The 72,089-nt window shown below is 44.5% G+C and overlaps 1 protein-coding gene across 2 annotated transcripts; it reads left to right on the forward strand.

Moving 5' to 3' along the window:
* Positions 1–23,427: 23,427 nt before the first annotated feature.
* On the forward strand, positions 23,428–35,716 carry SMIM20 (small integral membrane protein 20). 2 transcript variants are annotated; one of them, XR_016393255.1, is made up of 4 exons: positions 23,428–23,663; positions 24,095–24,149; positions 34,151–34,207; positions 34,972–35,025. XR_016393255.1 is itself a non-coding variant. In XM_022566499.3 (3 exons), exons 1-3 carry the CDS (start codon positions 23,555–23,557, stop codon positions 35,007–35,009), a joined length of 204 nt encoding a protein of 67 aa, XP_022422207.1. In that variant the 5' UTR covers positions 23,452–23,554; the 3' UTR covers positions 35,010–35,716. The 2 variants fall into 2 exon arrangements, 1 of the variants encoding a protein (XP_022422207.1); XM_022566499.3 differs by lacking the exon at positions 24,095–24,149 and having other exon boundaries at positions 23,452–23,663; positions 34,972–35,716.
* Positions 35,717–72,089: the final 36,373 nt, after the last annotated feature.

Here is a 72,089-nt window from a genome sequence, read left to right on the forward strand (position 1 = left end):
GGCTTCAGCCTCCATTGCTAGTGACTCCCAACTCTACCTTTGGCTCCTGAGACCCACCCTCCTCCTGGACATCCCCACATATTTATCCCCAGCCATCTCCAGCTCCACCTGTGTGTCCCACCATCAGCCCACCAGACATGCACTTCCTCTGGCATTTCCTGCAGCGCTGGGAGTATGCCCAGTCATCCAAGCAGGAAATGCCATGCCTCTGGCCAGGAATTCTTTTCTGGTAAACAAGCCTTATTCCTACTGTGTCCCAGCCCTGAGCCCAGGTCCACACGCATCAGGATAGCCAGGGGAGTCTCCTCCTTCCTGCTTGTCTCCGCATCCAGGCAGTTTTAGCCTCTCCATTCCTTCTCCCCTGGCTCTGGCTCAGGTCCTTTGCTTCTTCCCCAGACCTCCTTAAATTAGAATGATGCCCCGTGGGCATTTGGAAAGACAGGGGTTGGCAGGCTTTTCCCATAAAGGGCTCAGGTAGTATTTCCGGTTTTGTAGGTGAAGATGCAAAATTAAGGCTACCATATAGGTACTTATATAACTAGAGAGAGAATAAATTTCCACAACATATTCTACTGACAAAATTCAAAATATAATAATAATTGAGGACTTTTTAAAAATAATATAGATCTGCTATTTTAATAATACGGAGAACAATGGAATTCTATTGGGGGGGAAAGATAGTATTTTGCTTAATTAGGTTCAGAGTTAGGGTTCCCTATCATAAAAATCTTTTGCAAATGTTCACTGTGAAAACTCATGCTTAGCTCGTGGGCTAAACAAAAAACAGGTGGTGGACTAGATTTGGCCTGTAGTTCTTCTAAATACTTCAGGGAAAGAATAAGAGATAGTGCAAAGTACTTAACACATTACGAGTATTCAAAGGATGTCGGTTATTGTAATTATTTCTTATCTTCCTATCCACATTCACCCTTGGCTTTAGTCATGTAAATACTTGGGGTTCCTTGAGCTGTTTCATCCCTCTGAGCCTTTGCTCATACTGTGCCATAAGCCTTCACCTCCTTAGGAATCCTTTCCTGTTCCTCTCCCTTCTTCCATGTCTTTCCATCCCTCTCCCCCATCAAGGTCCTGCTCAGAGGCACCCTTTACAGATCCCCCTCCTTGCCGTTGTAGCATTTAATGGTGTACTTCCTCCCCTTTAAACTGTGAATAGAAACCATGCATTACTCAAGAGATCCCCAGCTCTGGGCCCAGTCATATTATGTGTTCAACAAATATTGGCTGAATAAATAAATGAACCTCCTCCATACAAATGCGAGACTCAGCAGAAACCTTCCTTGACTGCCCCAGTTCCCAGGGAGCTCTTCGTTCTCTGCATACCTAAAGCCCTCATGGATTTTCTTATAGGGACCCTTGGCTCTGGGTACAAATCCCACCTCCATCACTTCCTCGCTTTGTAGCTTTGTACAAGTCACTTAACTTCTCTGAGCCTCCACTTCCTTGTTGGTAAAACGGGGATGACAATGGTACTCATCTCACATGGTGTTTGCAGATTAGATGAGATAGATAGAGCATATAAAGCTCAGCACACTGAATACTGTACAAATGTCTGTTGCTTTGTTCACATTTATTGAGTAAAGATCATGGTTTAAGTCCTTTTGTTAATATGTTTATTCCTCACAATGACCCTATGAGGTAGGTACTATTGTTATCCCCATCTTACAGATGAGAAAACGGAGGCTTTAGAGGTTGTATAACTTGCCTAAGGTCACACAGCCCATGTGGCAGAGCCAGGATTCAAAACCAAGTTGTCTGCCTCCCAAGCTGTGCTGCTAACCCTGGCTGGTAGAGATGTACCCCTTCTGCAAGACTGTAGGCTCTTCGAGGGTCAGGATTGTGTTCCAGAATTCTTTGTATCTTGCCTAGCTACCAGCACAGCACCCTGCATGAGGTGAAGCTCCATAGACACCTGCTCATTCATTTACCCATCCCTCCTCCACCCTGATCCAGAGGAGGGTGCTGAAGTGTTCTAGAGACATTTCCTCTTATCCAGGCTTGACCACCAATGAGGACCTTTGTGTCTCAGAGATGGCGATAGGAAGGGAAACAGAAAATAATAAACTAAGGAAGGAGTGCAGATGGGGTCTGGGGAGAATTTTGCCTGCTCAGAAGGTGACGGTGGGCTCTCAGCTTATCTCGCAGAACTCATATTCCCCTTGGGAGCACCAACCCCACCATCAGTAAGTGGCTCTAAGGACACTGACCAACGCAGGCTGACTCCACTGATTGTCTGTAACGTGACTGTTCCTCTTAATCAAAGTGATGTCCTCCTTTGATTTCAGAAAGTGAAGGAGAGCAAAATTAATGATGGTTCCTGTGGGCTTCTGATGGCCACAGCCGGCGAGGGGTCATAGGGCTTTAGAGCCTACTGCATTTCAATGACGTGCACAGGGATTTCATCACTAACAAGGGTGCTGTAAGTCTTAATTACCCAGAACTGAAGCCTCACCTTGCTGCCTGTCCCCCTGGGAGCTCCCTGTGAAGTCAACGGGAGCTTTGCCTTCAGTTCAGCCTGGTGAAAACTTGCCTGTAAATGTTTGCAAATTACCTTGAGCACCTCGGATAGAAACAGGAGAGAATTATTTGTTTTTAGAATGTTGGCATAGCCCCGTCACTGCCTTGCCTGACACGTACCACAATGCTACTCAAATCCCACTCCCCTTACCTCTGATTAATTCTGGACTGTGGGTCTCTTTTCTTCCTGGTTGATGATACACTTCTTTGGTCTTGCTCTTAGACAAACCACTGGTAATCTCTCACTGTTCTCACCCCTCGCTTAGCAGCTCCTTCTAGAAAGCCTAATGCATTTTCCATTAGAGGAACCAATTTTCCCTTTCCTTTCCAGCAACAACAAGCCGAAATCTACCCCCTTGGAAGAAGTCAAGACCCCCTCTCTGGCTCTTCCTTCCCTCTGGGAGTAGATGCTCTTGGTACCCGACCCATGTCCCCCTGACCGGGAGCTGCTAATAGCTCACATCTGCTCCCTTCTCCTGAGACTTGCCCTGGGAGAAAAGCACCAGGCATTTTCACCTGGAAATGCCTGGGAGGTTTTGTCTCCCCTCTGGGGACAGCCCACGGCCAGGATGGCCTGATAACGGGGCACAAGGCCCTCACGTCCCAGAGCTCCCCGTGGGATCAGGCTGGGGCTAGACAACGTCTCCGCCTGCCCTATTCGTGCTTCCCGCACATCTTGTCGGGTTTCACCTGAAAGCAATCCCCCTAAGAAACTGCTGACCCAGAAAGCCAGTCTCAGGCTCAGCTCTTTGGCATCCCCACCTAGGACGCCTCTCTATGCCACCCTCCCCACTGCAAGCAGAATAGTATTCAGAACCTCAGCTTGATCTTGTCACTTCTTTTCTTAAAACTGTCCATGCCTCCCATTGGCCAAACTCCGTCGCATGGGTCTAAATCCCACAGGCCTGGTGCTGTTTATCCCTCCTGCCTCACTTCTCATCACACCTTCTGCCTCACCGGAGAGGTCACTTCCTCCAGATGGGCCCACCCAGACCCGCCTCTATCGGGCCTGAGACATCTGTGTGTGTCTACACAGCCCTCTGGGCAGACGCCTCCCATAAATCCCCTCATATTGGAACTGCCTGCCTGCTGTCTTTCTCCTCCTCTAGAACGCAAACCCCTCCCAGTATTCCCAAAGCCCACCATGCATCTGGCCCACATGAGACTTTCAATAACTCTTTCTTGATTGACTGAATGAACCAATGCATGATTGAACTAGATAGTTCATAAAAGTTTACTAGTGAGAGCCAAATTCCCATTTCAATTGATATGTCAACATTGCCTACTTGTGGTTTATCTAAAGTTTTCCTAGATAGAAGAATTCATTGGAAATGTATTAAAAGGATGCAATGTCTTCAATACACACACACATATGCAGTCTGGTTAGGGTGTCTAATATAATCAAGGGATGACTAGGCCCAGATATTTCAGAAGGTTTCCATTTCTTTTGGACCCTGAGCTTGACAATCAAAGATTTCCCAGTCCCACCAGTCTCTAACTCTCAGTGGTCCTCTGCTGAATTTTAAATCCCCTTGCCTTCCCTGTCTGCTCCCAACAACAACAAAAACAAACAAATAAGAAAAAAAAAGCCAAAAAAGTGCGCAATTCCAAGCGCCAGAATAACTCTGCTCATCTGAGGAAGAAACCCTTGAACATCAATGAACCATGATTTTAAACTGCCATTTCACGGCCGACTTTTCAGAAAAGCGTCACCCTGCGAAGAAGTTGCTCTTGAATGCAAACCTTGTGACTGCCGGGATCGTCCAAGGTTCTGACTTGCCTCATTCTCTCTTTGGCCCTGGGTGTATCAGTCAGTAGAGGTGCATTAATTCTTAGCATGACCTCAGACGAAACACAAGCAGCATTAACGAATTACCAGTGATGGAGAGGCAAATGGAGAAAGGAATAATATTCACACAGCCCTGTTGCTCTGTGCTGCTACCTCGTCTTGTCCAAAATTCACAGAAATATTAATCCTCCTGGAATGCTCAGCAATGCATATACACTAACATTCCTGAGGAAGCTAATAATTATCTCTTGTTAGCAAGATCAACTTACTGCAGTCTTTCACTGCAGGGACAGAAAAATATTGTGACTAGCTATGCTAAGTGAAAACATGGCGACAGGATAAATTAGGACATTTAAGCTAACAGTAATAAAGACACACAGCTCTGGTTCCCCTCTACATAGAACTGATAAAATTAACAGAAAATAGACACCATGGTAATGGAAGAATGCATTGTGAATGGTTGGTTGAAACACAAAGGGACAAACTTTTTCCATTACTTACGTTGTTATAGCTAATATTTATTAGGTACTCACTGTGCATGGCACGACTCTTATCAGGGACAAGGATAATAAATTACTACCTGTCAGCCATGTGCACCGTAACTTCATTATGTGACTAGGCAGCAGTCTTATTAAGTCTTTGGAATCTATTAAAAGTCTCATTTTGAAACAATGAACCACGAGGAACAAACTTATGAATTGTGGATCCCTGGTATTAACCCGAAGACTCAGCCTTGGAGAAAGAAAAAAAAATTCTTAAGAAAAAAAATTAATTTCTGCCAAGGAAAATCTAAGAACATACGTTAGCTGACCCAACCAGATGCCTCTGGCTGTGCTGTAACAGAGATGAGGCAAATATCTAATTTCACAGGAAAAAAATTTATAGACTAGACTTTGAATCAGGCAGAGTCCAGAAACCTTCCCTGCCGGGTTCTCAATCAAATGGCATAATAAACAGCCGTGCCCTCGCATGTCCGAGATGGCCCTCTGATCCCTGGCTCTGATCGGTATCATGCTGTCACCTCCAGAAAGAACTTGCCCTTTACATTCACTAGCTTAATTTGCTCAGTGAACATTGTAGATTGTTTGCAAAATTGGTTGCAATAAATCCTCACATCAGTGCATGCACATCCCTTTGCAATGTCACTTTGAACCATCTCCTGTTGAATGGTGGGGTCTATTCTTCCTTGCCCTGAACATAGGAAGGCTTTGTAACTTGCTTTGACCAAAGGAATACAATGGAAATGATGTTTTGGTGACTCCTGAGCCTAGGCCTTAAAGGGCTTTGCAGCTTCTGCTCTCACCTTCTTAGAACCCAGGACCACCATGTAAGGAAGACCCAGCTAGCCATCTTGAAGATGAGAACTTCGATTGTATGGCCAACAGCCAATACCAATTGTCAGATGTGTGAGTGAGGTCATCTTGGACCATCTATTCCCAGTGCTATGGAGTTGTGTCCCTCCAAATTCACATGTTGAAGCCATAATCCCCAATGCGATGGTATTTGAAGGTCTGACCTTTGGAAGGTATTTAGGTCATGAGGGTGGAGCCCTCATGAATGGGATTAATAACTGTATAAGAAGAGACATGAGAGGGATGGTCTCTGTCTCTATCATGAGAGGACACAGGGAGAGGACATCCCCTGCAAACCAGTTAGAGAGTCCTCACCAGGAACTGAATCATCTGGTACCTTAATATTGGACTTCCTAGACTTCAGAATGGTGAGGAACAGATTTCTGTTGTTTAAGCCACAAAGTCTATGACATTTTTGTTACAGCAGCCTGAACGCAGTCATGCTGTCGGGTGACGGAAGCTGCCTCAGGGACTCCAGAAGACCTCCTCATTGAGCCCAGCACAAACTGCTGACCCTCAGAGTCCTGAACAAATAAAAGAGGTACAATTTTAAGCCTCTCAATGGTTTGTTATACAGCAATAGGTCACCAGACCATGAACCATGTAACAGACTTTAAAATTCCATGCATTGTTTTAAAAGAGTGATTCTGCTCTAACTCCTTGTACAGAACAGCAGCTTCTAGAACTGTATTAACTTGTGAAGTGAAGGAATTCCTTCTCGCTTCTTCCCCATCATCTCTTACAGCAATTCACACTGAGACTGAACTGTTCAACCTTCCTTTGTTAAGGGAATAATAAAAATTAAAGGCTCAGAAATGCTTGTTCAGTGGGTGACCAATAGTTTGTTTACAGTGAAGTGGGTTGAAAGGCAGCCTCAGGTGTTCAGCTCGGTCTAGGTGAGGCATTGCCAGCCCTGTCAAGATCCTGAGGCCTAAGGAGGAAGGGGTCTGGGGACGGGGACCCTTGGACGGTGTATTAGTCAGGGCTCTTCAAAGAAAGAGACCATGTATAAATATGTTTCTATCTATGTCTATATCTATATGGACTGGGTGTGCGAGAGAGAGAGAGAGAGAGAGAGAGAGAATTTGTTTTAAGAAATTCACTCACGTGATTGTGGAGGCTCAGCTAGTCCAAAATCTGCAGGGTAGGCTGGAAGGCTGGAGATCCAGGGAAGGATTTCAGCTGGAGTCCAGAGGTGGTCTGCTGGCAGAATACCCTCTTCTTCCAGGGAGATCAGTCTGTTTCTATTAAGGCTTCAGCTGATCAGGTGGACGGTAATCTGCTTTACCCAAAATCTCCTGATTTAAGTGTTCATCTCATCTGGAAAAGTAACTTCACAGAAACATCTAGAATAATGTTGGATCAGATATCTGGGTACCGTGGCCTAACCAAGTTGACACACACAATTAACCATCACAGATGGTGTTATGAGTTGAATTGAATCGCCCCCAAAAAAAGATATGCTGAAGTCCTAACCTCCAGTATCACAGGATGTGACCTTATTTGGAAACAGGGGCTTTACAGAGGTAATTCAGTTAAAATGGGTCTTTGGGGTGGGCCCTGATCCAATAGCACTGATGTCCTTGTAAAAATGGGAAATTTGGACACATGGCCAGACATGCACAGAGGAAAGACCACATGAGGACACCGAGGGAGGAGACATCATGTGACTGAAGTGGTGCATTTACAAGGCAAAGGAGGCCAGGGAGTGTTGGCAAATGGCAGGAGCTCAAAGAGGCAGGAAAGGGTTCTCCCCTGGAGTCATCACCATGGCTCTGCCAGCACCTCAGTGTTGGACTCTAGCCTCCAGAACTGTGAGACAGTAAATTTCTCCTTTAAGCCATCTAGCTTTGGGTACCACGTTACAGCAGTCCTAGGGGATTAATACTGATGGATAACTGGCAACCTTGTTTCCGCATCCGAGAGACCATGGGCACCTGCCCACCTGGGGAGGCAGGGAGCTAAGCAGAACCTTAAAGTGGTCTTCTCTCCTTGAGCTCCTGTCCTTACACCATGGGCCTTTGACAAGCCCTGGGGGAGAGAGAGACCTAAAGGAGCCTGGAAAGCTACTATTTCCCCCCAAAGAGGCAAGGACAAGGACATTCCCTAGATTTCTGGATCACCAAATGGGGTGGGAGGATGGGGGTTCTCGGTCATGAGTTGGTGGGGGGCATAAGTGCCCAGCCATCTGTGGAAGGGATCTAGCAACGACCAGCGACCAGCGTGGCTCTTACAACAAGAGGCTGCTGGTCCTCCATCGTTATGACTGCCAACCTGTGGTGGAGAGCAATCCAGTAGAAGTCACGCTGAGTCCCCAAAATGGGCAACGGCAGGGACTCTGGAGCCAGACAAGCCTGGGTAAGTCCCAGCTCTGTCAGTCACTAGTTAATAATAGTAATAATGGCTGTCATTTTCTTGAATGCTAAGCACTCAGGTACATATCTCATTGACTCATTCTAACAGTTTATTTAACAGATGAGAGGCTGAAGCTCAGAGAGGTTAACAAACTTTCCCAAAGTTGCACAGCCAGCTAGCATTCTAATACAGGCAGTCTGACTGCCAAGCCCCAAATCCCAAATTCTTAACCACCATACCCGAAAAAAACATACTGGGGATACCATGGCCCAAATTAAATCTCTGTACTTAATCAGGCCTACCAGCAGGCCAGAAGCACCCACTCTGTTAGATGTTCTTAAAGAACCAGAAAAAAAGCAAGACGGGGCCTTGGCCTTGAGGTGTTGATGATCTAGTGACAGAACACCCATTTGGGAGTAATTATGACTGCCATCGCCCCCTTCTTCTGGAGTATGGAAAGTTTAAGTTCACCCACAGGGAAAGCTTTAGTTACTAGGAGCGTCACTATTTTTAAGGAGTTGGCATTTTGCCCTCCAAACACATCAGCAGTTGAATGCTTTTTATTAGAAGAGTTCTGTGGGCACTGCGAGACATTTGGCAACTCGAGGAAGTTGGGCCATTGCTTAAAATGCTAGGCAGAAGGTCCAGATTGTTGCTCATCACTACCCTAGGCAAATCGTTGATTAATTCAGACTTCATTTCCCCTCATCTTCTTCCACATCTGTGCTGCTTACCTGACTTGCAGGAATGGGCAGGGGTGAGGGCTGGTCAGATAAAAGCACTGCCACGTTTGCCAACCAAAGGCTGTGTGCCTTCACCAGGTTATTAAGACGGTACATCAAGACATGGCTTCAACATTCATCACAAAGGAGAAATCACGAGACCGGATCCTGGAAACGGAACAGTCTTGGAATATAAAGGAAGGGCAACACCCTGGTATGAGCTGTCCGCTGCCTCCAGGCACTTGCCCATCCAGAGCAAACAGTGGGGCCCCAGGCAGCCACTGGGACAGAGTGTGTTCAGAGGACAGGGGAGGGAAGAGCTGCCACACAGAGTGGGTCCTGGAGATGGGCACCCCACGACCTGGTGGCTTCACACACCTGTGGCAGAGAGGGCAGGGAGCTGTGGCTAAGAGGAGCCCACCTGCAAGGTGTGATGGAAGGACAAGGTGGGACTCCCTGGCTGCAGAGACCTGTCCCTGGTGGTGGTGGGATCTGGGGGGGCCACAGGCAGAGCAATCTTAGGTGAGATTCAAATAAACGTAGGTTGCTGGGGACAGGACCCTGGGTGACTGTATGTGTTTCCTGGGGCCGCTGTAACAAAGTACCAAAAACTTAAAAACTGAGAGGCTCGAAACGATGGAAAATTCTTGTCTCACAGTTCTGGAGGCTAGAAGTCCTAAATCAAGGTGTTGGCAAGGTTGGTTCCCTCTGAGAGCTCATAGGGAGAATCTGTTCCACGCCTCTCTCGCAGCTCCTGGTGACAGCAGGCAATCTTTATTGTTCCTCGGCTTGGAGATGCATCACTCCAAGATGGAGGCCTTGAAGAAGGCCTCCATCTTCACGGGGCCTTCTCCCTGTGTGGCTCTGAGTCTAAATTTCCCTCTCTTAAGGACACCAGCCATACCGGATTAGGGCCTGCCCTAATAGTGAGCTCATTTTAACTTGATTACATCTGCACAGACCCTATTCCCAAAGAAGGTCACATTCACAGACACTGGGGGTTAGGGCTTCAAGATTATCTTTTGTGGGGAGACAGTTCAAACCAATGAAGACCCTAATGAAGGTCCCCCAACGGACTGTAGGCAGCTGAAGGATGTGCACTATTTTATTTATTTCATATCCCCAGTGCCTAGGACCACCCAGCAAATACCTAATATCTGATTTGTGCTGAATGAATGAATTAGCGATAATCTTAGACAGATCTGTGTGATATGGCTTATCTGGCCCCGATTCTGAGTGTAAAATCCTGGCTCCATTACCTTCTACCTGAATGGTCTTTGGCAAGTCTCTTAGCTCCCCTGAGCCTCGATTTTCTCCTTTCTAGAATGAGTATAACATGCAGGATGGTGGTGAGAAGCCAAGAGAGAGAATATATAAAACAGCTGGCATGTAGTAAGTGTTCAGTAAATGGGAGACACTATTTTTAAAGGAAATTCCAAACTTAACCCTACAGGCTACCCTCTAGTTCACATTTCTTTCCACTACATTCATTCCATCGTATCAATTCTTCAAGATTTTCAAAAAGCCTACTATACAGGCTAATCTCACTGTATTTTTCAGGATGCTTTCAGTGGGAACTGGCAGAAACTCATTCAAACTCCATTCAAAAAGCAGCACGGAAGGTATTTATTAGCTCACATAATGCCCTACTGTTTGGCTTCAGGCAAGTCTTGATCCAGAGAGCAAATAATGCAATCAGGGATCTCCTGTTTCTCCAAGAGGCCCTGTTCTGTGGCTAGCGGAGCCTCAGATTGAAATCCTCCCAGCCTAACAACCCCAGGGGAAAGACATGGCCTTTCCTGATTGCAGCATAAGAAACGATCCAAAAAAGATCCCAATTTGCTTGATTTAGATCATGTGCCTGTCGGAACCAGTCTAATGACTGGTTAGTTAGCCAAGAGCATAGGATATGCGAACTGGGCAGTTCCAGACTTCTTTGAAATGGAGTCCCTACAGAAAAAATGGTTCTGTTACAGAAAGAGATGCTGAAAAGATTTAAATATGAAATGCCCCTGATCCTTAAAATTGCCCATAGAACAGAAAATTTTAAATGAGGCTAAAAACCATCAGGCTTCTGGAAAAGTACCTGGTGTAGTTTTTGAAAAAAATAAAAACAGAAACCATAGCTTAGATATAATAACTTGCTGCTTCAATATAAAACTATTGCCTTTGTGGTCCTCATAGCACATCAGTTACTGCTGGGGTAAGGAGGGCTGCTGGGAGTGACATAGGGTGAGAGGGCCTATCAACGTATCAGCTGTTAACACTAGGATGTCCCTGCGAGGGAGACTGGACCACAGCCAGGTGAGGCAACTCCTTATTGATACACTGTAGTCTCCTCAGGCTGAGGACGTGGGGTGGGGTGGGAATAAGAGGAGGTTCTGTGGCAGGAGTGCCGGTGTGCTCGGGAAAGCCCTGCCTGAATCCACTTAGGTTTACCTCACAGTGTTTTTTTAACTAGTTAGTTTTATACTAGACTTTGCTTTATGCAAAATATCCCATAACTCACATTTAATTTCCCTGTGGGAGACAGATTTTGAAATAACAATCAAATCGTTTTTTTTCTCCTCTTTCTGCTGCTCTAAGCAAACTGGGAAATATTTCCCCCTGAGGGACGATAGTCTGGTCACTCATGCAATAATCATTTAAATGCTATTTGCTTTTTTCTTTTTTTTAAAATTTTTCAGCAGTGATTGCATACAGCCCTCCCCATTTTATATTTCTACATTTAAAAAAACTGAGTAAGAGAGACAGCATGTCCATGTTTAGGGTTTCATGAGAAAGTCAACTTAACTTAATGGCCAGGGGTAGATGCAGATGACTCATTGATGAAATTAACTGGGATTTGTACAGTGCTTTTGACTATTTATCTTGCATTCTTATTTCATCGTCACACAATCACATTATCCCCATTTTATAGATGAGGAAACTGAGGTCCAGAGACGTGAATTAGCTTGTTAAGGTGCCATACACAGACTTGAACCCAAATAATATGAGCTGACCTTTACTATTCTAAACAATTGCATGCAGTGTCTCATTTAACCCTCTTTAAAAAATTGTGTGGTACGTTATAGTTATCATCCTCATTTGACAGATGAAGAAATTGAAGCTTAGAAGTTTAAATAAAATTGGTAAGATGCAAACCCAGATCTATCTCACTGCAAAGCTGCATCCAAATACAGAACAGGCCAGGGTGGGGAGTGGTCAGATTTACCCCATGCTCCACTGAGAAGCCTTCACCTGCCGAGCCAGGTCTGTGGATGAACTATTTCCAGACATTGCTCATTCAGAAGTGCTGAGGCAGCCTAGATGGAGGTCCAAACACTGAGACGAAGGTGCCCAAATGACAAAGCGTCAGAGTGAGCTGCTGCCTGCTGGTCTCACCGGCTGAAAACTTGGGGACCCCCACGTCCACAAAGATGCTGTAGACAGAAAGAAATGTCTGATCAGCAGAGAGGTCCCAGCAAGTCCAACCACCCACTGCAGCCAGCAATCCTGTGCGTGTCCATCCTCCCACGTGGGGTGTGGACCACGTGGATACGGGGTGGAAGCAGCTGGAACACGCCAATTCCTTCACCAGCAGCTAAGGGCAGCCCTGGCATCTCTCATCAGCCCTAAGCACCCACCTCCAGACACCTCTAAATGAAAAGCTCCCACTTACAAGTTAATCAAAATCCTGACCATGAATGAGAAAGAAAAAAAAATACTCCATTAATTAAAATCTCAAAAGGTGCCAATGGTAACAGTCTGCAGACGCTTTCTTGCTGTACTAATCCTTTCAGGAGACCAGACACCACCAAGCAGTATAAGAGTCACAGGTGCTGTGATTAGGCCTGAGAGCACGTAGCTGTGATAAGTGGAATAGGGAGGATTTTTAATCTTCCTGAAATCCCAAGCTTTGAAGGTAATTAAATAATTAATGAGAAGCAAAGCTTTCCCTGCCTTCCCAAGAGAGGTTAAATTTCCAACTATCTTCCCTGTACAAGAGTTTTTCTAAAATGCCTGGAGAACATAAGAAAACAGATATCTTCAGTCATTCGACAAATATTTATTGAGCGTCTACTATGCGCCAAGTATTCTGGAAGGTGCTAGAGACGCAGTGGGGAAGTAGATAATGTATTTGCACTCATGATGCTTCCATTCTGGAGTAAGGGGCAATGGTGAATGTGTAAACAGGTAGGTTGAGGGCGCTGTAGAAAAGAGAGCAAGGAGACGAATGAAGGGTGAATGGAGGGAGATGAGATTGGAAGAGGTAGGCAGGGGCAAATGATCTAGAGCCTTCTAAGGACATGGTAAGATGTTTGGATACTATTCTAAGTGATTGGGAAGACTTGTGGGTATTTTCGCAAGAGGTCATACAATCTGATTTCACTTTGTCAAAGTTAGCTCTGGCTTATAGGCGAAGAACGGTTATGTGGGTGACTGTCAGGGATAAAGGGGACAAAAATATTCAATGGGACCAACAGTCCATGTTAGATCATATTGCCTCTGATAGAGCCCAATTTTCTATTGACTTTCCTACACAACTAGTTGGTATTTTCAGGACGAATTTTCTCTGTTGTTTGGCAGAGTTCCATCATTTCAGACTTTCTAGGGTCTTAAGGCAGTATTTTTATAAGCTGACCTACCCTTTTCTCCTTCTTGGGGCTCAGGGGTGGACCTGGAACAAGGAGAATTGACTGTAAAGGATTAAGAATGTCGGCTGACCAGGCCAACCAGTGAAATTCTTTTTTCATTTCCAAGGTACATAGAGGCTGCATGACTGTGTCCTTGAAGTAGTACAGACACGCCTGCATTGTGATGTCCAAGAACTTTCCAAGGCAATGTTCTTCAGGCATGGTGAGCCTGTGGGCAGGGGACCATCAGCCCTACGAATGTGGGATTGACAGGAGAGGCTAAAAAAATCTGTCTCTGTTCTCTGCACCGACTGTTCACATTCTCTTTGAGGAACTGCTATGGTCTCAATGTTTGTGTCCCCTTAACATTCATTTTTTGAAATCCTAACCCTCAAAGGTGATGGTATTAGGAGGTGGGGCCTTTGGGAGGCATTTAAGTCATGAGAGTGGAGCCTTCATGAATGGGATTAGTGCCTTAAAAAAAAGAGGGTTCAGAGAGATCCCTCCCCGCTTCCACCACATGAGGACACAGCAAGAAGGACCCAACTTATACAGAATTAGGGCCCATACCAACCATGCTGGCACCGTGATCTTGGACTTTCAGTCTCCAGACCTGTGAGAAATAAATGCTTGTTGTTTATAAACTACCCAGTCTATGGTATTTTGTTACAGTAGCCTGAATGCACCAAGACAGGAACTAAGGCTGTTTTCTGGATTTTGGCCCATCGATGCCCTTATGTTCATGAAGAACAGAGGTGTAAGAGGTGGTTTAATGTAAGAAATATTGAAATTTTATTTGTCATCTCCCTGGATATGAAGTTTCCACTAATTTTTTGTTTCAGTGTCTCTTCTTCCACAGAGAGGGGCCTTCTACACATAGATTGATGTCCCCAGGATAAAAGTGGAGTCTTCTAAAACTAGGATCTGGGCTTCCCTGGTGGCGCAGTGGTTGAGAGTCCGCCTGCCGATGCAGGGGACACGGGTTCGTGCCCCGGTTCAGGAAGATCCCACATGCCGCGGAGCGGCTGGGCCCGTGAGCCGTGGCCGCTGAGTCTGTGCGTCCGGAGCCTGTTGCTCCGCAACGGGAGAGGCCACAACAGTGAGAGGCCCATGTACACCCCCCCAAAAAAAAAACCCACAAAAAATTAGGATCTCATGGAGCACGGAGGTTGTCTTGTTCCTGATGGGAAGTAAATCTAGATTCACTTCTAGCTAGAAGGAAGCAGGCCAGAAATTCAGAATTGTAGGTCCCTGGGCTGGGTGGATGTGCTAGAATGGGAACCACAAACCTCCATCACTTATCTTGGGAGATAGAAAATTGGGATTTGGGAGGAAAGTTTTGCATCAGGAGCTCAGACCAAATAAATACTCCCACTTCTTGCTGAGATCCCAAACGCTCTGCACTCTGTCTACCAGGCTGCAAAGGGCTCTCAGCACTGGATTCCTGGACCATGTATTGACTGGAGCCACCTGGAGCACTTGATGACAATTGCATGCCACCATTCACTCTCTGTATTGCTTCCTTTCTTCGTTCCTTTTGTCCTTCTGCCCAGCGACACTTCTGTAATGCCGACACAGATTGACTCGAGCGCGTTTCCTTGGTGCCAAAGCTGTAAGATGGCAATAGAACAGAAAATGAGAACGCAGATTCTTCAGTGGGTTCAAATCCTGGCTCCGCCACTTACCAACTATGTGGCTTTGAGCAAGGCTGAATTTCTCTGTGCCTCAGTTTCCCCATCTGTAAAATGGAGATAACGTCTACCATATCTGAGTAGAGGTTAGATGAGATTATATCTTTATTTAGATGAGATCAAGTACGTAGCAGACACTTAACATTTGCTGTTGCTATTGTGGTTATTACATTGAAAGAATTGGGTTAAATAAGATGTAATCTCTCAGCAGGGACTGAAAATGTAGTATGTGAGGTAAAAGACACTTAAATAATTTAAATATAGGCAAAAGATGAACATTGTCATCAGTATGTGGGAAAATCACCATGCGAGCTATGGTGGATTAAAAATAACTGCAGAGCTAGGGGCTAGCCCCCATCCCATGCCCCACCCCCCAACCCCTTGAAACTAGTCCAGCCATGACCTTTGACCAATAAAATGTAGCTGAAATGACTCCAGATGCCTTCCAAGTCTAAACCATCAGAAGTCTTGTGGCTCCCTCCTGATTTCCTTGGGATGCTCCCTCTTGCAACGGAGCCTCCATCTGAGAAATGTCACCTATGGGTGCTCCCATCGGCCCCGGCTAAGCATCAGCTGTCAGCCGTGGGAGCGAGTCACCTTAGATGGTCCAGTCTAGCTAGGCTCCCAGGCGACTTCAGCTGTACCAGCGCCCAGCCACACCTGTGATGCGCAAGAACACCTAGTAGAGTCACAGCATTTCAAGAGATAGTAAATTGTTGTTTTAATTCTTAAGCACTAAGTTTTGGGTCATTAGTTATGCAGCCAAAAATAATACCCACGGGAGTTTAGGAGAGAAGAGTCCATTTCCAGTCAAGTGATCTAGAAGGTTTCCTAGAAGACGTGGCATTGGAGAACGTCCTAGGAGAGAAGGACTGTGACAAGAGGCTCTGGAGAGAAAGTCATCCAGAGAGAGGGAAGAGTTAAAGCAGAGCTTGGAGGCAGGCAAAGGCGGGCTGCATTTAGCACCTGGCAAACAGATCCGCCGCTGGAGTGAGGCCCTGGGACAGACGGGTGAGACAGAGAAAGAGAAACCCAGAGCATCGTTCAGGATCAAATCATGGGGACGCGCCCACTTTGTCGCTCTTCTCCAGGAAGGAAAACTTGTCCCTGCTCTTCTGAGTAAAGGGGCTTTGTGGGAAACAACGGGGCCCCATGGGTAAGGGAGACAGGCATCTGCGGGAAGAATGCAAACTGCAGAGCAGGTGGACTTCCCCCGGAGAGCCTGGTACTGGAAGCTTGCTCCGGATCCCCCAGTGGCTCTCCACCGCCCCACCCCCGACCCCAATCACACGCACAGTGACATCCCGGTGCTGCACAGCCTCCGAGGTCCCGGGCACGGTGCTCTTGCCCCGGCCGCATCCATGTCCCCTCCGCTCACTCAGCTCCAGCCACACCACCTCCTTGCTGCTCTTGGAAGAGCAAGCACATCGTGGGCTCAGCACTTTTGCACTGGTAGGTCCCTCCACATGGACGGCTCATCCCCCAGATATTCACATGGGCCCCTCCTTCCGTTCATTCAGGGGTCTGCTGCCTTCTCGGAGAGACCTTTCTTGACACCTAAATAAAAACAGTTGTCCCCCACCTGGCCCCCAGTCCTCTTGCTGGCTCTGCTTTTCTTTCCAGCACTTACTACTCCATTTATTTATTATCTATCTTTCTAGGAAGTTAGTTATGCTCGTCCCTTTAGTTTCTTTTAATCTGGAGTAACCCCTTCCCACAGTGTTTTGTTACAAAATAGATTTTTTCCCTCCTCAGAATCCATTCCTTCCTCTTATGGCTCCATGATGCCAGAGCTTACTAAAACCTCTTCTACTTTTTGGGGGGTGGGGGAAGAGGACTTTGTTTTTGCATAGACTTTATTTGGTAGAGCAGTTTCAGGTTCCCAGCAAAACTGAGCCGAGAGTACAGGGAGTTCCCATATACCCTCTGCCCCCATATACACATACCCTCCCCCACTATCAACACCCTCCCCCAGAGTGGAACATGTGTTACAAACCATAAACGTACATTGACACATTGTTATCATCCAGAGTCCATAAGTCCAGAGTTATGATTCACTCTTGGTGTTGCATACTCTGTGGGATGGGACAAATGTATAATGATAGGAATCCATTATTATGGTATCATACAAAGTATTTTCCCTGCCCTTAAAATCCTCTGGGTTCTGCCTGTTCATCCCTCTTTGTGCCCTAGCCCCTGGCAAACACTGATCTTTCCACTGTCTCCATAGTTTTGCCTTTTCCAGAAAGTCATGTAGTGGGAATCATATAGCATGTAGACTTCAGACTGGCCTCTTTCACTTAGGCTCCTCCATGTCTTTTCATGTCCTGATAGCTCCTTCTTTTTGGTGCTGAATAACATTCCATTGTCTGGATGTTCCACAGTTTATTTATCCATTCACCTACCGAAGGGCACATCGGTTGCTTCCAAGTTTTAGCAATTTTGAACAAAGCTGCTACAAACGTCCATGTGCAGGTTTTTGAGAGGACACTCCTTTGGGATTTTACGGGAAGAGTATGTTTAGTTTTGTAAGAAATTGTCAAACTGTCCCCATTTATTTTTTTAATCTGTTTATTACTTACCTCCCCAGCTAGAATACAAGCACCATGAAGGCAAGGACTTCATCTAAAGCTTAGAATAGTGTCTGGCATATGACAGGTGCTCCATAAAACTGGTAGAAATCAATGAATGAATAGATGAATCCCAGGCAGTCCGCGGGCTTAAGGTACCTCGTTACTTCTCAGCAGCAGGGATTTGTGAATCTTGGTTTTCACTCTCCTCCACTGTGCTCCACTTCTTGTTATTCCCAGGCAATTCCTTCCGCATCTACTCAGCCCAGCTTTTCTCTCACAGCTTCTGCTAACTCATCACCACGGCTTACTCACAGTTCCTCTCGTGTTGCTACCGCCTCCCCCTGTGCAGCTGTCCAACCTCTGCTCTCTCTGCCGACCTCCCAACTCTCCCTGACCTTCCAGCTGAAATTCCAGAGGCAGAGAGTCTGACTGGGTCAGCCCATTCCCCATTTAGGCAGAGATTTGGGGCCTTTGACTATGTTCTGGGTCTTACATACCTGCTGATTCAATCAGCCATGGCCATGGGCACAGAGCATGGCAACCAAGACATAGAGCACTACTTTCATGCAGCAGAAGCCCATGGATGCAGCAGTGGCCTTTAATGGCCTGTTGACCAGAGCCTGGGGTCCAGGATGAATAATTCATCCTTTAGAGAGATACTGAAGGCTTCTGAGAAGAGCAGTGATTGGCCAGATCTATGGTTTCAGAAAATAACTTCGGCTGCCCTGCAAATGAGACAGTTAGTGACTGAAGAAGATGACGCATGCAAGACAGGTTGGGCCGCCATGGCCAAGTGAGCAGGTGAAGCCTCAAACCAAGCCAATGACCTTGAAAATGAGAAGGAGGGAGCAGAAACATGTGGGTCTTGGACCTGAAGATGGCCGTCAGGCCCATGAGGCTGGAGTTTAGCAGAAAGGCTGCGTCTGGACACCTGGAAATCATAAAGATACCACTTAAAACTGTAGGGTGGATGGTGTGGCAAGAGATAAGCCAACATGGACATTTGGGGAGATCTCTTAGCTGTAAAAAACAGATCAAAGAAGAAAAACTTGACAAGTAATCTAAATTGGAAATATTTATACAGATGGGTAGGGACTCAGAGAGTCACAGAGCCCAAGAAAAATAGGGAAGCATTTCCCCAGCTTACTCTCATATTCTCAAAAGCACAGGTCCAGAGGGTCTTGTATTAGATCTCGCCCCACTCCAAACACCAAGCTTCTAGTCTGTTTTCCCGCAGAAGGTAATGATATTTCTTGGAAATCTACAATAGTCTAAAAATACAGCAGCTGGGCTGCAGTGCCACAATTAGTGGAGCTGCTGTCCCAGGAAACCCTCATCACATTTTGCTTAGATCAGAGAGCGGATTAACTTTGAGGTCTGTCTGAACTCTGCAAGACACCACTGGTGGTCTGCTTCCCGCAAGCATTCAATCTTCACATCCAAGGCAAGAAGGAGGAAGTGCCGGATAGGAACCCAAAGCAACTTTTCTCTCAGTGACTGAGATGAAAATATGCACCCTAGGACTCCTGACATACTTGGTTTGCGTCCTGTCTCCCTACGTCCCTTGAGCTCTCTCTCCCTTTGCATGAATACCTTCCCCAGACCCGAACTTCCTTTGGCATTCACAAACATTAGCACAGCTATGATGCCCCAAGCCCTTCATCTATGTCATGTGTTGGAAATAAATGTAGGAATTTCTTTATCTATTAGGGCTCCTAATGGCATGCAACTGAAACTGACTCTGACTCACTGAAATCCAAAGGGAGTTTACTAGAAGCATACGGGGTGACCTGCAGAAAGAATACAACGAACAATCGAGAATCAGACTGCAAGGCGGGAAAACAAGGGAAGCTCCAGGACCCTAGGCAAGTGGGAGATATGCATTAATCTAACCAGAACGTTAGCAATGGAAGAAATCCACTGCAACAGTGCTGTCTGTCCTTGTGTCACCATCCTCATGATTCTTATTTCTGGGAGAAAGAGAACAATGGGACCCAGTTGGAATTGAACCTATACTCAGACGACATGAACACACTAACTTTGCAAGGCAGTTTAGACTGATGGTGAGAGCAGGTCTCTGGTGCCTCATGGATTTGAATCCAGGCTCTGCCACTTCCTAGCCATGTGACCTTGAGGTAGTCCTTTTTGCAATGATCCAGCTTCCCTCTCTGTAAACGGGGATGTTTATCCTTGGGGACTGGTGAGTACTAACTGGGTAAACCTGTGACAGTGACGGGCACAAAGGAAGTGTTCTACAGCTTTGATATTAATACTGCTAGGAACGCACAGGGTCCCTGGATTTACAGTCCAGCCAAGAATGACAAGATGAGCGGTCATTCTCTGAAAGGAAGCAGGAGCTTTTATTAGGGGAGGCTGAGTGTCCACAAAGCAATTACTATCCACAGCCAGTATCTTATCCCTCCACCAGACAGTAGCCACCATGAGGACAGCAGACTCTCTTCTTAATTCACCGCTGCATCCACCAGCACCTGAGAAGCGCCTGGCTCAGTGAACCTTTGTCAAATACGCAAATGCTGGCTGCTTCTTTTTTGTGCTCCTGATCAACCAGCACAGTGCTTTGCCTGCACACAATAAGTATTTGCTGATTGAATCTATAGGTCAGTGGGATTCTTAGAAAGGGGAAGAACATTGGGATCAAAGAGATGAACTTGTTTTAATAGGACTCAGTGGCAGGCAAGTGATGGTATAATGATGCTAATAAGCTATAGATGGACTATATTGTTTGTATAGATTAGTGTATTTGTATAGATTATAGGCTGGCTGCTGGCCAGTCTAGAACCTCTAGATCAGCATGAGGGGACAGAGAAACCACCAGTTACTTCCCTCATCACCTTGGAGAGGGGGTGGCTCATCTGTCCCACATTGGTCCTGTCCCCGCCTTGGAGGCACTGCTGGTACTTCATGAGGACACCCTGGTACCCTCCACACTGGCTTTCAGAGGCTCTGAGGATAGGGCTCAGCCAGCCATCTGCCAAGCTTGCTCGCAAAGACAGCAGGATGTCATGGAGGAGCATATTCGATTAGGAGTCATGAGAGCTCAGTCCTGGTCCTGGCTCAGCCAGTGGTGTGAGGTCTCTTGCTCTCAGTGACCTGATCTAAATCATAGAGTAACCCTTGACCTGGAGCTCATGGAGATGTTGAGCAAATGAAATCCCACCTGTGGTGATTTCATCTGGAACTCCTTCTGTTTTAAAAGAGTCATGCACCACAATGTTCACTGCAGTGCTATTTACAATAGCCAGGACATGGAACCAACCTAAATGTCCATCGACAGATGAATGGATAAAGAGGATGTGGCACATGTATACAATGGAATATTACTCAGCCATAAAAAGAAACAAAACTGAGTTATTGGTAGTGAGGTGGATGGACCTAGAGTCTGTCATACAGAGTGAAGTAAGTCAGAAAGAGAAAAACAAATACCATATGCTAACGCATATATATGGAATCTAAAAAAAAAAATGGTACTGATGAACTTAGTTGCAGGGCAGGAATAAAGAGGTAGACATAGAGAATGGACATGCTGACATGGGGTGGGAGAGCGAAGCTGGGGCAAAGTGAGAGTAGCATTGCCATATATACACTACTGAATGTAAAATAGTTCGCTGGTGGGGAGCAGAAGCACAGCACAGGGAGATCAGCTCGGTGCTTTGCGATGACCTAGAGGGGTGGGATAGGGAGGGTGGGAGGCAGGCTCAAGAGGGAGGGGATATGGGGACATGTGGCTGATTTGCCTTGTTGTGCAACAGAAACTAACACGGTATTGTGAAGCAGTTATACTCCAATAAAGATCTATTAAAAAAAAAAAAAAGGAACCCAACTCAAACTGGCTTCAGTGAAGAGGAGACTTTACTGGTTCATGTTACTGAGAAATCCAGTTTGGGGCACAGTTGGCTTCAGGGGCTCAAACGTAGCGTCAGCATCTGATTTCTCTCCATCTCTCAACTCTCCTTCTGCTGTAACGTCCTCATTCTCAGTGTCTAAACCATGGTCCCCAGCAGTTCCAGAGTCTCATCCCTTCAAGTTCAAATCCAGCCTCCCAGCAGCTGGGATAGACTATGCTTGGCTCAACATGGGTAATGTGGCCAGGCTGGACAATCTGGATGCAGCCACACTGGACAATCAGGACTGGGTCCAGTGCCCATCATCCCCATGATGAGTGAGGAGCTTGGTTATATGCTTAACCTTCAGAGCTGGGAAAGAGTAAGGATTGGGGTTGGGGGGAGAAGCCCCAGTTTACCTCACAAATCGGGAGAGGAGTGGTTTGCCAAAAGATATTTGGGGTACTATTAACAGAAAGAGAAGTGGATGCTGGGTGGCTAAAACAACAAATGTGCCCTACACCTGGGATATTTATATCACGTGACATAAAGCATGCATTGCAGCTTCCCTCTTTGCTATGAAGTCTTTTGTCTTCCCCCTAACAAGCTCCTGCAAGCGCCTGAGGAGCAGCTGTCTCACCCTACAGTCATCTGTCTTCCTCCTCTGAACTTGGTAGCCCACAGGACCGTATCACTCACCAGCAACAGGTGGCATCTGGTCATTAGTTATCTTTTTATGTACATGTCCTCTCTCTTCATCCATATAGCAGGATCCTGGAGAACAAGGGTCACGTCTTATTCATCTTTGTGGCTCCCAAAGCACTTTGCCTGATGTTTGGGGCATAGCAGACAGTCCCTAAATCTGCTGACAGATCAAACACCTGGTTTATATGCTTCTGGAACTACGGAAGTAAATAGCTTGACTCAACTACAAAACTACAAAGAAAGAGGAAACCTGTGTCCTCTACACCATTTCTGAAAGGTCGTAGACCTTTTCTGGACTAACTAATGATGCTGGGGTCAAGATGTGCTGGGGTCTTTTTTCCTCTGCAGCCCCCAGCCACTGGTATCATTCTTTTTAATAAAGGACTGAATGAAGGCCCAAGGCATCTTAGTCTCAGCTGCCCAGTACCCTTGGGTGGGTCGTATGCCGGCACAGCCCACCTGGAAGCATGGAGGATGGCAATCTCAGGAAGAGGAAGCAGATGTCTGTCCTCAGTGGCTCCCACCTCAGGCCACAAGGCAGAGCCCCAAGGTCCCATCAGTGGGACTGGCTGCTGGCTCCCCGCCCTGTGCTGATCTCTACTCTCCATCCTCATTCGTAACCCTGACATCAAGCAAAGGGAAGAACGAGAGAGGAGGGCATGGAAAATCAGAGTCAGATGTAGCTTGGATGTTGAAACCGTCCTCCCAGGTGGTTCATAAGCCCCTGTGGCTCTGATTTCAGAATCCCCTGCGGGACATCTTGGGCCAGGCGATTTGCACCTTTGTCTCTAATCCCCTCAAACCGCCCTTTAGGCCAAGTGACTTGTCCAAATCCGCGCAGCCAAGCCAGGATTCCCTCACCTGTAAAAAATACAAGGATTAAATCAACGAGCCATACAGAGCATCCACCTCCTGGTATAGTCACAAAAATCAAATCAATGGGGGAAGAACGAAAAACCGTGGTTGGTAAAGGAGGGAGTGGTAAACGAGGTCAGAAGATAGGTGGGTGGAGCGGCCGAGAGAAAAACCAGGCTGGGGGGTCGGGGGCAGAACAGGGAATCAATTAAAGCTCCAGTCTCTTGCCGCGGATCGCGCTCGCCCAGCGCTTCGAGCGGCCAGGGAGAGCCCGGGAGGCGGTGCGCCGGGTTGACCCCGCCCCTCCCTAGTTCCACCCAGTCCCAGGCCCCGCCTTTGGCCCCACCCCTGCCCCCACCCCACCCCGCCCCCGGCCCCGGCCCGCCTCCTAGCCCCGCCCCCAAGGCCCGGAAGCGAAAGCAACTCCTCCTCTTCCGAGCGGGGCCACGATACCGCCGGCGGGATCCGGGGTTCCGAGAGTGAGGGCTGCTCGGCGGGTCAGGGCGGCCAGCGGCTGGAGCCATGACAACTAACCTGCGCACCGCGCTCATTTTCGGCGGCTTCATCTCCCTGATCGGCGCCGCCTTCTACCCCATCTACTTCCGGCCCCTAATGCGGCTGGAGGAATACCGTGAGTGACCTCTGACCCCACGCGGTGGCCTGGGCCCAGTAACTGAGAGTGACCTCTGACCCCACGCGGTGGCCTGGCCTCAGTAACTCCCCTCCCTTCCCCACGTGGGGCCATGGTCAGAGCTTTGTTCGCCGGTCGGGGAGACCCGGGTTCGAATCTCGCTGTGTGCGGCTTTGTGACAGTGGACAAGTGACTCAATCTCTCAGAATCTCAGCAACCCCTTTAGTAGTTATCTGTTTGTATAATAAAATCATCTAGCCTCTGGTGAGAATCAAAGGTGGTAATGAAAGCAATCTGCACATAGTAGGTCGACACTAAATAGTAGTTCATACTCATATTCACTGAAGTCTTTTAATGTATCTCATTAGGCACACATGGGACCATTTAATTTACACAACCTCACTTTGAGGTAGGTATTATCTGTTTTACAGATGGGGAAACTGAGGTTCAGCGAGGTTGTTCAACATGCCCCAGGACACACAGCTAGTAAGTGGCAAGACAAGTATTCCTACTCCCGTCTCTGTTTCCAGACCTTCCAGACGGTGAAGCTGGGAATGATGATGTTGAGGGGAGGGAGATGGACCCTAATTATCCTGAGCTTGAAGGTGTTTTTATTGCACTTCATTTCCACTCCCAAAGATGTCTTTCAGTGGAAATGTTTCAAACCTAAACTGTTAACCTGGGTTTTTGGGTTTTTCCTCTCCTTTCTCCTCAAATATTTTTTCAGATTCTGCTGTCTTCATTTTAAGCTGGTTGCTCACATGACAGTGGTCAATATCCTGCGAGTAATTTTCTTCCTTAATCATTCAAGTCCTATCATTCTAAAAGCCAAGCTCTCTTTCCTTGAGACCTATACCTCAGCAAGGATTAGCACTTTGATACGTCTGAAACCATCTGTCAGAGAGAAAATATTAGGCATTAGAGGCTCATTTTGTTCTCCAGGAAACCTGAACCATCTTGAAGATGGAAGAGGGCCAACTGTGCCCCTTGACAATATTAGCGAAGGCTGAAAGCTTGGCGATTTGAAGGCGAAAGCTCCGTGTAAATGCTCTGCCCATTACAGATGCTACAACGTTTGGTTTCTGAGTTAGAGCGTTTTAAGTACACAGATTTCCTTGTGGCTTCTTTTCATCAGCCAAGATTGAAATGGCCTCAGCATTCTGCCTTCCAGCCTGTCTCCATGCACCATGCGTGAGGGTGAACATGGGGCTGTGTGAAGCCCTGTATAATCTATCTGCATTATCCGTCCTTACTGCATCTTTGCCCCACGCTGTTTTATGACAGCCTCTAGAGTTGAACTTGGGACAAGGGGGTCTGCTTTGGATCCCACTAGAAAAGTTTCAGTCACGAAGACTAGAGCGGTGGTTTTCAACTGGGAATGGTTTTTGTCCCCCTAGGGACAGTTGGTTCTATCTGGAGACATTTTTGCTTGTCACAAAATGGACGGCATAGGGTGGGCTGGTGTGTGCTACTGGCATCTAGTGCATAGAGGCCAGGGGTGCTGCTAAACTTTGTGCAATGCACAGGGCAGCCTCCCCAACAAAGAATTATCCGGCCCAAAATGCGAATGGTGCCAAGGCTGAGAAACCTTCCTCTGGGTCAGATGCTCAGGGTGTGGGTTTGCGCTGTGTCTCCCAACAACAGTCTTATAGGGGTAGTCCAGAGTCTATGGTTGTCTGAGTCGCCTTGAGACAGACGGATTAGGCCTTTTAAGTGAACATTTAGTTCGTGTGGCTACAATAGCTGCATTTTTAACTGTAAGGCAGTCAACACCTGCCCACTTTTCTGGTTCAGTTTTAATTAATTTGGACACTGTTATCTGAGAGTCATAACTGATTCCTTAAACAGGTAATGATACTAAATAGCTAATATTTATTGAGAGCCTATTATGTGTCTGACACTCTTCTAAGCACTTCTTATATATCAATCCATTTGGTGCTCATAACAACCCTTCATTGTAGCTGCTGTGTGATCATCATCCCCATTTTATATGTGGACAGACTGAGGTATGGAACAGTTAACTTGTACAAGGACCCACAACCGATGAGTCCCGGATCTGGGATTTGCACCAGTGCCCTTAATCGTGACACCAGGGCACCATACTGCCTCTCTAAGAGGGTGAGAGAAGTAAGTCAGATGAGGGTCTAAATCCCTTACTAGAGGAGGACCTTAAGGTGCGTTACTTAACCTCTCGGAGCCTGGCCTGTTTCCTCATCTGTAACAGTGGAATTTGCAGGACTGAATTTACATGTTTTGGGGTGAATTAAATGAGATAACAGGTGTAGAAACACATAGTATATTTTTACACTAGGCTTCTCATAAAAACATTTCAAAAATAAGGAATCACAAGGGCAGGGAAGTGAGACAAGGAGATTTAAGCAGGTGGACCGACCCAGGTGAGGCATTCGTGACCGGGTCATGGGAACCCTCTGTGAGGACGGAGCTTCAGTTCATTTCAGCGCATTCAGCTAGCATTTAGTTAGCTTCCTTTTCATTTTTTTAAACCTGGATTTTAGCAATTACTGTGTGTGGCACTGTGTTAGGTGCCAGGTGTATGTGACTGGACAAGACGGTCAGAGCTCTTCTCTCATGTCACTGCCTCACACGTACCTGGTCCCCCACCCACTCCCTGCACTCTGAGCTGGTCTCCCTGCTCCACTGGTCCCCAGAACCACCCATTCTTTACCCAGCAGCCACTGTGGTCTTTCTGGTTAGTGTGTTGCTGCTGATCTACCTTCTTCGCATTTGTAGTCAAAGATTTCAGACTATATGATTTTGCTTTTTTGATAGGTCAAGATTTGCTTTGTGACTTGGTACAAGTCAGTTTTTGTAAATGTTCACTGTGTGCTGGGAATGATGTATATTCTCTTGTTTGGGAGTACAGAGCTCTGTATATGATGGTTCCAGATCATTCTTAATTCTGTTACTTAGATATCTTGAGGCCATATTATTCTGTGCACACAATCTAGAATATTCTGGGGGGGGCTCAATTATTATTATATGAGTCCTCTTTACCCCTAATATTTCTCCCGAACTCTGTTTTATCTGATATTATCATAGTTACCAGCTTTCTTTTGGTTAGTGTTTTCCTGGTGTGTGTGTATATCTATATGTATATATAGAGAGATATAGATATAGATATCCTCTTATATTTAGCCTTTATTTGTCCTTAAGTCTTATAACCAGCCTAAACTGGGATTTTTTTTTGTTGTTTTTTTTTTGTTTTTTTTTTTGGGATTTTTAAAAAAATAAATTTATTTATTTAATTTTGGCTGTGTTGGGTCTTTGTTGCTGGGCGCGGGCTTTCTCTAGTTGCGGCGAGCGGGGGCTACTCTCCATTGTGGTGCACGGGCTTCTCATTGCAGTGGCTTCTCTTGTTGTGGAGCATGGGCTCTAGGCATGTGGGCTTCAGTAGTTGTGGCACGTGGGCTCAGTAGTTGTGGCTCGTGGGCTCTAGAGCTCAGGCTCAGTAGTTGTGGCGCACGGGCTTAGTTGCTGTGCGGCATGTGGGATCTTCCCGGACCAGGGCTTGAACCCGTGTCCCCTGCATTGGCAGGTGGATTCTTAACCACTGCACCACCAAGGAAGCCCTAAACTGGGATTTTAAAAAAATCCAATCTGATAATCTTTTTAAACTGTTGGATTGAGATCATTTTCACTTATGTTTACTGATATATTTATATTTATTTATTTTTATTTTTCCTATCTTATGTTTTCTATTTATTCTTCTGTTTCTGTACTTCCCTTTTTTCTCCTTTTCTGCCTTCAAGGCTTCTTTATTTAATTCTCTTACCCTCTACTAGTTTGAAAGTTTTACATTCTCTTTTTCTTTTGTGGTGACAGTTTAAAGTTAGTCAATATCTTTACCTCCTATGAAATATACAAAGACCTTAGAATGCCTTAGCTCCTGTCCCAGACGCCCCACCCGTCCTGCCTTGTGTTTATTACTCCCCAGATCACTTAGTACCATCCGTGTTTTATACAGTCACTGATTGATTCTCTTTACCCTCATTCTTTACTCACTGATCCTTCTTTCATCTCACACCTTTCTAGTTTCAGTTTTCTTCATTCTGAAATACATCTTTGTGTTTCTTTGGTGAGAATTTGTAACTGGGAACATCCATTCTTGTGTGTCAGAGAATGTATAGAACTCCAGGTCTTCCATTGTGGCTGTCGGAAAGTCTATTGTGCTGTTTGCTCTTTGAATTCGATCTTCTCACTCGCTTAGTCAAAATACTTCAGTAACCCTCTGCTGTCCTCAGAGTCCAGCCGGTGGAAAAGCATTGAAGAATTTGAATCTGGAGTGCAAGGTGATCAGATTCACTCTTTCCAGGAATCTCTGACTGTGTGTGACGGAGGGGCTGGGAGGGTCAAGGTTGGAGGTAAGACGGCCAGATGCGGGAAGGCTGTGCTTTCTGTGACCTCAGGGAGAGGTGACTGTAGCCTTAACCAGAGTGGTGGTGGTTATGGGACTGGGGAGAAGGACTGAATTACGGAGCCAGATTTAAGAAATAAATCCTCTACAGGGATTTGTGACTGATTAGCTCAGGGGTGAGGGAGGCAGAGGAAAGAGATTGACACCCAGCTTTCTGGGTCCAGCAGCTGAGGAGATATGTTACTAGACATTATGAAATACAGGAAGTCTGTTTGGGGGACGAGAGGACATGCTAGTTCGGTTTGGGGTGTATTGAGTTTCAGGTACCTGGATATGCTCCTGGAGATTTCCTATAGGCGATGGGAGCTGAGCCACAGGATCTGAGCTGGAGCTAGAGATGGCGCGTCACTGGCATTGGATGGGAAGCAGAGTCATTGCAGTAGGTGGGGCTCCCAGGCAGCATTCAGAGATTGAAAAAGACAAGCTGGTCCAGGGCAGAATGCAGGTGAACACTAGCATTTGAGGGTCTGAAGAGCAAGTGGTCAGAGGAGGAAGGGTCCTCAAAGGAGTGGCCAGAGCGCGAGGATTAAAACCTGAAGAGGCTGCAGTCGCAAGCCCCAAGAAGATAGCTCTTCATGAAAAGGGGGCGGTCAGCAGGGCTGGGCTGCTTGAAGACGGTAAGAAAGAAAAAAAGTGAAAATATCCATTGGATTTAGCAAAAAGAAGGTAAAGCTCATTGGTTGTTTTGTTAGAAGTGCTTTCAATGGTTTGATGGCAGAAAGCAGATAGCAGTGGATTGAAGAGTAAATAGTATATTGGGTTGACTGTTTAAAGATGTTGGTCTGTATGGAGAGGAGAATGACGAATTATTTTGCAGCTGGTCAAGGGGGCTGTTGTGTTTTCGTTTTGGCTGGGAGCAGCGGGAGAGCCAAGAGAGCCTCTGGACAAAGAAGACTGCAGGAGAGAGAAGACAGTCCATAGAGTGGGAGGTGGCATGGGATCTTGAGATCAGATGGAGCAGGGAGACTTGGACCAAAACAAAGGCAGGACACCTCTTCCAGCAACTGAGGAGAAAGGCAGGTGTGGATACCTCTAGATGTAGCTGTGATGTTGGGAGGTTGTAGATGCTTCCTGTTTGTTGTGGCTTCTGTTCTCTTTGTGACGCAGGAGGTCAGGTGACTATGCGTGAGAGGCACAAGCCCCAGCCAGACTCTCCCTCCTTGAGACACTCTCTTCCCTGGGCTTCGTGACTGCCCCTCCGCCAGTACTCCTGGCTTTGCCCTTTTGCTCCTGCCTTTCATCCACTCCTTAGCCTCTCTTGTTGGCTGTTTCTCTTCTGAGCGTCCTTCATACATTTATGGTCCCCAGAATTCTGGGCAGACCGAGGAGAAGCCCACAGCCCTTGGAAAGGCCGGGCAGACACCCAGTCCTTGAGAAGGGGAGCCAGAGGCTAGCAAGGAGCCCAGGCCATGTAGGGCCCAAGTGTCGAGACACTGCTGACCCTTCATCTGGGCCAGCCTGAGTGATGCTGGCCGGCCTGGGTATGGGGACAGGTAGGCTCTAGGGCCCCTGCTGGAATAAGCCTCAAGGCAGTAGAAAAGAGGCACAAGGCTGCTTAGGTAAAATAAAGCCAAGGAGATCTTCTATGATTTAAAAGCAGACAGGCCATTATCATAAGACTGCTGTGTTGAATTTCATTTTGACATTCAGTGTGCTCTCTAGCTCTTTCACTAACTCAGCCAGACGTCACCAAGTATTAGGGGGAATACAAGGTCAGTTCCACACATGATACCTGAGTAGTGAAATGAGCACTGGGGAGATGGCAGTTGGCATTGGCAGTTGTCAGTCCCACACCAGAAGTATGGGGATGGTTCTGCTGTGCTTCTGGAGGGAATCCAGACGTTGCTTATTAGCTTTCAGCCTATTGGCACAGCATGATTCGTGGGAAGAGCCCACATTCAGGGAAGCATACTTGAAGCTATACATATAGCACACATTCAGGCGCTGTAACTTGAAGCCTGGTCTGCCTTTTGTCTCTGCATCCTGGAACTAGACAGTGATCCTGAATGTGGCTTTAAAAAATAACAGCATTTCAGGGCAACCTGTGAAATGAGACAGAATAAGATCATTTTCTGTGATCCTGTTCATGTTTAACTTTAGTTAGATGTGCAGAAGCACAAAGGGTTTTGCCAGAAATCTTGTGTTCATTCAGTCCCCTCATTTAGGTGACTTGTCCAAGGTCACCTAGCACATTTATTCCTGGATAGACACTAGACCCTAACTCCCCAGCCTTGTCTGCTGCTTAATGATGCCCTGTTTCACCTGCTTTTAGGACAGGGGAGAGTGTCTGCCAGTAAAGCCAAAGGTTACGTGGGAGAGCTGTGATACCTCACTTCTCCTCCCGTTCCCCTTCCGCCCCCAACCTCAAGCGTGTGGTACAGAGTCAGAGCAGGCCTGCAAGAAATCACTTGACGCAGAAATGCCTCTTACCTTGGAAGGGCATTTTCCCGATTATATGGCAAGTGCTCAGAATATGCTTTTTATTCCTTTCACCTTAGAGTCGAATGAAATTCGCAGACTAAAGTCTTATTTTCTAACAGGCCTTACAAAGCTGCCTGGATTCTACCACACACCCTGGTGAGAAACTAAAGTGTTCATGGTATTGGAAGGAGTCCACGCTTCCGATGGCCCTTTCGTCCCCCCAGCCGCTGGCTCACACTCACCCCCAATACACACGTCTAGTTCTGGATCACCCCGAAGTCAGACTGCAGCAAAGTGGGAGCACTAGAAAAGTATTATTTTATTTTATTTTTGCTATTTTTAAAAGAGACTTTCAATTAATTATCATGGAATAGTCACAGTGCTCTTGGACTTCCTTATACTTGTTTTGCAGTTGTGTATTTTTGTTGTTAAAAAAAAAAATCCAAGCCGACAGAGAAGATCTAAGAATAGTACAATGAATCCCTTTATGTCCTTCACCTAGATTTACCAGTTGTTAACATTTTGCCACATTTGCTTTCTCTCGCTATATATATGTTACATGTCTATACATACATACATATGGACACGCATATGTTCATATATAATTACATTCCATATATAATCGTTACTACTATTTTGCTGAACCATTTGAGAGTGAGTTGAAGACCTTGTGAGCTTTGATGCCTAAACACTTCAGCATGTATTTTCTGAGCACAAGGACATTCTCTTACATAATCACAATTATCCAATCCAGGAAATTTAATATTGACACAATGTTATTATGTAATATACAGTCCATATTCAAATGTTGACATTTGTCCAATTACCTCAGGTTGTGAGTTGCTTTTATTTTAACTGTTCATTGGCGGGAGGAGATGGAGGGGTGTTCCCGAGGTGATGGTTTCACTGTGTAGGCCCCCCCCAACGAGGTCAGATTCTGCACCTGCTTTTAGGTTTTTATCTGCTGGTCCTCCCCAAGAGCACCCTCAACTAGTCAGTAACAAGACCACTGAGGGGGCTGGCAGTTAGGCACGCTGTATCAATTTGCTGTGAATGTTAAATAAAGTAGCAAGTCACACAGATTTCACAGTATGGACATTTAATATAAGGATAGGTTTCATGTTCAAAGACTTAAACATTACGAGGTAGCTTCTTTTGCTACCATACAAAAATGAGCCCGTCTGCATGTATTACTACGTTTTAAATAATCTACCTTGGCCCTTTGAGTAGAGCTAAGGATCCTCAATTAAAACTGCAAATCAGCTCACTGCCTTAGCACCAGGGGGCAGAGTCGGGCTTGCTGAGACACTGGAGAGGGAACTTCTAACGGGCATCGCAAAGCTCCAGGCCCCATGCTGCATATTTGCGTTTCAATCATTTCACTCCTGATAGAAGCATGCTCACTACTAAAAGGTCAGTAATTAGCTTATCCTGATTTGCCCACATAGTTAAACCCCTGACTTCTGTGTTGCCCTTTTTTCCAGAGGTTGAGAGACATTTGCTGTTTCTCTAATGATAGCAAAACAGAAACCTACTGTCAACCTCATCAAGATGTGCTTGCTAAGTCCCAAGGGACCAGTTTGTTTTCCCTTTAGCATGTCTCGCATTCACAAATAAAGTGTCTTTGTGTCATATCATGAATTTATATAAGACTGCTTTGGCCTTAGAGTATTTATAAAACATTAATGGATTAAAGAACCAGGGGATGTAGATAGGATGCTAATACCGGTTATCACTTGGTAGGAACTCCTTCTGCAAATCGGTTTAAATTGCCCATCCAAGCCAAAAAAAGAGGGGGTTGCATAAGGACAAGGATTATAAAGAGATTATGGTCTGTTTAAAATAAATCCTCAGCCTCTCTCCAACCTCATTAGCAATTAGCAAGGAAGTGTGAAGACAGCGATTCTTTTCTCTTCACTTGGTTCTCCATTTCATTGTAAGAGGTGAGAACACAAATTAGGCATTCCTTTGCCACCAGAAGTCAACTTCCTCTGATGCTTGGCAGGCTGCCAGCTTCTTTGGCTTTGCAGGACCTGCCTCTTGGAGAATGTGTTCCGTTCACCAGGTTGTCTGATTCTCTCAAACCTGGACATCTAGAATGCTTTCTGGCAATCAAGCATGTGTTAAAAATTCATCTCTTCCTTCTTCCATGATACTGGAGAATGGACCTTTTAGCTGTGAAAAATGATATCTGTTTTTGTTCCTGGCACGATCGATGACAGTGTAGTCTTTTACTAGTTGGCATTTTCTAAGAGCATGTTTGAGACACATCCATACTTGGAGACTTACATGGTGACAGCATGGTAGGGCTCACTCCTACAGGAATTTAACTTCTTAGGAAATGAGATTGCCTTTTGTGTTATTTTAGGAAGTCTGACACCTCAGAGGTCCCATTGTCACCCACTCTTTTGGCATCTCTTGGTCCACAGGGTCTTGGTTGTTGTTTACCTGCTACTTTTCAGAGAGGCCCAGTGGAGCCATCAGACCATTCTGTATAAGCAACTTCCTCATGCTGTGTCTTCTCTGTCTTGCTTAGAATTGGACATCAAGATTCGGATAATCCCTGTTGCCCGGTGTTTTATTTGCCAGAGCAAAACTTAGCATTGATAAAACTCTCAGACAGGTCACTTAGGATTGACTTTCCGTCACATCACTGGAGAAGCAAGTTCAGTGAATATTTGATTTGGAAAAGCCCTGTTTCCTATACCTTTATGCTTGTGTATCTTTATGAGAATAAAGAAAACTGCCTAATATTAAATAAGAGCTAAACGTGGATTTAAAGAAACACCGTCAGCCTGATTAAAACAAAGGTTTGATTACAACACTTAATTACTATAATATAGTAGTAAACATCCTTTGGCTGCAAGTCTTTCTGCTGAAAAGCCACCATTTGTTTTCCAAGATACTTAAAATAATAAGTCTTTGTTTTCACAGGCCTTAGGTTTATTCGACACCACTTAGAAAGATGTGTGAGGGCTTGAAGCCCACAGACATAAAATGCCCAGTTTCTCTTGGCCTTCGCCTGTGGGACATCTCCAAAGAGACTGGCTAAGCTGCTGTCGCTAAAACGTGCTTACTAATTGGCATAGCACCTGCAGTCAATTAGGGAAGCTTCAGTTATCCAAACCAAAGCCACCCACCCAAAGATTAATTTTCTGCTCTATTTCCTATGAAAAACATAGCATATTTAGCTCTGGGTCTAGGCCCTCAGTGGAGTACATTTTAGACACCTAAACTGCATCGTTTTCTCCTGAATTGTACTTGTTCTTGCAGTTCAGCAGCCTTGCTCTCCTCATATCACACCCACCAGTTCTTTCAAAATTGTTCTTTTGCTGTTGTTTTTGTTGCCTTTCCAAAGTGCTGAGATCACTGGGAAAAGATGTTCGTTAGAAGCTTTTCTTCTGAAGTACGGCTTTCTTTCTTTCACTGAAAATATCCAGTCTTTTTGCTTGATAGGATCTAACTTCTGTAACCTAAAAGCTTTGGGCAATGGCAGCTCTGAATTTACTAGCACTCAGATATATTGTTTCCTAATTGTCCCGTGTCATTGTTCCACGTAGATACAAAGATTTCCACTGCCCTGCCCCACAGTCCCCTCTCTAATGAGTAATTTTTCTGTTGTGTTTCTCAGAGAAGGAACAAGCCATAAATCGAGCTGGTATTGTCCAAGAAGACGTGCAGCCACCAGGTAAACGTAAAAATCACAACAAAGTCTCACGTGTACTAGTGTGTTGTCGTTGGGAGTGGTGCTTTGCAGCAGGAGAAATCTTTGCTTCGAGGCTGGATTGTAACTGTGCTGTTATTTCCCAGCAGTTGCCATTTTAGAGGTTGCCACCCCAAGACTTCCTCGTAATATGTTACTCCAAAAGAGTTTTTGCAAGTTTGCACGTTTCTCTTCTGCATTTGATAAGTGGGCATAAGTGTGTAACAAGTGTGCAATTAACTATCAAGCATAAGTAGATGTTTTGCAGGCATATTTACCAAGCACCTATTTAAACACCACCGTCATGGGAAAATACTGTTTACTTATGAGCTATTTTAATCGATGCGGGATTCTGCTTTATACAGAAGCTCAAAAGTTCCCTGTATGGCTGAATGGTTAGTTACTTTGAGACGATCCAAGTTGGCTGAGAATGAGAGGTTTCTAGCTTATTAGCCAAAACTCTTGTAATCTGTGGCAGCGGTCTTTTTTTTTATTCATTTATTTTTTAGCTAGGCCAGATACATATCTCCCTGCCATGGGGCAATTTCTGAGCCATTTAAAAGTCTCTTGTCAGCTGCCACGGCTTCCCAGCCGTCCTGTTCCAGGGTTCCGGCAGCTTGCCCGCACTAACTCCAGCTACATGGAAATCGCACAACTTCATTCTGATGTCATCTTAGTGGTTTGGGGTTGAGGGAAGTGGTAGGAAATTTAAAAACGAATCCTGTTTTTATTCGTGTTTCTTTCTATAGGGTTAAAAGTGTGGTCGGATCCATTTGGCAGGAAATGAAAAGGCTATCACCACCTCTGATTATGAAAGTAGACAGAGTCTTCGTGCTTTCATTTCTGCAGCAAGTACAGTAAATCACCTGGCTAAAGAACGATGGCTGGAGAAGAAAACTCTAGAAGGCTGTAAAGAAGAGCAGTGTGCACCAGGATTAATTCCCTTCTTAAGTATCAAAAGAACCCTGAAACAAATCACACCATTACGAAGGTTTTCATGATTTGGTTTCCTTTCTAAAAATGAAGCTTTCTCACCCAGCTGCATTTGGAGGTGATCTACTTATTATTCAGTCTCTACCTCTTACCCACCTGAGCTGTGATATGAATACAAGCAACCAGTAGACTTGGGAAGATCCTAGTCTGTTCTGCCGTCTTCCAAATAAGAAGTTTCAGTGAAAACCCACCATGTTGAGCAGCCTCATAGGGCTCTTTGAAAATGTTAAAGTTGATAAAACTCTTTGAGGACAAGGTACATTGTACTCTTTAAGAATAAAGAGTACAACTCAACTATCTCATTGGGAGGGTTGCTGCATTTTGAAAAATAAATAACTATGAAGCAAATCAAGCTGAGTGGGTATGCATGCCTGGTAGAAATCATGTTGAATTAACTGAGTGAAAATATGTATATTAAAATGATTTCTTTTTACTTCACAATGGTGTAAGATTTTTTGTAAATCCTTCTTTGTAAGCGCATTAAATGATACCCAGAAGTATTATTTGACTACATTATATTTGACTAGGTATTTGACTGTTTGGTGTTTGTATACAAGTAAAATTGTATACAAGTAAAAATCTTAAAGGTAAGTAGCAAACGTATTGAGACAAATATTTATTGAATGCGATTCTCCACCAGATACCTCACCAGGTGCTGCAGAGATGAACATGAGAATACGAATTTCTTTCTCTAGTGCTCTCTCTGGCCCCTTACTAGATTATGTGCTTTTGAAAGACACATCTTTTTCATTTTTACATTTCCCAGAGTGCCTTGCACATTACCGTATGCTGTCTTTTAGATGAGCTACCTGATGACATAATTTTATTATTGTGAACTGGGAGATGGCTTAACAGACAACTGGCATAATTATGTTAATTACTGTCAAAAAAAAAAAAAAAAGATTGATAGTTCCAAAACCAAAGTCATCGTTTTTGGTAGGCGTTCCCTAACATTTAATTGACTTACAGTCAACAGCCCAATAAAAGAACTGGCTCATCTGGGGGACATTTGACCACTCTTTTCCTTGGAGGGGACACCAAAAGGTGGTGTGACTTAAGAGTCAAGCCCCTTGTGGGTGCTTAATTGAGATTCCTCTGTGACTGAGGCCAGTGCCTATACATCTGCTTTGGAAGATATCCAGGCTGAAATGACTGTGTCTGCGTGTCATAGACAAGAACTTTGGGGCCTCGATGGCCTGTTTGTCGGCTGGAACAGACTCAGTTTAGTCTCCTGAGTGGGACCTATGTCCTGGCCTTGACCCTGCCTTTGGTCCACCTCTTTGCAGAGATAAAGAGGCTTTCTGTCCTGCTCAGCTGCCTTGATGCTTATAAAAGGATTGCTCTTGATGTTCTCAGAGCTGTAGTGTCGGTCTGTGCTGCCCACGCTTGACAAAAGCCAGGTTGTAAGAGATGCTACTTGGGAGGACTGACCGAGGGCCTGGTGGTTCATCCACACTCCTCCCAGGTGTGCCTCCAGGATGATGAGGAAAGCACTCGAAAGAGGGGATCTTAGTCAAATACAGTTAGGAAACATAGAGTTCAAGTTAATTAGGTTTATTTGCTTCTAATTTGACAATTTCCAAGAGAGACATAACATTTCCCCAGTGTATTTGATCACAGAACATTTTTTTTTACCAGTTATCTTCTGGGCCTAGTGACCAACAACATCCTTTCGGGAACATTCTCCAAATAGTCTCGGGACCCTTGAACACTCAAAAATTTTTGAGAACTCCAAAGTGTTTCTTCTTAGGTGGGTTATATCTATAGATGCTTACTATATTAGAAATTAAAACAAATTTTTCATTTACGAATATGAATAATAAACCCATAGGTTACTATGACATATTTTTGTGTGAAAAATGTATTTACCAAGATGGAAACATAATTTGCAAATTTCTTTAATGTCTGGCTTAATAGAAGATGCTGGATTCTCATATCTACTTCTGCATTTGATCTGTTGCTGTATCACACGTCATGTGGCCTCTGGAAAACTGTACACCCTCACAAGAAGAGAGTAAAAAAAGGCAAAAAGCCTTTGATACTACAGTATTATAAAAATACTTTTGATCATGCAACCCCCCTAAAAAGATTCCAGAGACCCCTCCAGGTACCTCCAGGTACCACAGTTTGAGTCTAATCTGTTTGCATTAGTTCCCTCAGAGTTGCCTGTTCAGGGAAATTACAAGAGGAGGGGAGAAACTGACAAAATTTCCCGTCCTTATTGCCAAAATGAAGTTGTTAGATCCTTTATTTTCAATGTCCTCTTTAGGAAGACTCTGGTTGACTTTATTTTAATCTCAGCACCAGAAATAGCCACACTGCTGAACAGTTGGTACATTTATCCCGTGAACATTGATTTGCGTAACTTGTTTCCTTCTTTGTATTGGCTGATAGGAAGCTCAACCACATTTGTGGTCCAGATTTTTAAAAAGTACCTTGTGGAATGAATTTGGGCCATTACATTACCTTTATTCTTTTTTCCCCCGACCTTATTTTCCTTTCTGCTTTCTCACTTCAGTTTCCTATCTTATATTGTATGTTAGACCCATCATTTAAAAATGAGCCAGTGCACAGACAGTATTTATTCAATCGAAAAACCACTTATAATCTAGTAAGGGAAATGATGTAAATTCACAGATAAGATTAAAATGATGTGGAATATTAGAAAGACCTTTAAGGAGGTTCGGAGTGTCTACTGACACTGGGCACATGCAAACCCTGTGTCCCTGCAGTTCTACTAGTTATTTATGCAGCAGAAATACATCCATAAATCCACCAAAAGACGTGGACTAGAATGTTCCCAGCAGCTCTGGAAACTCCCCAAATGCCCATCAACAGTACAATGACTAAATAAACTGTGATATATTCACACAATAGAATACAATATGGTGATGAAAAGGGACAACAATGCAATGAATCTCACAAACAATACAGAATGAACAAAAGCAAGTTGCAAGAGTACTTTTAGATTCCATTTAGAGAAAGAATAAAAATGGTAAATTAAGCCATAGAGTTAGAAGTCAGGATAGTGACTATTAGGAAGAGGCGTTGCTGTAGCGACTGGCAAGGGATACAGGGGGTCTTCAAGGTGCTGATATGCTACTTTTTGATCCGGGAGCAGGGTACACAGGTGTATTGAGTTTTTGAGTGCTTCCCTGAGCTGCACAAGTTCACGTACTTTTCTAAGTGTATGTTGTACTTCAGTAAAATTTTTAAAAAGAGATGCAAAGATTGTGGAATCAGGAAACTTTCCAGAGAAGCACATTGTCTGGTGGGAGGAACGTGGGTTTCAGGAGGGATGATAAAACGTGCCCCTCAGCGTTGTTGGGGAAATTAGGAATACTGTATGTGAGATGCCTAGCAAATACCTGGACCTGGGAGAGGTCAGATTAATGATAGCTATTATCATTGATGGAGCAGCTGACATTTAAACAGAGCTATGAAAAAATGCCTGGGACTCAGACACGTGGTGAGAGACACATGTGCAGAGGCAGCAAAGCTAAGCATTTGAGGGATGGCTTGGCTGGGTTGTGGTGATGTGTAGGGAGACCACTGACCCAGGGGCTTTGCCCATCCTGTGCACCACCGGCCCGGGCTTGACATACAGCAGGCACTCGTCCGTATTTGGATGGATCGAATGAGTAATTGAAAAAAAGACTGAGGGAACAAATGAAGGGAATGGTGTTTAAGACCACGTGGTGGTCACCCTTAAATGTCAAGCTGACAAGCTTTACTTAATTTACAGACATGGAGTACTGGAAGCAGGCAGTGGTCTGAAAACTTTCCAACAAAGCCAGAGTTCCATCCCCGGAGCAGTGCAAGACTGTTACCTGTCTGCATGAGGAAGGTACAGAAACAAAGAATAAGTAGTAAGAAACATCAATAGCAGTTTGACACAGTAGTTTTTATCTTTTGAATCTGATGTTTAAAAATGGGGCTTTCCTTAACAAGGATTTACTGTATAGCACAGGGAATTATATTCAATATCTTGTCATAACCTATAATGGAAAACAATCAAAAAGAAGAACATAGATACATCCATGTATATCTGTATAACCGAATCACTTTGCTGCATACCTGAAACTAACACAATATTGTAAATCAACTATACTTCAATTTTTTAAAAAATTGGGCTTTCGGGGCTTCCCTGGTGGCGCAGTGGTTGAGAGTCCGCCTGCCGATGCAGGGGACACGGGTTCGTGCCCCGGTCCGGGAAAGATCCCACATGCCACGGAGCGGCTGGGCCCGTGAGCCATGGCCGCTGAGCCTGTGCGTCCGGAGCCTGTGCTCCGCAATGGGAGAGGCCACAACAGTGAGAGGCCCGCGTACCAAAAAAAAAAAAAAAAAATGGGCTTTCCTTTTGTACTTTTTTGCTTTTTAAAAGCTTCTAATAAAATTAATTTTATTGTATTTTATAGGTCTTCAGTAGATTGGTGGTTAGAAGCAAACAACTGGGCTTCACCCCAGGCAGTTTGAAAAGCACTGACCTGGAGGACGGATCTGAGAGGGTGTTCTCGGGTCCGGCCCCGAGGTTCAGAAGCCTGTGTGCTCAGCTGGTGAAAGAACCCCCTGCCTGCTGGCGGCTCTGGGTTCTGAGGCATCAGCAGATGAAACACCCTGGTTTCTTAGCCCAGGGCTGGCCTCCATGGACAAGTGATTTCACTCTCCCAGACTTCACTAGCACCTGCAGAGTGTGGGAGGCCTCCTGCAGTTTATTCTAGCCTGTTGGTAACAAAATACACAGTTCACTGGCAACCCCTGTGCCTGGGAAGGTAGCAGGAACACTGGGGGGCCTGCTGCTCCACTAAATGTGGCCTGAAGAGGGACGTTAAATCCGCCACCATCTTCCCTGGAGCAGGACAGCCAGGCAGTGGCAGTAGGTCACCCTCCCCAGGATCCCCCGGCTGACTGGAAGCAGCAGGGTGCCTTTCACTCCTCATTTCTGCTAAGTGGTGTTTCCCAAACTCCGATCATCTGAACACAATCGGGAGAAACGAGGAGTCACTGCTTCTTATAAGAGTCAAGCAACGGTGCGCCACAGTCTCTGCCTGGGGTTCTGTGTGTCGCCTTATGTAATTAAAATAGATGCCCCAAAAAATGGGATGCTTTGTCCAGACCTTTTTGGTTGCGAGTGACAGAAAACCAAGCTCCAAACAGTGCAAAAAGAGAATTCAGTCATGTAATTGAAAACTCCAGGGTCACAATTGTTTTCTATTGTCACGATCATTTCTTAAACGGTAAACGTCATTAAGTCACAATCATTTGTGAATGTAAAATGCAATTATATCCAGCGCCCTCAAGAAAGAGCCATGCTGGATATCTTCAGTAGTTACAGGTTTTCTCTCCTGGTTGACATCAGCTACCCTCTCTGCCCAACATCTTACTCCCCCTCTCATGGGGACATTTACTCCCAACTCTAAGTTTTGTTCATCTTCTTCCCACTCTGTCTCCCTGTTTTGGGTGGAGCTGACTTCACCGCATGCACCAGGAACAGGCGTCTGGTCCAAGTTTGGCCATTTAGAACATTGGGCAAACTCCTGGCCACAGAGATTGGATCTGAGATGAGCATGGGGCCCAAACCAAGCTAGTCAGCTTAATCAAGCTAGTAGAGTTAATCTTGCCTGCTGGCTTGTGTGGTCAAACTAGAGGAGGGTCTCTCTTTCACCACATTTGGAGCTATTGGCAGCCACCTTGCCACCATGAGGGCTGATCTGAGACTAACACCATCGTAGAAGGACAACAGGAGATGGAAACCAGGCCTTAATGATGTTGTTCACACCTCCTGAGTTCACTTGTGTCTGAAGCAAGGATATCTCTGGATTAATAAATAATGTTAGTAAATTCCCTTTCTGCACCAGTTTAGATTGGGTTTTGTCACATGCAACCAAGAGAGTCTTGACAAGGCATCTCAACTTCATATTTTAATCATTTTTTCTAAAATGTATTCCACATGTCATTTCTACCTTAAATAAAGCATGTTGAACATAAGTCAGCCTCCCTTTACGACTTGGGCTTATTATTATTATACAGTTGTCCCTAAGGGGCTATTGGGGTGGGTCAGACATTTACCTGCTGTGCTTGTGAGATTTCTGGCTTTTCTGTTTTTCTTATCTCTGCCCTGCCTCACAGCTATAAGGAGCAGACTCTGGCTTCATATTGAATTTGCTGCTTGTAGTCTGTAGTGAGATTGGAAAGCATTAGCCAAAATTCAGGAATCTGGCATCAAATGAAAGTAAATGCCTTTAATGTGGATTTAGAGGCTCTGGTAAGGATAATGGCAGGGCCTTGTGACATTTTGGCTGCCCTGAGGTGTTTTTTTCTCTTTCTTTCTTTCTTTCTTTCTTTCCTTCTTTCTTTCTTTCTTTCTTTCTTTCTTTCTTTCTTTCTTTCTTTCTTTCTTTCTTTCTTTTTTCTTTCTTTTCTTTCTCTTTTTTCTTTCTTTCTTTCTCTTTCTTTCTTTCTCTTTTTTCTTTCTCTTTCTTTCTTTCTTTCTTTCTTTCTTTTCTTTCTTTCTTTCTTTCTTCTCTCTCTCTCTCTCTTTTTAATGGTATTTGCTTTCTGTTTCTGCATTGTTCTGAATGGATAAGGTTTCTTGATGTTTCTGTTTGTTGAGAATTTTCCCATAACAAAATTATCACACTAAAGGATTGTGCCATGTGAGCAAATGAGCTAGGGTTGAAATGTCTTATAACTTAGTAAAGTTACTTAGTTTCTTTCAAGAGGGAACAGTAATACACAGCAATATTCTGAACCTCAGGCTGACTTTTAACTTGTTTTTCTTCTTTTCTAAAATAGCCTTCTTATTTTCAACCTCTAATAGCATACGCTGACTTGCAAGGGGAGGAAAAAAAGAAAAAGCAAGCATGTTTGTATCAGAAGGAGCAGGTTTACTTAAAGCAGATGTGGAATCAATTTGGGCAAATGTGAGTTGCCAGCCTCTGAACTTCGCTGCTAAGTACATGCACCCTGGAATACATCAGAGTCACTTAAGCCTCATAAATGTGGTGCTGGAATACAGGGTAAACGTGTAGGGGGCACGCAGCTCGCTGCCCTTGCAAAGTTGAATGAAAACCCCAAGGGGCACACTCCCTCTGAGAAGTTCAAATGAAGACAATTGTGTTTGGAAAAAAATATAACAAAGTGTCTGGTTTTGAAATTACCAGGAAAATGGCAGCTCTGGTGATTTATCTTGTGGAATAAGCAAAATCTGCTTTCTAAAGTAGCTATTTTTATTTTTATTTGTGCTGCCGCTTGGTGTGGACTCACATTACAGACATAAAATACCGAAGCACAAAACCATTATTTGGTTTCTGTAACGCAGAGAGCAGGACTTAATTTTTGCCAGTCCCTGCCTTTTGAACATCCGGTCTGCGGCTTTGGAGAACAAGTTAGGCAGCAGACTGAGACTCCAGAAGGGTGACTCCTGTTCTTCTCTAACTGAACACATGACTCCTCAGCCCGTTGAGGCTCCCCGTTAACGTTTGCACCAGCTCTTGCGAAACACAGTAGTTTTCAGTGATGGTGAGAGTGACTGCAGTGAGCGAGTGTCAGAGAACACGGGACAGCCAGTCCCCAAGGCCCTGGCCTCCTGGATGTGTTTCCAGTAAAGGAATGGGAAGACAAGGACGGTAATTGCTTCTCTAGTCTCTAGATGCCTAACACGATTACACAGACTAGTAGGTATGATGGGCTCGATTGCATCCCCTCAAAATTCATAGGTTGAAGTCCTAACCCCCAGCACCTTTGGAAGTGACTGTGTATGGAGATTGGGTCTTTAGAGAGATGATTAAAATAAAATGAGGTCAGGGCTTCCCTGGTGGCATAGTGGTTGAGGGTCCGCCTGCCGATGCAGGGGACACGGGTTTGTGCCCCAGTCCGGGAAGATTCCACATGCCGCGGAGCGGCTGGGCCCGTGAGCCATGGCCGCTGAGCCTGCGCGTCCGGAGCCTGTGCTCCGCAACGGGAGAGGCCACAACAGTGAGAGGCCCGCGTACCACAAAAAAAAAAAAGATAAATAAAATAAAATGAGGTCATATGTGTGGGCCCTTACCCAATATGACTGGCATCCTAATAAGAAGAGGAGATTAAGACATAGACCCACACAGAGGCAGGACCATGTGAGGACGCAGGGAGAAGACAGCCATCTACAAGTCAAGGAGAGAGGCCTCAGAAGAAACAAACCCTGCAATAATCTTGATCTTGGACTTCCAGCCTCCAGAACTTCAAGGAAATAAATTTCTGCTGTTTGAGCCAGCCAGTCTATGGTACTTTGTTATGGCTGCCCCAGGAAACTAATACAGTAGTTGGCCAGTAAACACTTGTTGGATGTTGTTTTATCATCTCTTGTGAATCGTTCTCTAGAATAAAATCTCTTTGCCTACAAAATCATGGCCTTAGTTTGAGGCTGAATTTCCTCCAAGGTTTACACTGCCTCCCTTCCCATATTGCTCACCCACGGGACCCTCCAGTTTAGCCCCCCTAATCTATTCATGACCCTCAAAATACCATTAGTGCCTTCCTGCCCCCTCCACCCCTCTGCTCACCTTAAGTCCTTGTGGAACATCCTCCTCCCTTCTCTTCACCCATCTAAACACAGCAGTGGTTTCCAGACCTATTTTAAATTTGTCCCCACCCCCAAGGCTTCCCTGACATTAGCAGTCTGGGGAGACTACTTTCTCTTTTGTCTTATTCGTTCACACCGTTCATTCGGCATAAAGTGGCATGGCTACCTTGGGCTGTGATTTTATTACCAGCAGATGGCAACTCCCTCCCACCTTCAGCTCAGGATAAGATCCTTGGCATCGTCCTTGCCTTTTCTCTTTCTCTCACAGTCAGTTGGACAAGAAACCAATGGACTCACCCATCCAAAACCTCCCGACTCTGAACTGTCTCATCCCCTCCACTGTTACATCACCAATGTCTAAGCCACCATCTGCTCTTGCCTGGATTATGGCAACTGCCTCCTAACAGCACCCTCAGCTTCTATCCTCGTCCCCTGTGGTAGGCAGAATTCTACGCTGGGCCTGCATACTCCCCTCCTCTGAGCACAGGTGGGACTTGTAGATGTGATGGATGTCAGGCTGTGATTATGTTGCCGATCAGTTGACTTTGAGGGATATCTTGGTTGGTCCTTACCTAGACAGGTGAGCCCTTCGGAGGCTGGGTCCTTCTTGAAGGAAGAGATTTGAAGTGTAAGAGAGATTCCCCTCTGGCCTTGAAGAAGCAAACAGCTACGTTGTTAACTGTCTGCAGAAGGGACCACATGGCAAGGACTTGAGAATAGCCTCTAAGAGCCACCCCCAGCCAACAGCTGGCAAGAAAATGGGGCTTCAGTCCTGCAACCACAAGGATGTAAATTCTGCCAACAACCAGTGAGCCTGGGAGAGGACACTGAGCTCAGGATCCTGAGATCATAGTCCTAGCTGACACCTTGATTTCAGCCTGGTGAGACCCTTAGCAGAGGACCCAGCTGACCCAAAACTGGACTACTGCTGACCCAGGAAACAGAGACAGTAAATCTGTGTTGTTTTAAGCTGCTAAGTGTGTGGTCATTACTTATGCAGAATGGATAACTGATACACCCCACTTCAGTCTATTCTCCCTGCCCTAGTCAGAGTGAGGGATCCTCTTGGGACACAAGGCAAAGCATGTCCCTCTTTCTCTTAGGAGCCTTTCAATGTCTCCTGTTTCCCTTGAAATAAAAGCCACAGGACACCCTGCATGATCTGGCCTCTCCCCACCTCCGACCTTATGTCTTCTTATTTTCTCTCATCTTCTCTCTGCTCCAGGCACAACGGCCTCCTCACTACTCGGGGAGCACACCGGGCCTGCTCATGCTTCTACCTTAATGGGTCTGTTCTCTCCACCTCAAATTCTCTCCCTCCAGATTTCCCCATGGCTCCTCCCATGACCTCCTTCAAACCTTGTCTCAGAGAGGGTCTCCTCGTCCCCGCAGTTAAAACTGCAACCTCTCCTCACAGAATCCAGCACTCCCAATCCCTTCCACCCTCCACTGGCACTGTATACTTTGCATGTTTACATGTGAATATTATTCTGTAACACTCTGCATATAATTCACTTATTTATCACGTACAGTATGTGTTTGCTTCTTCTCCTGTTGGAATATACACTCCACACAAGCAGGGATCCACGTCACTTTTGCTCACTGATATATCCATGTGCCTAAAACAACATCTAACATCAATCAATACTTTTCAATCTATACTTATTGAAAGAATGGGTGGATAGTGTTGTGACTTTTAACAGTGGGATGCTTTCTGTTTAGTCTCCCTGGGAAAGCTGTTGATGGCCCACTGTGGATGGTCCTCCACCCACCCTAGTGGTCACCTACGGATAGTTCCCAGCAAGCAGATGCATCCTGAGTCATGGGGCAAGTCAGAATTACCAGGGAGCTGACCCCAAGGAGCAGCCCCCAGTAGAAGGGGATGGCAGTTGGTGGAGAAACACCCCAGCTTTCTTACCCCGCCATGGGACTGAGCCCCAGATGTGCATAGCAGCCAGCCACTCACTGACACCACTTAACTGGCATCCTTCTTTTCCCTGTCTCATTTCTCTCTTCTCACATCACCTTCCAAATAAATGGCATGTCTTTAAACCCTTCTTTCAGCATCTGCCTTTAGCCTAAAGGAACCTAAACCAGTTTCCTGGTTTGAAGTATGAAGGTTGCAAGCCATCTTCTTCAAAACAAGCTTTGAGCTTGACCAGTAGATGAAAACTCAAATATTAACTCCTGAGGAAGATCACAGGATTCACCCCTGTAATAATTTTAGAACCAGAGGACTAAAGAAAGTTTTAACCCAGTGGATCCCAAGACTTCTTGGGATGGGTTAGAGACGGAGTTCCATCGAGGTAGGAGGGAAGGTCTACAAACTGCACTCAACATTCTGATAGCCTGAGAGAAATCGTCCATTTACCAATGAACAAACCATGCGGGTAAATGTTTACATTCGCTATTGGGGTCTGGAGGCCTCTCTCCTTCTTATGGCATATAGTATTATGCCGATCAAAAGTGACTACAATAATGGATCTGTGATTAATTTCTAGAAAGAGGGGAAACACCTTGTTACTTCATCAAGGGCATTGGTGTCTGAAGGGATCTTTCTAAGCAGAGGCTTTTGGTGTGAGCACAGTTGGAAACCACTAAATTAACCCAACCCCCATGTTCTACACAGGAGGCATCTGAGGCCAGGGGAGACCAAGGGGCTTAGCCAAGGTCACTTAGCTCAAGATGAAGGGCAAGGGCTACAAGGGGGCCTCTAGACTCCTATTTTCACACTCCTCGCTTCGCACAGGAAGAGAATGGCGTACTGTGGAGAATCTGGGATTGTTGTTTCATCTGGAGAATCTTTTGACAGAGCCAAAATTTTCCTTAAAAAGCACAGTAAATGAATTTTACCCACTGGGAGAGAAATTAGCCACAATGACAAAATGCTGAATATTTACGACAGCAAATGAGCTTCTCTGTGGGAAACAGCTGCATGGCATCCGAAGAATAGTACTAAAAACACATTCACTCATTCCAGAAGCAGTGTGGTGCAATTACAAGCCTGGCACATACCTGACGCATAGTAGACAATTAGTGCTCAACTCTTTGACCTTGGACAAGTGACATGACCCCCTGCAGACCTCTTTCTCCTAATGTGGAAAATGGGGAGGGGGAGTTCATGATATAGTGGGAAGACCTGGTTTCCAGTCTTTGTCACGAGATCCCGGGTGAATCACGCCATCCCTCTGAGCCTCAATCTCCACATCTGCAAATAGAGAATCGATTATAAACTCCCTAACATGTCTTTTAGCTCAAAAATTCTGAGTCTGATGGCCTCAATGTCCTCACACATCCCCTTCCAACTCTCACAATCTCTGATTTTATTGGATTTAGAATTGATTTGTTTCTGAGATTGATTTTTTTTTAGCCTGAGTAAAAATGAAATGACCCCTCCCCTTCAGTCGGGCTAATCCCAAGCAAACAGCCCAGAGATGAGCAAAGAAGTGTCAAGTAGACAAATGGAAGTGAGGGCAGTCACAGCAGGGGTGTTCTGAAACCTGTCTCCTTTCAGCCAAAGGTGATCGTTGGGCAATTACTCTCACCAGTGTGCTAGCTGGTAGGAAAGGAAGACCAGAGGCCTTGCTCTGATAAAGTCCAGGCAAGGTTATGAGCAAGAGGGTTGTTAAAATATGGATTTCCACAAAGCCTTGTTTTTAGACCCCTTCTTGAAGACAGCAGACTGCTTCAGGGGTGTCTTGTTCCTGATCGTGATCTTCCCAGAACTCTTAGCAGGATTTCATGTCTCTACTCCAACACGACCTCTCTCATGGTGGGGTGGTGGGTGCTCCAGGGGCAGAAACATAGGTTTTTTGTTTGTTTGTTTCAATTTTTTAAAAAAATATTTATTTATTTATTGGGCTGCATCATGTCTTAGTTGCAGCACGCGGGATCTTCCTTGTGTCATGTGGGATATTTTGTTGCGGTGCGTGGGCTTCTCTCTAGTGTGGCGTGGGCTCCAGAGCGTGCAGGCTCAGTAGTTGTGGCATGCTGGCTTAGTTGCCCTGTGGCAGGTCGGATCTTAGTCCCCTGACCAGGGATCGAACCCGCGTCCCCTGCATTGGAAGGGGGATTCTTAACCACTGGACCACCAGGGAAGTCCCAGAAACATAGGTTTTTGAAAGAAAACACTGTATAAAATAAATTTTGCATTAGGATTTAATTCCTGATCTGTTTGCAATATTTGTGTGTGTGTGTGTGTGCATGCATGAGTGTGCATGAGGGTGTGGTAGTTAAGTAATGCGACTGATTTCTGTTTTAAAGAGAACTTTTAGAAGTTATATGCCCAAAAAATCAGGCACCTTGAACAGCCATGTACTTATCTCAACGATGCCACCCCTGGGGAAACAATTTTGACAATTCCCTTTTCATTCTTGCTCTCTGAGTCGAACTCACAGTCTCTGGAATTTCCTCAATGGTAGAGAAAAAAAGTATTTTAGGAGTGACTTTGAGTTTAAATAGCCTTATATAATTCGGAGCAAGACTCGTGGGTAAGGTGGCTTCTCCAGCTCTTTAAAAACAGGCAGAATTCTGCCTGATGAATGTGCAAGGCATGAGAGACTTAGAAAATCATCATTTTGTAACTCCTAGGGAAATCATTGATTCAGACAATGGTCATTAATGCATGAACTCGTTAGATGAAAGATTGGTGGGAAAGTTGACCACAGAGGGATCAGCCTGTCACTTCCTGAACCAATGATTAATCTTAGCATCACTGAAAGGAGGACATTGTGTGTTTCCCAATGTGATGTGATATGTAGCATGTGGTATCACCAGAAGGGGTTCCTGCCACAAAAGCCAGTTGTGCCCCTAGAGCTCGTTTCCGTTTACAGGACTTACGGAGGATTAGAACAAGTAAGATGACTTAAATGACACTACAAGAAGGCAAAGAAACAAATCCAGAATGAGGGTCATTTTTTAGGGCAACTGGCCCAATTTCTACAAGTTAGTGGTGGGACCTAAAGATGGTGGCGGGAGTATTTAAGGTTAAAAGAAAATGGGGGGAAAAAAGATTAAAAGAGTGAAGAGACATAAGAACCAAATGTATGAATCATTTTGAACAAACCAACTATAAAGGGGACAGTTTTACAACAATTGGGGAAATTTGCTTATGGACTGCGTATAAGGCCATATCAGAGAATTACTGTTAATTTTGTTCCACGCAGTCATAACTTTGTGAAACAGTGTTGACATGTTTTAGAGCTGCACAGTGAAGAACATAGGGGTGAAATGACACGATGCCAGCTTTGCTTTGGACGACATCAACCGAGAACAAAAGACAAAGAGAACTTTTAAATGGATAAAGTAAGTGCCACATAATTTTAATAATGATTGCATCTGAGTGATGGGTGTATGGGGCTCCACTGTACTAGTTTCCTTATTTTGGTTGAAAATTTTAAAAAGTAAACACTGGGAGGAGGAAGTGAGTGTGACTTTCAAAAGCTTGTCTTTCTAAGTGTGGGGATCAGACCACAGGCTGTCTGTGGTCCCTTCCATGTCAATTAATTAAACATATTTCTTTACAAGGGAAAGAGGAGAAGAAAAGGAGGAGGGAGGGGCAAGGAGAAGAAGGAGGCATATCTGTATATACAGGATATAATGATCGCCAGGATATATTTTTAGTGATAAAGCAAGAGATAGATTAATGGGCTTAGAATGCTACCATTTGGGTTAAAAAAAAAAGGGGGGACCTTGGTGGCGGGGTGTAAATCTACCTTCCTCTGGAAGGACGCAAAGAAAATCAATGGTTGTTGCTTCCAAGAAGAGAAACTGGTGGCTGGGCCAGGGGAGAAGGAAAATTTATTTGTACATCATGTACCTTCTGTACTTTTTGGATTTTGTACAGCATGCATGTATTACCTATTCAAAACTACAATTGAAAAGAAGAACAACCAAAAAAGAGCATTGCATTTATCCCTCTATTTTAAGCAGGGCATTTCTAGTCTAGAGCGGGTCTTAACCTTTGAGGGATTTTAGGTTTGGGGAGATATTCGCTTCATTTATGACTCTCTTCTTCAAGAAACTCCTGCCCCAGAATGTGCTGAACGAATGGCTTGGGCTACACCATTTACAAGGCAGCTACAGCTCACTGACAACAGCTGAACAGGAACCACCCACCCCCAACCCCGGCATTGCGATCGCACACGCGCGCTTGCTCTTGCTCTCGCTCTGTCTCATCAGTTTTATTTCTTCTCCTCCTCCTCCTCCTCCTTCTTCTTCTTCTTCTCCTCCTCCCCTTTCCCCTTCCCCTTCTCCTCCTTCTCTTTCCTCTTTTAATTAAAAAAAATTTTTAATTACTTTTGGTAAAATGTACGTAACATAAAATTTACTATCTTAACCTTTTTTTTTTTTTTTTTTTTTTTGCAGTACGTGGGCCTCTCACTGCTGTGGCCTCTCCCGTTGCAGAGCACAGGCTCCGGATGCGCAGGCTCAGCGGGCATGGCTCACGGGCCCAGCCGCTCCGCGGCATGTGGGACCTTCCCGGACCAGGGCACGAACCCGTGTCCCCTGCATCCACAGGCGGACTCTCAACCACTGCACCACCAGGGAAGCCCTTAACCATTTTTAAGTGTAGAATTCAGTAGTTAGCACCTCCACATTATTGTGCAACCAAACTCTTCATTTTGCAAAACTGGAACTGTGGGTTTTGAGGGGAGAGCTTAGCCCAACCACTTCTACGAGGTCTAACCTGAGGCTGGAATATTCCACTAGCTATTTTAGGGAGGTACATTCTTGTATACTAAGAGTTGCATAGATAGCATATAAATTTATATAAAATAAAAATTACATGTGTGATTGGTTCAAGATGGCAGAGTACAAGGACGTGCTCTCACTCCCTCTTGCGAGAGCACCGGAATCACAGCTAACTGCTGCACAGTCATCCACAGGAAGACACTGGAACTCACCCAAAAAGATACCCCACATCCAAAAACAAAGGAGAAGCCACAGTGAGACGGTAGGAGGGGCACAATCACAATAAAATCCAATCCCATAACTGCTGGGTGGGTGACTCACAAACTGGAGAACACTTATACCACAGAAGCCCACCCACTAGAGTGAAAGTTCTGAGCCCCACATCAGGCTTCCCAACATGGGGGTCCTGCAACAGGAGAAGGAATTCCTAGAGAATCAGACTTTGAAGGCAAGCAGGATTTGATTGCAGGACTTTGACAGGACTGGGGGAAACAGAGACTCTACTCTTGGAGGGCACACTCAAAGTACTGTGTGCATCGGGACCAGGGGAATGAGCAGTGACCCCATAGGAGACTGAACCAGACCTACCTGCTACAAGTGGAGGGTCTCCTGCAGAGGCGGGGGATGGCTATGTCTCACTGTGAGGACAAGGACACTGGCAGCAGAAGTTCTGGGAAGTATTCCTTGTCATGAGCCCTCCCAGAGTCTACCATTAGCCCCACCAAAGAGTCCGGGGTAGGCTCCAGTGTTGGGTCACCTCAGGCCAAACAACCAACAGGGAGGGAACCCCGTCCCACCCATCAACAGACAAGAGGATTAAAGTTTTACTGATCTCTGCCAACCAGAGCAACAGCCAGCTATACCCACCACCAGTCCCTCCCATCAGGAAACTTCCACAAGCCTCTTACATAGCCTCATCCATAAGAGGGCAGACAGCAGAAGCAAGAAGAGCTACAGTCCTGCAGCTTGTGGAACAAAAACCACATTCACAGAAAGATAGACAAGATGAAAAGGTAGAGGGCTATGTATCAGATGAAGGAAGAAGATAAAACCAAAAAAAAAAACAACTAAATGAAGTGGAGATCGGCAAGCTTCCAGAAAAGGAATTCAGAATGATGATAGTGAAGATGATCCAGGACCTCAGAAAAAGAATGGAGGCAAAGATTGAGAAGATGCAAGAAATGTTTAACAAAGACCTAGAAGAATTAAAGAACAAACAAACAGAAATGAACAATACAATAACTGAAAAGAAAACTACACTAGAAGGAATCAATAGCAGAAAAACTGAGGCAAAAGAACCGATAAGTGACCCAGAAGACAGAATGGTGGAATTCACTGCTGTGGAACAGAATAAAGAAAAAAGGATGAAAAGAAATGAAGACAGCCTAAGAGACCTGTGGGACAACATTAAACACAACAACATTCACATTACAGGGGTCTCAGAAGGAGAAGAGAGAGAGAAAGGGCTGAGAAAACATTAGAAAAATTACAGTTGAAAATTTCCCTAACGTGGGAAAGGAAATAGCCATCCAAGTCCAGGAAGTGCAGAGAGACCCATACAGGATACACCCAAGGAGAAACATGCCAAACACATAGTAATCAAACTGGCAAAAATTAAAGACAAAGAAAAATTATTGAAAGCAACAATGAAAAAACGACAAATAACATACAAGGGAACTCCAATAAGGTTAACAGCTGATTTCTCAGCAGAAACTCTACAAGCCAGAAGGGAGTGGCATGACATATTTAAAGTGATGAAAAGGAAGAACCTACAACCAAGATTACTCTACCCGGCAAGGATCTCATTCAGAGTCGATGGAGAAATCAAAAGCTTTACAGACAAGCTAAGGCTAAGAGAATTCAGCACCACCAAACCAGCCTCTACAACAAATGCTAAAGGAACTTCTCTAACTGGGAAACACAAGAGAAGGAAAGGACCTACAAAGAAAAACCCAAGGGGGCTTACCTGGTGGCACAGTGGTTGGGAGTCCGCCTGCTGATGCAGGGGACATGGGTTCATGCCCCGGTCCGGGAAGATCCCACATGCTGCGGAGCGGCTGGGCCCGTGAGCCGTGCCTGCAGAGCCTGCTCATCTGGAGCATGAGCTCCAAAACGGGAGAGGCCGCAACAGTGAGAGGCCAGCGTACTGCAAAAATCAAACAAACCCAAAACAATTAAGAAAATGATAATATGAACATACATATTGATAATTACCTTAAATGTGAATGGATTAAATGCTCCAACCAAAAGACACAGGATCGCCGAATGGATACAAAAACAAGACCCATCTATATGCTGTCTACAAGAGACCCACTTCAGACCTAGGGACACATACAGACTGAAAGTGAGGGGATGGAAAAAGATATTCCATGCAAATGGAAATCAAAAGAAAGCTGGAGTAGCAATACTCATATCAGATAAAATAGACTTTAAAATAAAGAATGTTACAAGAGAAAAGGAAGGACACTACATAATGATCAAGTCTTCACTCCAAGAGGAAGATATAACAATTATAAATATATATGCACCCAACATAAGAGCACCTCAATATATAAGGCCACTGCTAACAGGTATAAAAGAGGAAATCGACAGTAACACAATTATAGTGGGAGACTTTAAAACCTCAGTTACACCAATGAACAGATCATCCTAACAGAAACTTAATAAGGAAACACAAGCTTTAAATGACAGAATAGACCACATAGATTTAACTGATATTTATAGGACATTCCATCCAAAACCAGCAGATTACACTTTCTTCTCAAGTGCGTATGGAACATTCTCCAGGATAGATCACATCTTGGGTTACAAATGAAGCCTCAGTATATTTAAGAAAATTGAAATCATATCAAGCATCTTTTCTGACCACAATGCTATGAGATTAGAAATCAATTACAGGAAAAAAAACCGTAAAAAACACAAACACATGGAGGTTAAACAATATGTTACTAAATAACTAAGAGATCACTGAAGAAATGAAAGAGGAAATTAAAAAAATACCTAGAGACAAATGACAATGAAAACACGATGATCAAAAACCTATCGGATGCAGCAAAAGCAGTTCTAAGAGGGAAGTTTATAACAATACCATCCTACCTCAAGAAACAAGGAAAATCTCAAATATACAATCTAACCTTACACCTGGTGGAACTAGAGAAAGAAGAACAAACAAAACCCAAAATTAGCAGAAGGAAAGAAATCATAAACATCAGAGAAGAAATAAATGAAATAGAAACAAAGAAAACAATAGCAAAGATCAAGAAAACTAAGCTTGTTCTTTGAGAACATAAAGAAAATTGATAAACCATTGGCCAGACTCATCAAGAAAAAGAGGGAGAGGACTTAATGAAATTAGAAATGAAAAAGGACGAGTTACAACAGACACCATAGAAATACAAAGCATCCTAAGAGACTACTAAGCAACTCTATGCCAATAAAATGGACAGCCTGGAAGAAATGGACAAATTCTTAGAAAGGCATATAACCTTCCAAGACTGAACCAGGAAGAAATAGAAAATATGAACAGACCAATCACAAGTAATGAAATTGAAACTGTGATTTAAAATCTTCCAACAAACAGAAGTCCAGGATCAGACGGCTTCACAGGTGAATTCTATCAATTATTTAGAGAAGAGCTAACACCCGTCCTTCTCAAACTCTTCCAAAAAATTGTAGAGGAAGGAACATTCCCAAATTCATTCTGAGGCCACCATCACCCTGATACCAAAACCAGAAAAAGATACTACAGAAAAAGAAAATTACAGACCAATATTACTCATGAATATAAATGCAAAAATCCTCAACAAAATACTAGCACACAGAATCCAACAACACATTAAAAGGATCATACACCATGATAAAGTGGGATTTATCCCAGGGATTCACGGATTCTTCAATATATGCAAATCAACCAATGTGATACACCATATTAACAAATTGAAGAATAAAAACGATGTGATCGGGGCTTCCCTGGTGGCACAGTGGTTGGGAGTCCGCCTGCCAATGCAGGGGACACGGGTTCGTGCCCCGGTCCGGGAAAATCCCACATGCCGCGGAGTGGCTGGGCCCGTGAGCCATGGCCGCTGGGCCTGCGCGCCCGGAGCCTGTGCTCTGCAACGGGAGAGGTCACAACAGTGAGAGGCCCGCGTAACGCAAAAAACAAACAAACAAACAAAACAACAACAAAAAAACATCTGTCACATGCCTGACACTGTTCTAGGTAAAGATACATAAAACAGACAAGTGTCTTGCTTGCTCAGAGCTTACATTCTAGTGGAGAAGGGAGGAACAAAAATGTGACTTTGGGCTTGAGCATAAAAAAAACAAACAAACAAACAAACAAAAAAAAACGATGTGATCATCTCAACAGATGCAGAAAAAGCTTTTGACAAAATTCAACACCAATTTATGGTAAACACTCTCCAGTAAATGAGCACAGATGGAACCTACCTCAACATAATAAAGGCCATATATGACAAACCCACAGCAAACATCATTCTCAATGGTGAAAAACTGAAAGCATTTCCTCTAAAATCAGGAACAAGACAAGGATGTCCACTCTCACCTATTATTCAAAATAGTTTTGGAAGTCCTAGCCACGGCAATCAGAGAAGAAAAAGAAATAAAAGGAATACAAATTGGAAAAGACGAGGTAAAACTGTCACTGTTTGCAGATGACATGATACTATACATAGAGAATCCTAAAGATGCCACCAGAAAACTACTAGAGCTAATCAATGAATTTGGTAAAGTTGCAGGATACAAAATTAATGCACAGAAATCTCTGGCATTCCTATACACTAATGATGAAAAATCTGAAAGAGAAATTAAGGAAACACTCCCATTTACAATTGCAACAAAAAGAATAAAATACCTAGGAATAAAAGTATCTAGGGAGACAAAAGAGGTGTATGCAGAAAACTATGAAAGAAATTCATTCACTGATGAAAGTGTATATATTGACATATATACACTAATATGTATAAAATGTGTCGCTAATAAGAACCTGCTGTATAAAAAACTAAATAAAACAAAATTCAAAAAAAATCCTGGAACTGTGTACATTTTTTTTTAATTTTTTTAATTCTTGAATTTTATTTATTTTTTTATACAGCAGGTTCTTATTAATCATCAATTTTATACACATCAGTGTATACACATCATTCCCAATCACTCAATTCATCCCACCACCAGCCCCACCCCCCCCACCGCTTTCCCCCCTTGGTGTCCATACATTTGTTCTCTACATCTGTGTCTCAATTTCTGCCCTGCAAACCGGTTCATCTGTACCATATTTCTAGGTTCCACATATATACGTTAATGTACGATATTTGTTTTTCTCTTTCTGACTTACTTCACTCTGTATGACAGTTTCTAGATCCAGCCACGCCTCAACAAATGACCCAATTTCATTCCTTTTTATGGCTGAGTAATATTCCATTGTATATATGTACCACATCTTCTTTATCCATTCATCAGTTGATGGGTATTTAGGTTGCTTCCATGACCAGGCTATTGTAAATAGTGCTGCAATGAAAATTGGGGTGAATGTGTCTTTTTGAATTGTGGTTTTCTCTGGGTATATGCCCAGTAGTGGGATTGCTGGATCGTATGGTAATTCTATGTTTAGTTTTATAAGGAGCCTCCATACTGTTTTTCATAGTGGCTGTATCAATTTACATTCCCACCAACAGTGCAAGAGGGTTCCCTTTTCTCCACACCCTCTCCAGCATTTGTTGTTTGTAGATTTTTTGATGATGCCCATTCTAACTGGTGTGAGGTGATACCTCATGGTAGTTTTGATTTGCATTTCTCTAATAATTAGTGACGTTGAGCAACTTTTCATGTGCTTCTTGGCCATCTGTATGTCTTCTTTGCAGAAATGTCTACTTAGGTCTTCTGCCCATTTTTGGATTCGGTTGTTTGTTTTTTTTATATTGAGCTTCATGAGCTGTTTATATATTTTGCAGATTAATCCTTTGTCTGTTGATTCGTTTGCAAATATGTTCTCCCATTCTGAGGGTTGTCTTTTTGTCTTGTTTATGGTTTCCTTTACTCTGCAAAAGCGTTGAAGTTTCATTAGGTCCCATTTGTTTATTTTTGTTTTTATTTCCATTACTCTAGGAGATGGATCAAAAAAGATCTTGCTGTGACTTATGTCAAAGAGTGTTCTTCCTATGTTTCCCTCTAAGAGTTTTATAGTATCCAGTGTTACATTTAGGTCTCTAATCCATTTGGAGTTTATTTTTGTGTATGGTGTTAGGGACTGTTCTAATTTCATTTTTTACATGTAGCTGTCCAGTTTTCCCAGGACCACTTTTGAAAAGACTGTCTTTTCTCCATTGTATATCCTTGCCTCCTTTGTCATAGATTAGTTGACCATAGGTGCGTGGGTTTATCTCTGGGCTTTCTATCTTGTTCCATTGATCTATGTTTCTGTTTTTGTGCCAGTACCATATTGTCTTGATTACTGTACCTTTGTAGTATAGTCTGAAGTTAGGGAGTGTGATTCCTCCAGCTCCGTTTTTTTCCCTCAAGACTGCTTTGGCTATTCGGGGTCTTTTTTGTCTCCATACAAATTTTAAGATTTTTTGTTCTAGTTCCGTAAAAAATGCCATTGGTAATTTGATAGGGATTGCATTCAATCTTTAGATTGCTTTGGGTAGTATAGTCATTTTCACAATATTGATTCTTCCAATTCAAGAACATGGTATATCTCTCCATCTGTTGGTTTCATCTTTAATTTCTTTCATCAGTGTCTTATAGTTTTCTGCATACAGATCTTTTGACTCCCTAGGTACTTTTATTCCTAGGTATTTTATTCTTTTTGTTGCAATTGTAAATGGGAGTGTTTCCTTAATTCTCTTTCAGATTTTTCATCCTTAGTGTATAGAAATGCCAGAGATTTCTGTGCATTAATTTTGTATCCTGCAACTTTACCAAATTCATTGATTAGCTCTAGTAGTTTTCTGGTGGCATCTTTAGGATTCTCTATGTATAGTATCATGTCATCTGCAAACAGTGACAGTTTTACCTCGTCTTTTCCAATTTGTATTCCTTTTATTTCTTTTCCTTCTCTGATTGCCGTGGCTAGGGCTTCCAAAACTATTTTGAATAATTGGTGAGAGTGGACATCCTTGTCTTGTTCCTGATTTTAGAGGAAATGCTTTCAGTTTTTCACCATTGAGAATGACCTTTATTATGTTGAGGTAGGTTCCATCTGTTCTCACTTACTGAAGAGTGTTTATCATAAATGGGTGTTGAATTTTGTCAAAAGCTGTTTCTGCATCTATTGAGATGATCATATGGTTTTTATTCTTCAGTTTGTTAACATGGTGTATAACATTGATTGATTTTCATATATTAATGAATCCATGCATCCCAGGGATAAATCCCACTTGATCATGGTGTATGATCCTTTTAATGTGTTGTTGGATTCTGTGTGCTAGTATTTTGTTGAGGATTTTTGCATCCATATTCATCAGTGATATTGGTCTGTAATTTTCTGTTCTTGTAGTATCTTTCTGGTTTTGGTATCAGGATGATGGTGGCCCCATAGAATGAGTTTGGGAGTGTTACTTCCTCTGCAATTTTTTTGGAAGAGTTTGAGAAGGATGGGTGTTAGCTCTTTTCTAAATGTTTGATAGAATTCACCTGTGAAGCCGTCTGATCCTGGACTTCTGTTTGTTGGAAGATTTTAAATCACAGTTTCAATTTCATTACTTGTGATTGGTCTGTTCATATTTTCTATTTCTTCCTGGTTCAGTCTTGGAAGCTTATACCTTTCTAAGAATCTGTTCATGTCTTCCAGGTTGTCCATTTTATTGGCATAGAGTTCCTTATAGTAGTCTCTTAGGATGCTTTGCATTTCTGTGGTGTCTCTTGTAACTCCTCCTTTTTCATTTCTAATTTTATTGATTTGAGTCCTCTCCCTCTTTTTCTTGATGAGTCTGGCCACTGGTTTATCAATTTTGTTTAACTTCTCAAAGAACCAGCTTTTAGTTTTATTGCTCTTTGCTATCGTTTTCTTCATTCCTAATTCATTTATTTCTGGTCTGATGTTTATGATTTCTTTCCTTCTGCTAACTTTAGGTTTTGTTTGTTCTTCTTTCTCTAGTTCCACTAGGTGTAAGGTTAGATTGTTTATATGAGATTTTTCTTGTTTTTTGAGGTAGGCTTGTATAGCTATAAACTTCCCTCTTAGAACTGCTTTTCCTGCATCCCATAGGTTTGTTTTTTTTTTCTTCTTTCTTTTTTTTTTTTTTTTTTTGCGGTATGCGGGCTTTTCACTGTTGTGGCCTCTCCCGTTGCGGAGCACAGGCTCCGGACGCGCAGGCCCAGCGGCCTTGGCTCATGGGCCTAGCCGCTCCGCAGCATGTGGGATCTTCCCGGACCGGGACACGAACCCGTGTCCCCAGCATCGGCAGGCAGACTCTCAACCACTGCACCACCAGGGAAGCCCTCCCATAGGTTTTTGATCATCGTGTTTTCATTGTCATTTGTCCTTATGTGTTTTTTGATTTCCTCTTGGATTTCTTCAGTGATATCTTGGTTATTTAGTAATGTACTGTTTAGCCTCCACGTGTTTGTGTTTTTTACATATTTTCCCCTGTAATTCATTTCTAATCTCATAGCGTTGTGGTCAGAAAAGATGCTTGATATGATTTCAATTTTCTTAAATTTACTGAGGCTTCATTTGTGACCCAAGCTGTGACCTATCCTGGAGAATGTTCCATACGCACTTGAGAAGAAAGTGTAATCTGCTGGTTTTGGATGGAATGTCCTATAAATATCAATTAAATCTGTCTGGTCTATTGTGTCATTTAAAACTTCTGTTTCTTTATGTATTTTCATTTTGGATGATCTGTCCATTGTTGTAAGTGAGGTGTTAAAGTCCCCCACTGTTATTGTGTTACTGTCAATTTCCTCTTTTATACCTGTTAGCAGTTGCCTTATGTATTGAGGTGCTCTTATGTTGGGTGCATATATTTTTATAATTGTTATATCTTCCTCTTGGAGTGAAGACTTGATCATTATGTAGTGACCTTCCTTTTCTCTTGTAACATTCTTTATTTTAAAGTCTATTTTATCTGATATGAGTATTACTACTCCAGCTTTCTTTTGATTTCCATTTGCATGGAATATCTTTTTCTATCCCCTCACTTTCAGTCTGTATGTGTCCCTAGGTCTGAAGTGGGTCTCTTGTAGACAGCATATAGATGGGTCTTGTTTTTGTATCCATTCAGCAATCCTGTGTCTTTTGGTTGGAGCATTTAATCCATTCACACTTAAGGTCCTTATCGATACGTATGTTCCTATGACCATTTTCTTATTTTTTTTGAGTTTCTTTTTGTAGGTCCTTTCCTTCTCTTGTGTTTCCCAGTTAGAGAACTTTCTTTAGCATTTGTTGAGGAGCTGGTTTGGTGGTGCTGAATTTTCTTAGCTTTGGCTTGTCTGTAAAGCTTTTGATTTCTCCATCGACTCTGAATGAGATCCTTGCCGGGTAGAGTAATTTGGTTGTAGGTTCTTCCTTTTCATCACTTTAAATATGTCATGCCACTCCCTTCTGGCTTGTAGAGTTTCTGCTGAGAAATCAGCTGTTAACCTTATTGGAGTTCCCTTGTATGTTATTTGTCGTTTTTCCCTTGCTGCTTTGAATAATTTGTCTTTGTCTTTAGTTTTTGTCAATTTGATTACTATGTGTTTGGCGTGTTTCTCCTTGGGTATATCCTGTATGGGACTCTCTGTGCTTCCTGGATTTGGGTGACTATTTCCTTTCCTATGTTAGGGAAGTTTTCGACTATAATCTCTTTGAGTATTTTCCTGGGTCTTTTTTCTCTCTCTTCTCCATCTGGGACCCCTATAATGCGAATGTTGTTGTGTTTAATGTTGTCCCAGAGGTCTCTTAGGCAGTTTTCATTTCTTTTTTCTTTTTTCTGTTCCACAGCAGTGAATTCCACCATTCTGTCTTCCGGGTCACTTATCGGTTCTTTTGCCTCAGTTATTCTGCTATTGATTCCTTCTAGTGTATTTTTCATTTCTGTTATTGTATTGTTCATCTCTGTTTGTTTGTTCTTTAATCTTCTAGGTCTTTGTTAAACATTTCTTGCATCTTCTTGATGTTTGCCTCCATTCTTTTTCTGAGGTCCTGGATTATCTTCACTATCATTATTCTGAATTCCTTTTCTGGAAGCTTGCCGATCTCCACTTCATTTGGTTGTTTTTCTGGGGTTTTATCTTGTTCCTTCATCTGATACATAGCCCTCTGCCTTTTCACCTTGTCTATCTTTCTGTGAATGTGGTTTTTGTTCCACAGGCTGCAGGACTGTAGTTCTACTTGTTTTTGCTGTCTGCCCTCTGGTGGATGAGGCTATGTAAGAGGCTTGTGGAAGTTTTCTGATGGGAGGGACTGGTGGTGGGTATAGCTGACTGTTGCTCTGATGAGCAGAGCTCAGTAAAACTTTAATCCACTTGACTGCTGATGGGTGGGGCGGGGTTCCCTCCCTGTTGGTTGTTTGGCCTGAGGCAACCCAACACTGGATGCTACCTGGGTTCTTTGGTGGGGCTAATGGGGACTCTGGGAGGGCTCATGCCAAGGAGTACTTCCCAGAACCTCTGCTGCCAGCATCCTTGTCTCCATGGTGAATCACAGCCAACCCCCGTCTCTGAAGGAGACCCCCCAGCACTAGCAGGTAGGTCTGGTTCAGTCTCCCCTGGGGTCACTGTTCTTTCCCCTGGGTCCCGAGGCACACACTACTTTGTGTGTGCCCTCCAAGAGTGGAGTCTCTGTTTCCCCCAGTCCTGTCAAAGTCCTGCAATCAAATCCCACTAGACTTCAAAGTCTGATCCTTTAGGAATTCCTCCTCCCATTGCCAGACCCCCATGTTGGGAAGCTTGACATGGGGCTCAGAACCTTCACTCCAGTGAGTGGACTTCTGTGGTATAAGTGTTCTCCAGTCTGTGGGTCACCCACCCAGCAGTCATGGGACTTGATTTTACTGTGATTGCACCCCTCCTACCGTCTCACTGTGGCTTCTCCTTTGTCCTTGGACGTGGGGTATCTTTTTTGATGAGTTCCTGTGTCTTCCTGTTGATGAGTGTCCAGCGGCTAGTTGTGATTCTGGTGTTCTCGCAAGAGGGAGTGAGAGCACGTCCTTCTACTCTGCCATCTCGGTTCAGGGTCCTGTGTACATTTTTTAAATTTATTTTTTATTGAAGTATAGTTAATTTACAATTTTGTGTTCTATATACTCTTTTTCATATTCTTTTCAATTATGTTTTATCACAGGATATTGAATATAGTTCTCTGTGCTATACAGTAGGACATTTTTGTTTATCTGTTCTATATATACTAGTTTACATCCACTAATCCCAGACTCCCAATCCATCCTTCTCCCACTCCCTTGGCAACCACAAGTCTGTTTTCTATGTCTGTGAATCTGTGTCTGCTTCATTAATAAGTTCATTTGTGTCATATTTTAGATTCCACATATAAGCATTATCATATGGTATTTGTCTTTCTCTTTCTGACTTACTTCACTTAGTATGATAATCTCTAATTTCAACCATGTTGCTGCAACTGACATTATTTTGTTCTTTTTTATGGCTGAATAGTATTCCATTCTATATATACACCACATCTTCTTTATCCATTCATCTGTCGATGGACATTTAGGTTGCTTTCAGGTCTTGCCTATTGTGAATAGTGCTGCTATGAACATAGGGATACATGTATCTTTTTGAATTATAGCCTCGTCTGGATATATGTCCAGGAGTGAGATTGCTAGATCATATGGCAATTCTGTTTTTTTAGTTTTTTGAGGAACCTCCATACTGTTCTCCATAGTGGCTGCACCAATTTACATTTCCACCACGAAACTGAGTACATTAAACAGTAACTCCCCATTCCCTCCTTCCCAGAGCCCCTGGAAGCCACCATTCTACTTTCTGTCTTCATGAATTTGACTTCTCTAGGTGGCTCCTATAAGTAGAATCATAGAGTGTTTGTCTTTTTGTGACTGGCTTATTTTACTTAGCATAATGTCTTCAAGATTCACCCATGCTTATGTCAGAAGCTCCTTCCTATTTAAAGCTGAATGATATTCCATTGTGTGTCTATACCACATTTTGTTTTCCCATTCATCTGTGGATGGACCCTTGGGTTGCTTTTAGCTATTGCAAATAATGCTGCTTATGAACATGGGTGTGCAAATATCTCCTCAAGACCCTCTTTCAATTTGTTTTGGTATATACACAAAAGTAGAATTGCTGAATTTTATGGTAATTCTATGTTTAAGGTTTTGAGGAACGTGCATACCATTTTTCATAGCAGCAACACCATCTTACATTCTTATAAGCAGTGCACCAGTGTTCCAGTTTCTTCACATACCTGCCAGTACTTGTCATTGGCTATTTATTTGTAGCAGCCATACTCATGGGTGTGAGGTGGTTTCCTTGTGCATTTCCCTGATGTCAGTTTCTTTTTCTTGACTCCATCCCTTGTCTTCAATCCTACTCTGTTGCTATAGTCCTTAACAAGTCTGTCAGTTTCTGTACCAAGGCATTTATTATTTGTGTCTGTACAGCTTTTGGAGGCCAAAGACTTTTCTGACAGATGTGTTGTAAAGTTTCCATTTAGAGAGTCAGTTTCTAACATGAAGCAGTGGAATAGTTGATTCAGAAGAGCAAAGGTGGGAAAGCTGATTCAATTTAGCTCTAGAATGTCTGCTCCTCAGAGATATCTTTGCAATAGGTTTGCGTACTTTTAGTGAATACTTTTTGAGATTTTAGGTTTTGCTTTTTATAGTATTGGCAGAATTGTGTATTTTCCAAGAGGCTCCAAGTGCCTGAAGGGTGGGTGGTTGTCTTTAAAACTTTCCACCTCCTAAGAATGTTTTATGAAGGAAGGTGTCCTGTGAACATCTGAGGTAAATCACTCCAGGAGGAGAGCACAGTGAGTGCAAAGACCCTAAGGCAGGGAATTGCCTGGAGTCTCCTGACCACAGCAAGGAGGCCAGTGGGGCTGGAGCACTGCTGAGAGAGAGGGCAGTGGTGTGAGATGGGGACAGAGGCAGTAACCGTGGTGGTAAAAGGTGTATTCCTTTACTAAGGTCACCATAACAAAGTACCACAAACTGGGTGGCTTCAAACTGCAAAGATTTGTTGTCTTATAGTTCTGGAGGTTAGATGACCAACATCAAGGGGTTGGCAACGTCATGTCCTTCTGGAGGCTGTGAGGGAGAATCCATCCCAGGCTTCTCACCTAGCTTCTGGTTGTTGTGGGCAATCCTCAGCATTCCCTGGCTTGTAGATACGCTGCTCCAGTGTCTGCCTCTGTCTCTACATGGCATCCTCCCTATGCGTGTCTGTGCCCAAATTTCCCTCTTCTCATAAAGACACTAGTCGTATTGGGCCCGCCCTACTACAGTATGACCTCATCTTAAGTAATTATATCTGTAGCCACCCCATGTCCAAATAAGGGCACATTCTGAGGTACTGAGGGGTGGGGCTTCAACAAATCTTTTTGGGGGACACAGTTCAGCTCATAACAAAGGGCAATACTTTGCTGAACTGGGGAGCTGAAACAAAATGCATTATTTAACCATAAGATAGCAGAGGCCTCACACTAGATAGAGGCCCGGAGACCATACAACTGCAGCCTCCGTGGAGCCTAGAAGTTTAAGGGTCTGGGAGCCAGAGTAGTCAATGAAACCAGAGGATGGAGGCCACAGGAACACTTAGCAAGGCCACAGGGGATGGAGGAGGTACACTGGGGCCACATGATCCCACCTATACGGGTGGGATCCACCATTCCAACATGTACTGGAGCCTATTCTTTAACCTGTGGATTAAAGTGTGGGATAGGAGGGTAGGTGTTAGGAGCAAGGACTATTTAGGTTCAAATTCAAGTGCTGTGTGATGTTAGGCAAGTTACTTACCTTCTCTGTTTCTTGGTTGCTTTATCCAAAAATTGAGGAGAATAATATAAGCCATCTCAAAGGGTTATCATGAGGATTATATCTGTCTATCCAGAAGAAGAGCTTAGAATGGTGCCTGGCCCCTCGTCACTGCCCCCCACATGTTCGTGGACGTTGTTTCTGGGGTAGGGCTGGGAAAGATGATCCTTTCCAAGTGGAAAGATGGTTAATTCAAATGGAAGTTGAAAAGAGGTTAATGAAGACAAAGATGCTATATTTTCAGAGGCTTAGGTGGAGTTAAGGGAGCCAAGAAAGGATGATGAAGCATCCAGGGACCAGCAACAGCAGGATGTCAGGAAGAGCAAGGGGAGTTAGTGGAATTTGACGAGCATTGTCATAGGGACTGAGGCTGCCTTACAGGCTCTGTAGCTGTGGGGAGAAGCAGCGCTGCCAAACCAAGGCTGGCAGGGAGGAAGTGGGAGGAACAGTGCCTTCTGCCTTCCCCCTCCTCTAGCTTCCCGATTTCCTGCTGGTAACTTCCCATTCCTGCTGGTGATTTCCCAGCACTCATCTTCCCCTGACTGAACCCACCTGGAAGTCAAAGGACAGTGGAATCCCGCAGATTCCAGGGCCTACAAGGACAGAGGATGGATCTAGAAAGGTAAATGCAGAATCCACAGCCCCCTGCGCCCCAAAGACTGTTTCTTACTGGGGAATCCAGGGCAACGTATCGAAAGCGGTGTATATTCCCAAGTCATACCAACTGGGAGAGAAGATGTAGCAGCCGGTGCTCACCCCAAATTCCATGTGTGTCCTATGGTCAGCTCAGGGCCACACCACTACTTTGGGCCAATGGTCTGGGAGCAGAGGTGACATGGGTCACGTACTGGCCCAAGCGGTTAGGAGCCAGTGTACCTCCTCCATCCCTCTCTTGCTGTCACACAGTGAAACCGTGGAGGCCACAGTTTCAAGACAGCGCAGCTTCAAGATGGAAGAGGAAAGCCCAGTTTATATCAGATTTAGCCTGAGAAGAAACCCCAGGAGTGGGGTAAGCCTCTGAGATTTGAGGATGGAGCATAACCTATCACATCCTCACCGACATGGAAGGAGATGACTCAGGCCAGGAGGTGCCCTAGGCAGTGGAGAAAAAGTCCCTGCTGAGACTTGGAAATATGTTGGAAAATAGTTAAAAAGAAAAAATCACCCCACCCACCTCCATCCCAGAAGGTGGCTGGAAGTTGACTGGTACCTAGGGTCCTAACTGTGTCCTCTTAGTGAGCGGGTCTCAAGAAGGAGAGCTTGGGGACAGGGAGTGGGGAGATGAGGCTGAAGGTACAGTGCGTGCTGGGGTGTGGACCAGGGTCTGAGGCTCCTGGGTGTGGAGGATTGAGGCAGGAGGTGGGAGGGGCACTTCCCCTCAGCCTGGCCGAGGCTCTAATTAGAAATGAAGTGTTTCAACAATAAAGCATTTTTTTCTTTTAAGGAGCTGAGGTGCTGAGGTAAATATTATACCCTTTGCAGATCGGTTTGTACCAGGACCATCAAAGGGTAAGGAGAGTCGCCTTCTGAAAGTTAAATGTAAGGCTTTATGGGCTTCCCTGGTGGCGCAGTGGTTGAGCGTCCGCCTGCCGATGCAGTGGACATGGGTTCGTGCCCCGGTCCGGGAAGATCGCACATTGCCGCGGAGCGGCTGGGCCCGTGAGCCATGGCCGCTGAGCCTGCGCGTCCGGAGCCTGTGCTCCGCAATGGGAGAGGCCACAACAGTGAGAGGCCCGCACACTGCAAAAAAAAAATAATAATAAGACTTTACCTGTCTTGCTGCTGTTTTTCTTTCTTTTAATATTTTTTTATTATTTATTTGGTTACATTGGGTCTTAGATGTGGCACACGGGCTTCTGTCTAGTTGTGGCATGTGGGCTCCAGAGCATGGGGGCTTAGTTGCCTCACAGCATGTGGGATCTTAGCTCCCTGACCAGGGATTGAAGCTGCATCCCCTGCATTGGAAGGTGGATTCTTAACCACTGGACCACAAGGGAAGTCCCTTGCTGCTGTTTTAAATTAATGCCTAGAACATCACAGGCTTCACAAAGGAAACAGAAGCCCTGATGCATGAGCTGGGCCCAAAGGGAGCAGGCCCCGGGGCAAATCCAGGGGGCGAGCGCCCAGCCGGGCCCAGTGATAGGAGAGTTCGGCCCGCGTCAGGTCAGAGCCCAGAGTCCAGGGGGTACCTGGTGGTCAGTGGTGGGGCTCCTGGCCCTGGAAGCTCAACACAAGAGAGATTCAAACCCAGAGACAGAAGCCTGTCAGCAGGACCTGCCACCTCAGTCAGCCTTGGCCTGGGTCTCGGGGCCCCGGACCTGGGTGGCGACCTCACAGGACCCAGACATGGGCAGCAGGAGATGCCAATGTGGAGAAATGGAGGCGAGGCTGGGTGAAGGCACCAGGAGAGGAACATTTTCAACTGAGTGTGGGAGCTGGACCATATCCTCCCCAGGAAGACTCGAGGCTAAGCTGGCAGAGCCCCCAGTCTACTAACCAAGACGTCGTGTGCACGGCCACTGCCCCCGCACAGCCAGAGAGCTAGGGATCCCCAGCGCTGCACACGCAGAAAAGGTGGGGAGCATTAAAAGATGTGGTGCCGAGGCCACACCCCAAACCACTTGAATCAGAATGGCAGCGAGGGTGTGTATAGCGCTCCCCGGTGAGTCTCGCGTGTGGCCAGGCCCGAGCGCTGCCACGTGACACCAGCGGTTCTCAGAGTGTGGCCCCCAGGCCAGCAGTAGTACCTGGGAACTTGGTGGGAATGCAGATTCGCAGGCCCTGCCCTGCCCTATTGCACCAGAAACTCTGGGGGTGGGACCCGATGAATTGTTTCGACACGTCCTCCAGGTGATTCTCACACACACCGAAGTGCGAGAACCACTGCATTTTGGTGGCAGAAACGACCACCAGTCTGTTTGCTTCTCTTCTGCGCAGAATGGCCCTCCCTCTGGAGCGATAATCATAGTAGCAGGAGCTGGGTTCTGACTGCAGAGAGCTCCGATGGTCCCAGCCACTCTCTGAGGCAGGGACTTTTATTTCCCTCTAACAATCTGGAAACACCCCCGCAAGTGATGATGCAAGGAGAGGAGGGGATGGACGGTTGTGCATTGGTAGGTTCTATCTTCTCCTCAAGCCCTTGTGGGAAGCAGCATCACTTGGGGAGGCTCTGGGCGGGATGCTAAGAAAGGCTAAACTGTTCTGCTTCTTCCCGATGGGAAGAGGCCCAGCCGTTCCATTTCATCTCAGCCACAATCTCCCTCCCAGCCCTGTAGCTTCCCTGAATTATTTGGAGCAGACGTTCTGAGAGCCACAGACGCACTCCCTCGTGGGGTTCAGGGCCCCCTCTGCCCTTTGGATGGTCTTAGCACCATGATATGAGAAATTACAGAAGGAAGCACCTAGGAGCGCAGGGTGGCCTGGGAAGCTGCCTGCCACTTTCTCCACACACCAAATGCACAGTGAGGCAGGGCAAGGGGTGGCTAAGTAGGAGGTAGTATGAATCCATTCTCTCCAAAAACTTCTATCGGCATTGTATTTATTGTCAGGGCTCTCCCGAGAAATGGAACCAAGAGATTTTACATGAGAATGAGACACAGGAACAGAGGAGAGTGAAGAAGAGAAATAAACAGCGTTCCAATAACATTGGAATTCCTGGTTCCAGGAACGCCTAAGCCCTCTCCTCCTCTGATTTTATTATATGAGCCAATCAATTCCAGCATTTTGCTTGATATGAGTATATTAGATTTCTGTTGCCTACATCAAGAGAGGCCTGAGCTATATAAGGAGGGAGGGGCACAGCGCAGGGCTGGGGCGAGTGAGCGAGGCACCCCGGCCCACAGTGCAACGAGGCCTCGCTCCGGCTCCTGAAATTGCACAGCTGGCATCTTATGTGAGCCCCTTCTTAAATTTGGTGCCCCTGGCACTTCTTTTTCCTCACTCTTCTTGGTCCTGGGTAGAAATCCCAGTATTTGGCCACAAAGGGAAGCCTTGACTTTGGGGCACTCAAAAATATAATTGTCCACTGACTCCTTTGTTTGTTCACTTATTAAACAAACAGTGATTGGGTGCCTACTGGGTGCCCAATGTTGTGGTTGGCACTGGAAGGGGCAGCAGATGAAGTTTGGTCCCTATGCGGCTGACAGTGTGGCCAGGAAGACAAATGTTGAGAAAATAGTAACTTGAGCGATGAGTCTTAGAGAAGCGCAGGTATGGGTATTGGCACTGTAGCTGGAGGACCTGGAGTGGAGACTCTAACTGAAGACTGAAGGATGAATACAATTTAGATTGCAGGGGGTGGGTGAGAGCGAGAACCTGTGTATATTGGAGAAGGGAACATCATCCCAGGTAGAGAGGCAGCACATGCTCAAGTACTCTCCATATCCGTTCAATAAACACTTGTTCAAAGTCTATTAGGAACCAGGCATGGGTTAGCCTTCAGGGATTATGGAGATAAAATCATTATCCTACCCTCAAGGAATTGACCCTAACAGGGAAGGAACCAGGCACGTTAGGGGCCCTTGACCACGCAGAGCAACGCATTCGCTGGGGTACAGGATAGGATGTTCAATTCAACCAGAATGGATAAAAGAAGGCGTCCAGGAGGGGTAACGCCTGCCTGAGCTGGATTTTGAAAGATGAGTAGATATTAGCCAGTCAAAAAAGTATTCAGGGCACGCCAGGAAGAGAGACCAGCCAGGGAAAGGCAGAAAGGCGAGGGATCACAGGATGATGCTTTAAATGGTGATTAGGGGCCCAGGCTAGCCCATGCAATTTAACATGGACCTGAAATACTATACTTTTATGAAGAATAACAGTAGCAATAATACTAGAGTAGAGTTGCATCCACGGCATCTTTCAGTGAGTCCCACGCACCAGTTTTTCTTCCAGCGTGAGAACAGAGAGCTATTTCTCTAGCAGAACACAAGATGAAACATTTGGCTTGCATCTGAGGATTTGTGCTGCATGAAGAAAAATACACATCTTTAAACTAGAATGGAGTTCAGTGCACAAAGATGTTTGGATCATTAGCCTGAGAAGCTAGAAGGAACTGAGGTGGACCAAGGGATCTCCAGGTTTATGTCTCACAGGTATCACACTCTCTCTGAGGCATGGCTAATTGAGAAGAATGGCAGGCAATTGTCTACACATTTAAATTGTTATTGTCTCTTTCTTTCTCTCTGATCACATAGATATGAAAATTTACATATGATGCAATTTTACTATTTGCAAGGAGCATGGCCTCCTAGGAGAACACATGCTGGAAGCGGAATGCCTGGTCTGAATCCCAGCTCCACTTTCTGCGTATCCTTGACCCAAGTTACTTCTCTTTGCCTCAGTCTCCTCATCCATAAAATAGGAATAATAATACCCTTAGGAGAAATAAATGAGCTGACATACAGAAGGTGCTTAGGTGAGTGACTGCACACAGGAAGTACTCTTTTAAATAGGAGTCCTCGTCATTGTGCTTAGTGGTCTGTTATTTTAAATAATCTTAAAGCAGCAGTGTTACCACCTTTCAGACTGTTTCTGTGGGAAAGGCAGGAGGGAGCTTGTTTCCTGCCCACAGGAGCCCTTGCTGAAGGGCTGATGGGGTAGGGAAGATAGGAGACCAAGCTTGGGTTGGAGTTTGAGAGTTGTGGGGCAGATTTGAGGGGTATGGAACGCCAGACTGAGAACTTGCCCCCATGCCACGCCCTGGATCAGTACAGATCAAGTATGTGTCATTCCTTGGTGCGGGCAGTAAAGGGTGGGTGAGGCCAGCTGGCCAGTGTACTCCCAGCATCTTTTCATTTGGCCCATATCCGGGACAGCTTAGCCCGGAACAAAACACTTTGTCAGGCCTGGCCAGAGGTAACCCCATGGGAGGTGGGTTCATCTTTGATGTGTATCCCCCCCATCCCTGCACCAATATCCAGCTTGTCTGGTCTTTAGGCCCACAAGTCTAGGGTCTTAGTCCCATGAACTCAGCCGTGGCTGCCTCAAACCCGTTCCTTCCTCTCCCAAACCATCAAGTCCCCAGGCAAAGTCCTCCCTCCCCACTTAGACCCCTTCAGCCTGCAGCGTTTTTACTCAAAGTGTGGTCAGCAGCCTTGGCACCTCCTGAAATCCTGTTAGAAATGCAGAATCCTATTGAACAGAATTTGAATTTTAATAAGATCCCCCAGGTAACTTATTTGCATGTTGCAGTTTGAGAGACACTGACCTACATGACTGATTCCTCTTCTGACTGCTCTCCCATGGTCCTTGCCAACCATCTGAAACTGCCTTCACCATCTGTGCCCAGAGAATGGCCCTCCTATTATTGTGCTTTTGGGGCATGGAATTGGAGTTCATCTCACACTTTCAGTCTCTGCATCATCTGTCCTCTTTCTGCTCTACCATTCTTGATAGCACACCCTCTTCCTTGAATTTCCCATGGCAGCACATATAAGCTCTACTGAAGGCCTGGGCTATTACACTGCAGAACAGAAAAAAAAAAAATTATACTTTAAATTATATATATATTAAATTATATATATTAAATTATATATATTAAATTATTATATATAATTATTATATTAATATATATAATATATTAAATTATATATATAATAATTATATATAAATATATATACATTTTTTGACTGCGCCACACGGCTTGCAAGATCTTAGTTCCCCAACCAGGGATTGAACCTGGACCACTGCAAAAGCACCGAGTCCTAACCACTGGACTGCCAGGGAATTTTCTAAATTATATTTTTAATCAAAGTATCACATCAGAGTTCAAAAAGTCAATGAAGACTAAAAATTACAAAAACAAAACTAAAAAACAGTAAAGCCCTGTTCACCTCCATCCCCACTTCCCTCTGGAAAGTCAAACATTCTTCTAGGTTCTTCTTCAGCTGGAAACCTCCATATACCACCATTTCTTAATTCAATCATTTTAAACTTTTTCTCTTGGCTTCCTATTTTGATACATGAGGATTTAGCTCTTTAAAAATCCATTCCTTTGTCCATTTTCCAAATATAGTTTTGTCTCAATTTTTGGTCAAACCAATTATTTGGTGTTTTCAATACTCAAGTTATCCCTGCAATCAAGAACATGCCTTTCTGTTTGGGCAAATTTTCTCATATTATTTCTTTAATAATTTCATCCTCTGTACTGAATTCTCTGTTTCCTCCATCTCTGGAGTGTTTATTCACTTATCTTATTATTTTTGTATTAATCTTACCCACTGCAGAGACATCCAGTGTCCCAAATTACATATTCACTTTTGTGTAAATTTTAATTTTTCTGTAGTTAATAATTGCATCATTTGATCACTTTTCTTTGAACCTGTGATTAACTTTCCTGCATCCTATCACAGCTGTGTACAAAATGTCTTTCCACACAATCTTCCACTTGGTTATAGCAGTCAGATAATTTATCGTTGTCATTTTCTACCAGTCTTAGTTGGTTTGGACTGCTATAACAAATTACCATAGACTGGATGTCTTAAACAACAAATATTTATTTATCACAGCTCTGGAGGCTGGGAAGTACACGATCAGGGTGCCAGCAGATCTGGGTCTGGTGAGATCCTGCTTCCTGGTTTGCAGATGGCTGTCTTCTCATTGTATTCTCACATGGCAGAAAACAGAGATAATGAAAGCAAGCACTCATGTCTGCTTGTAAGGGCAC

Source organism: Delphinapterus leucas, chromosome 5 (assembly GCF_059928025.1).
Source record: "Delphinapterus leucas isolate spDelLeu-1000000601 "Yukka" chromosome 5, BTC_Dleu_Yukka2, whole genome shotgun sequence".
Classification (NCBI taxonomy): domain Eukaryota; kingdom Metazoa; phylum Chordata; class Mammalia; order Artiodactyla; family Monodontidae; genus Delphinapterus; species Delphinapterus leucas.

Coding starts and splice junctions, on each gene's coding strand:
- SMIM20 (XM_022566499.3), top strand. CDS start 23,555: ATGACAACTAACCTGCGCACCGCGCTCATTTTCGGCGGCTTCATCTCC. Junction 23,664..34,150: donor AATGCGGCTGGAGGAATACC/GTGAGTGACCTC, acceptor TGTGTTTCTCAG/AGAAGGAACAAGCCATAAAT. Junction 34,208..34,971: donor AGAAGACGTGCAGCCACCAG/GTAAACGTAAAA, acceptor TTCTTTCTATAG/GGTTAAAAGTGTGGTCGGAT.